A 72,089-nucleotide genomic window follows, 5' to 3' on the forward strand; every position below is an offset into this window, starting at 1 on the left:
ATTCTGACCTGACGTGAGTGGCACCCAGTGTGGTCTTCTGCTGCTGTAGCTTCTCTGCTTCATGGTTGGACGTGTTGTTCATTCAACAACCTCAGGTGTAACAAGATGTTGATTGAGTTACTGTTGCTGTTCTATCTCTCCTCTACCAGACTATTCTCCTCTGACCTCCGGCATAAACAGGGCATTTTCACCCAGAGAACTGCTGCCCGCTGGATATTTTCTCTGTTTCAGACATTCTCTGTAAGCTCTTGAGATGGCTGTGCGTGAAACCCCCATTAGATCAGCAGTTTCAAAATACTTAGACTGCCCATCTGACAACAACAACCCTGCCAGGTTCAAAGTTACTTAAATCTTCTTCAGCAAATCGTCTTGACCATGTCTACATTCCTAACCGCATTAAGTTGCTGCCATGTGATTGGCTAATTAGATGTTTGATGAGCAGTTCAACAGATGTACCTAATATAGTGGCCAGTGTTGGCCAGAGTGTTTATGAGATGTACATGGGATCAACTGAAACATTTTATAAAACAATACTTATATGAATTTATTGCCCAGAACTATGCTCTATGATAGATTATTTGGTATTTAGTGTTGCCAAAGCAAACTCCTGCTTGGGGTAGTTGGAGTCAACCCCCCCCCCCCCCCCCAACACTGCCTTCAGTGTTTGGGTTGCAACTCATCCCCAGAGGCGTCTGCCGCCCCTCAGTGCTTCCTTATCTTAATGACTAGTAACCATCCCTGCTCTATGTCAAAGAAGGGGAAGCCAAGTGAAAAGGGAGAGAGAAAAGGGAGAGAGGGAAAGAGTGGGGTAGGGGGTGGGGCTCAGATAGAGAATTCCTGACAGCTGATAAGAGGAAGTAGGAGATGCAGTTTACTGCACAGATAGGACAGGAATGCATAGCCAGATGATGACTCTGGCCATGACTACATCCTGACCCGTATCTGAGCCTGCTTGGACCCATCAGTGCTCTCTTTTTCTCTCTCTCTCTCTCTCTCTTTCTTCAAAACATCTCCTTGCTTCTGCTCATTTTTGCATTCTCAGCCTGCTCAGATTATATCGTAAGCCCATTCAGTTTATGATCTCAGACTCAATCCATCAGAGCCTACAGGGATGTACTTTTTCAGGAGCTGCTGTTTTTAGGACCATGGTCGATTTCATGCGCAGTGCAGAATATGAATTTGCAGCCTGTTAAATTGCGATGGAATCGCCCGCGACTCGGTGACCTGCCAACTGATCCCCTTTGTTGAGGCTGCATTAGCCCTGCACTGGCATGATTCATCTGTTAAGGGCACAATGGTCGGGCATGGGGAGAGAAACAGAATCCTTGAAAGACACTGTGGAAGAGAGCCAGCCAGACGGAGAGCATTTGAGCAGCACAGACTGCACCCCCAAGCCTTTTTAAGTCACTATAAATCACAGTAGACTGGAAGCACGGGGAGCAAGAAGCGGCACAGAAAAAGGGCATTGGGGGGGGTCCAGTGCTGCGTGCCCAAAGTTAGTCTCAGAGAAAGCTGTATTGTGAAGTTGAGCTGGCCTGTATTCAGCCTTAAGCTTTCTGATCCTCTAAAGAGTAAGTCAAACAAGTCAGGGAACTTCATTGTTGTTGCTAATAGGAGAGATGGATAGCGATGGTAACAACACTTTTTAAACATGTCCTCCGAATACCTCAGCGTCCCTGAGACAATCCAAATAGAACGTAAAACTAATTGATTTTTCTGTAAAAATTATTATTAATCACAAGCTATCGCAAACATGCGATTCTGTAAATCTTGTCAATTCTGTTCTTACACTATTGTATTCCTACCGCAAGCCAAATATTCACAGTATCCCAGATCAGGAAAAAGCTGTTAAAAGTGAGTTAGCATCTTATTCAAGTTATGCTAACTGACCCCAAACAACTTCATCCACTCCTATCAACATTGTCTACCGCTAACTGCATTGTAGGCTGTTCAGTTACTAAACACAGTAAATTTCAGTTTTTATAACAAAAAAAAGTTTTATTTACCTTTTATTATTAATAAAATATTTCTAAAAATATAGTATTATGTTTAATACTAAATTATTAGTTTTAACTAAGTTAATTATCTATCATGGCAAAGATGTTCCTCTGTTTCAGAATGGTCAAATTATTGGCCTGCATCAATTAAAGAAAACAACTAAGGCAATTGCTAAGACTGAGTTAAGAACTGTGCATTATTAAAACCTGAAAGGATAATGGTGAACCATCATCTTCGAGGAAGAAATGTGGTCAGAAAAACATCCTGAATGAGTGTGAAGATCACTTAAATGCTTTGTGAAATCAAATCATTAAAAATAACAGTAGAACTCAGGGCTATGTTTAATAGTGAAAGTATAATAATTTCCAAATGCACAATCCAAAGAGAACTTAAGGGTTTGGGACTAAACAGTGGTGCAGCCCTAAGAAAACCATTCATTAGTTAGGCCAATCTTAAAAAAAAGGCTTCAGTTTGCTAGGGAGCTTAAATAAGAACTGTGGATCGTTAGAAAAAGTTCATGTCGCCTGATATATCCTGTTCCGGCGTGATGACTGCTTCAGGGTAAAAGGAAAGGCAGATGAAATGATAAACCCTTCATGCCTACCATACAAGCCTGTGGGGTCACGGTTATGATCTTCAGTTGGTCAGGACTAGGTTCAGCAAACCTGACTACCTGGACCTTTTCGTTAACGAAGACCTTAACCCCATTGAGAATCTTTAGGATATCCTGCAAAAGGCTTTACATAGGGGCCTGACTCTCCCATCATCAATAAAAGAATTTGGAGAGAAATTAATGGACTCAGGATGGAAATAAATGTGATATTGCAAAAGCATATCAAAACAATGCCATGGCTGTAATCAAACCAAAAGGCTTTGATTACATTTCCTTTGAAATATATTTCAAACATTATTTTTTAGTATTTTTTTGGCCTGGCAGTGCATAGTTTAGTTATAAATTAATGAAGCCTAAAATCTTACCTCAGTTACCTTGAGGTCAGTTAAGAAATAATTGTATAATGGAGTGACTTCCCCTGTGGTGCTGTGAACGTGAGCTCGGTCACGGTTGTGGCAAGACGGGAAGGAATTTGTATGCGTGCGTTTGTGTGTGCATGCATGTGTGTGTGTGTGTGTGTGTGTATGTGTGTGTAGTTGGGTCTCAGTACAAAGCTCTCACTTCTGACCTCTAGATCTCCACTACCGCAGACAGCAACAGGAAACAGAAGTGCACACAACACCATGAGGACACCCTCCTACTGCGCCACAGAACCTCGACAAGTCCTGCTGGGTTTATTTTTCTCATTCCCTATGATTATTGTTTCATCAGCTAATATGTGACCGCTTATCAACCTTGCTAACAAGGCTAGTGTGTGTTTGTGTATGTAGGAACATATGAAAGTAGTTGTGGGTGTGATTATATCTTAGTGTTTTGTTTTCCTCTGCTTGTTCATTTCTGACTATCTCTGAACAATTGTATTGTGTGCATCTTTGCTGATCCCTCCCAACACTATCTGCCTCATCGGCCAGTGATGATAGTGTGGAGACTGGCGTCTGAGCCAGTGATAACTGTTGGGGACAGTCTCTATCTCTCTATCTTTTTCTTTCTTTCATTCTCTTAGTCTTTCTCTGTGCACTAAAGCGTGCTATTACAGAGGCAGCCTGTCCGGGGGGTGTAGCGTCACCCGCTGTCGTGAGAAAAAAACAACCAGTCACCAGTCTGTGTGTGTGTGTGTGAGAGAGAGAGAATGAAGACAGGATGGCACCAGTGTGGGCCAGTTTGTATCAGCAGCATCCTGGAGCCGCCTGAGAGAGGCTAGCACTATTATCGCTGTGCTCTGGGTGCCCTGGTGATGCAAAAACCCCTTATCTTCACCACCATCATCTTTTCTGCCACTGAGTCATCCCCCTGTCTGTGCCCTAGTGAGAATCTCATGATTATTCAGCTCTGGTGGGTAGAGAACGAGGCTTTACGAGAACCTGGTGGGTAGAGAACGAGAACTTATAGGCATCTTCATGTTTGGCAACTTATTAACAGGCAGCGAAGGGGCTTTGGTGGATTGGATCACCTTGTGGGGCAAAAGGCCCATTCTAGCATATTTTTTCCTGCCTCTCCTTCCCTCTTCACTTTTCTCCTTTCTGGATTTGGAGCTTCCCATCTAGGTCTGCCAATCACGCTGGAAAACGCAATAAATAAGCAAAGAACTCAACTTTTTCCACCGGAGCTCTGGTCAGAACTCAAAATTTTAGAAACTGTTTCATCTCTTTAAATATAAAAAACTGAATTACAAAGACAGTATCATGAATTTATGAAAAACAAGGTCACTGTGGCGAACATGTACCTTTGAAGTACAAACATTATGGATTACATAATGCCACTTGGCCTCTTCCTTGCTATATATTATCTTTATTTAGAAATAAATCTGTACATCACAGACTGCACTTTGCAATTGTTTGCAGAAAGCTATTATATTTAAATCCACTTATTTGCTATAAAATCAGATCTTGGCAAAAGCATCAATGTTACATGGGCTCATATCTGTGATGTTGATCACCTAAGAGTGGTAGTTAGTAAAATGTACGGGTTTGTGAAGGAGGATTATGTGAAGATTATCATTTGTCAAATGGCTGCTACTGTATATAGTGGGAATCTGCCTCATCTGCCCGTATGGATGTGACACAGCTGCTCGAGCTCATCACAGATAATTATCAGTTGAGAGCCTGTACAAAGACGAAATCCTTGAAGTTAATATACAGCAAAAGCTTAGTACATTTTGTGCTTTACCAGAAACACACTGATGCAGCAACTACCCAGAAGTGGTGCAACATGTTCTAATAAGCTCATTGTACGGATAAACATGATTCATGGTTTTATACAGAATTTGCAAAACCAATAGTGGTGTGTTGTTTTACTGCTATTTTGCCAGAAGGAGATAACTTTAGAATTGTGTAATGGAAGCGATATTACGTTTTATACATTTAATACAATAAAGTTTATCAACATGCCGATCAGAGTCCTGAACTCTTCTCTGCTTCTTGCTTGGCTACATTGTTTGGGTCATTGGTGTTTGGTAGATTTACTTTGGCATTAACAATAGCAGTTGCAAAATCTTGATAGAATAAAATAACTTTGAATTGTATTCATTTTTGTTGGGTAAGCATTTGAATAAATGTGGCAGACACAATTATGTGTCAAAGCATTTTTTGATGACCACACATTTATTGAGTGGTGTCTTGTGTTTCAGTGGTAGACATTTGAAAATCCCTCTTTGGCAGGAGACCACCCCTGAGAATAAAGAATAAACAAACTGTAAACTTTTTCTATTAAATGCACCATTGGGTAGCCTCTCAACAATGACCCCGGTCAACATGTGACTGCTTGGTTCAGGGCTTCAGTTTTGGAAAGCATTGGGCTGAACCATATGGGATGGATAAGGGATAAGTAAAGTAGGTTAGAACTTGTTTAAGTTTAGCAAGTTTAAGTTTACCAAAGATTGATTCCTCATGGATGCAAATTTCAATGTCCATGGAGCTTTCTTTAATAAATTCTTAAATGTGATTTTATTTCTTTTCTTTGTTGGCTTTTCCACTTTCTTGACTATACAAGCATATACAACGAGCATAATGAGACTCTTTGCCCATAGTAAAATATTTGAATGGTGCAAATCTTTTCAAAGAACGCCGTATGTCCATGAATGACAATCCCAGCTGAGATATCTTAGAGCCCCACTCAGTCATTTCGATGAACATTCAGCAAGTTTAACACCTGAAGTTCGATGGATAACATGTCACCAAATTGTGGAAGAGGGACATCTGACTGTAGAAACTGTACACACAATCCATAAAGACCACAGGCACATTGCAGGAACTCATGCCCCTTACAGACCTGACCTCGCTTCAATTAATTTAAACATGTTTGGTGCTTTAAAGGAGCTCCTGAGAGGCCAGCGCTTTAGATGTGAAGCAGGCGCTTTGATCATAGTGCCGGCATTCTGAGGAAACTTTCTTCCTTGATGGTATGCAAGCACACTGTGATTAGTGGATTAGCGCACTAATTGGCTTTTACTGAGAAATAAGGGGAGTTTTTATTCTGCGAATCAGAAGTCCTGCTTTGAATTGAACGCCTCTTGCAGTTAGAAGGTACATTTATTATATATTACTAAGTGTGTCTGCGACTTTGTTTGCTGTTGAATCTGTTGAATTTTGAACTGCGCGTAATGAAGGTGTGTGATTGCGTTTATTAAGTAGATTTCAATTGCAAACTCATAAGCGAATATTTAAAAAAGTACAGCACCATCTGTTGAATTGTGAGATGAACTAATGATTTTTTTTCAAGAGCGTTTTCCATATTGTGACGAAAAAAAAGCCTATATGTTACCTCAAAAAATGTGAAAACTACATTAAAATTCGTTCAGTAGTTTTCCTGTGATGCGTGCACAGACAAACAAACAGACAGACAAAAATTCCAAAAGCTGTCTGGATGTGTTCTATTACTCATCTTACACCCCCCCCACCCACCAAATATTTTTTTTTCAATGTACAGACACGCCAACTTAACAGTTTTATTATATGTATGTAGTGTTTTTAACAGTGACCAATTAAGGTTGTCATACTTTAATTTTTCTTGGGCTCAGTCATTTAAAAACCACTAATTCACTATCAAAATGCCTATCACAGAACTTAACTTTCCTGTCCTTCTCAGTTTGCTTTTGCTACAGTTTTGGTCAGTGCTGGTTGGCAGATTTATTTATCTTGATCTTTATGGGATCACGTTTCTTTGTTGAGTTCCTTCATCTACCCTGAATGTACTTCCACTGTACCTGTGCTGTCTGGAGGGGTGACACCCGAGAGCACTGATGGCATTACAGTAGGCTGTATTTAAGGAGGTTCCCCATAGCCTGGGTTCTGCTGAGTGTCTGTATGTCTATTCCAACTCAGCAAATAATATGCAGAAGCACAGAAGGTCCTGACGGATCCTTATTGGTAATTTTACCCTGTGTGAGGGACAGGCATGTAAGTGTGTGTGTGTGTGTGTGTGTGTGTGGTTGAGAAAGAGAGAGAGAGAGAGATAGAGCCTGGCAAGGATCACCCAATGTCATCTGTATCAGTGTCCAGTGCTGTGCAATGTAGTTAATGTTACCTTTTAGAATGCACGCTCTCAAATCTCTGCTTCCAAGGACTCATTTGGTTGTCACCATGACCGCTATTAAATTTGACTTGGCTATGTCAAAGCAAAGCTAAAGATTGAGTGCTACAACTTGGTTGACTATACAGTATTGATTCCAGTTCTTCAAAACAGAAAAGTCTGGACATGAAGAAAGGCACGCTTTCCTCATGTCATGTTAGTACAAATTTTTATTTTTACAAAATAAAACATTTCACTCCTTTTCTTAATCTTGAATGATATGAAATAAGAAAAAAAAATAAAAAATAAAAATATATATATATACTGTATATATATATATTTAGAAATATCATCAATATATTCAGAAATAAATCTAGGGTGATTAAAACCTGTAGCATCTGGGAAATCGTGTTGATTTTTCCAGCTGTCATGTCATTCCCTTTACTATCACCCTCATGCTATTTTTGAAAAGCACATACTGATACGCTGTAGCAGTCAGTAATGTCACTAATGACAAACTTTAATCTACACTCTTCTTGCTACTAGCTACGAAATTATAAAAGAGGAATACGAGATATTTTGGTAGTTTGAAAACTAAAACTTTTTTTGGCATATGAGTATATTTGAATATTCTATTGAAATATAAATGTATCCAGACCTGGCGCCTTCTTGTTTTGCATTCCTCTAGTGGGCTGTTAAAGACCTCTGTGTGTCTGCAGAGTGGTGGAAGTGCGTAGGGGTGTTCGGGACACTTGGAGTCACTCGTATGTGATTGTGTAAAAGTGCTGTCTGGAAGCAAGAATATTGGAAGCAGATGTGTGCTTTCAGAACATGGGGAGAGGACCTAAGTAAAATTATTTCTCAGGGTTTATTGATTGCTGATCCTCTGGCATGTTTGGCTCTTCCAACAGGAGTGTAGAAGCTAGACGGTCAGCGTGAAAGATGACTTGGCACCTCATGCTTTGCTGGACTATATACACATGAAGACTTACATAAGATCCGTTATTATTTGGCTTTAGATGGGAAACAATTCGTTCCCTCACAAAATGTGTATTCTGCACTCTGGGTGACATCTAGACATGTAAATGGTTGATGCATCATTAATAATTAGGACATAGGAATGTGTACATCTGACAACTTTGTCAAAGCCAATCACCATTGCTGCTGCTCTGTAAGGAAATTATAAGTGCATAGTTGAATAAATACAAGTTCATCCATTAGTATGAATAACAACAAAAAAAAAAACTACTATTTGTAGCCACCCAGTTCTTCAGTTTATATCTCAACCTACAAAAAAAATATTTTTTTAAATTTTTTTTTAGAATTTTCTATTCTAACTAGCCTTTTTGTCCTTGCAATGTCTTCTCTTGATTATAACCAGAATGAAACCTCTTTCTTAGCTTTATCTCAGGCTGGTGCTGGGATACTGCGGCAGAGGCAAATGTTATTAGTCACAGCAGGAATGTAAAGCATGTGTGTCAATGCCACGCTAGTGTAATCACCCGTGCCTCCTGCACACCCCTGCACAATACAATGCTGAAGTGCTATCAGTAAAGAGAGAGCGTATACTAGTAACATCCTCCCATGGTCAAATCTCATGCGACTTTTAATTTATTTTTTATTTTTTTAATAAAACATTATGTAAACCAGTATTGCCTTTTGTTAGATATTTTGGCAACTTTTTAGATTTATTTGAACCATAAAGAATAATTCGAGGAATATGATTAGCATTTTATTGATTAATGTATTACCAGTGAGTGTTTTAAGTTTAGTGCTTGTTTAACAAAGACATGAATTAAAAAACCTGTACATGAGTGTATAGTGACAGGGTTACTTAGCTGAATAAATCAAGTTAAAATGGAACTGTTAAAGTAAACTAAATCAACAGTCATAAATTGATTATGATGCATACACATTGTGGCCAAAACTAAGTGGACACCCGACCATCACCTAACAAAAAGATATAATCATTTATGGCGAATCTTCCCTAAATTGGTTCCACAAAATTGCAACCACACAACAGTCTAGAGTGTCTTTATATGTCGTGGTATAAAGATTTCTATTCATGCTCCAGTGCACAAAATAAACTGCATAAATTCATGGTTTGTCAAGTTTGGAGTGGAACAACTCAAGTGTCCTGCCTAGACCTCTGACTGCAAACACATTAAACACCTTTGGGATGAACTGGAAAGCCGACTGCACCCCGGGCCTTCTTACTCGACATCACTAATACTCTTGTGGGTAAATAGACACAAATTTCCACAGCCACATTCCAAAATCTATAAGAAGCCCACTTGGAAGGAAAAATAACTCCAATTTTTAACTAAAATTACTAAAACTAAAATTGCTGCACCACTCAAGCCCCAAAATTCATCAAAGCTACAGACTGTGGTCGGTGTGTGTGTGTGTGTGTCTGTGTGTTTTCTTTAATGTAACTCCATTCATATAAGAGTTTTTGTCAATCTACTGACTTGTTGTTGACTGATGTACAGAACAACAGTTGCCATAAGGGGTTCTCGTCCCGGGTCTGCCCTCATTGTGTGTGTCTGCATCTCTTCCCCTATGGCCTGCTGATAGTTTTCTCTAGCCCCAGCAATTAGGCGGCTCCAGCCCTTTCTGTGAAAAGAGCGAGGGAGAGAAAAGGGAAGAGATTAGCAGGAGCCAAGAGAACAGTAGAGGCAGTCAGAGGAGGGAGGGGGAGCAGAGAGCAGCCAGAGAGTCTGCTTCCCCAGGCACCACTCCGCTCCTGTGGCTGACAAGGCCTGACGCCGCTGACTGCTGCGCTTATCAGCCAGCTCTGCTCCACTCCACTCAGCTCACCACTCACTGGCTTAAACAAGAAGCTGTTTATCTGAGCGCAGCCCTGCACCCACACTCCGGCTCCACTCAGATCTGCCCTACCAGACCGATTCCCAACAACACAGTCTGCACAGACAGAGAGAGACAGAGAGATTATAGAAAGATAAATCAATAGAGAAGCACCCACTGTCTCTGGCCAAAACTGTCCCACCCTCCACTGGACTATTATATCTCATCCTTGAACAGTACACATTTCAGTGTCGTCTAATTTTTTTCGGCGATTGTTGAAGGTACTGTCGATGACCTCAAAGTTTGCACCAAAGTGTACCCTCTTTGACTCTGTTTATGAAGTCAAAGTTTTGATGAGACTTGGGACTTTAACATGATGTCCCTGAGTGTTGTTTTTCATGAGTTTCTTTGAAATTCTTAAATATTAATAGAAACTATGTCCTATGGTATAGATTGCATAATGCATAATAATGATATCTTTCGGCCGTGAGTGGTGCAGCAGTCTAAAGCTTGATTTATGTTTCCTCATAAATAGGCTGCTTATATTTTTTTATTTGTGAGAGAATTAAAACTAGTACACTATCTAAAGAAAATAAAGAATGGTGTTTATTAACTTTCCTAAAAGATGTGCCTATCAAAGACCTTGCCAGTTCCTAAGAAACTGGTTCTTTTTGAAGGTGTGGTTATGGCGTAGATAACTACTTTCATAAGACATACTGTAGGTTAGCCTCAAATAATGTAATAGTCTGTTATGTTTCATTAGTTGGTGGCATCAAGAAGCTCATGTAAGAAAATAAGTTTTCATTTGTTTTATATACATTCGAGAAAACAAATAAAAGCGACAAAGAAGAACAATTAAAAGACAATGGTTAATAAAGGAAATATGCATAAACATAAATGACAGGATAAAACAACATGCAAATTAACTGGCAAATAAGTTACAAAAAAAACTTGCAAAATGCAAATAACCATGAGAGTGCGTTTAATATGTTAAGAATATTTGAAATGCTGAATACACATTTTGCATTATTTTCACAGTATACCATACAGCAGTTTGCAATATGGAGGACAAGAGGACAGTCCTGCAGGACAGAGAATGATAGTATGGGATGGGTTATCCCTGCTTATATGTCCTCGGCCACCAGTCTATACTGTACATACTCTGCATGTCTCTGCATGTAAACATGGTTTTCTGTCATATGCATGCTTCTTTGGAGGTGCAGTATTTCTTTGTGTCATTTTTAAACCATGCTGTTATGCCTCTGATGAGGCCTAACAGCATTTAAGACCAAGCTGTAATCCAAAACCAGTAAATGTGCAATTGCACTGCTATTGTCTGGTTGCTCAAGAGCAGAATGATGACCACTGTATGGCCTCATTTAGAATGTTGGTCCAAGCATTAGTGCAACTGGTTGATAAACACACTGCATGCCTCAGTAGGTGTTAACAGTAGTGGTACATTCAGTTGCAGGGTAAGAAAATTAACACACAGACACTTAGAAGATATATACAGTACATGCATAAAAATGCCTACCCACATACATACAGAACATACACTCTTATACAAACACAAACACTGACATAAAGTATTTGCCTCTTCCTAATTTTTTTTGTTTTTGTTTTTTTGCATATTTGTTACATATATTATCAGATCATCAAACTTATTTTAAATAACTGTAAATACATAATGCAATTTTTAAATGATTATTTCATTTATTTTAGGAAAAATGTGTCCAAACTTATCTGGCGCTATATGAAAACTTAATTGCCCTCTTGCTAAATCATGAATGAACTGTGATTTTTGGAAAGCTGAGTTAAATTTTACTTAGCCGCATCCAGGCCTGATAACCTTCAGACCTGAATTAAACAGACTGAATTAAACAATCACTTAAATAGAACCTGTTTGACAAAGTTACGCATGCTACGAGATCTCAAAAAAGCTCATTAAAATCTCATTTGGAAACAAAGAACCCAGAGTCTGGAGGAAAAATGGAGAGGCACACACTACAAGATGCTTGAAGTCCAGTGTGAAGTTTCCACAGTCTGTGTTGATTTGGTAAGCCATGTCATCTGCTGCTGTTGGTCCACTGTGTTTCATTAAGTCCAATGTCACACAGCCATCTACTAGGAGATTTTGGAGCACTTCATGCTTTCCCCCGCAGACGAGCTTTATGGGGATGCTGACTTAATTTTCCAGCAGGACTTGGCACCTGCCCACACTGCCAAAAGCACCAAAACCTGGTTCAATGACCGTGGGATTACTGTGCTTGATTGGCCAGAACACTTTCCTGACCTGAACCCCATAGAGAATCTATGGGACATTGCCAAGAGAAAGATGAGAGACATGAGACCGAACAATACAGAAGAGCTGAAGGCCGCTATTGAAGCATCCTGGTCTTCCATACCACCTCAGAAGTGCCACAGGCTGATAGCTTCCATGCCACGATGCATTAAGGCAGTAATTGCTGTAAAAGAGCCCCAAACCAAGTACTAAGTACATATGCATACTTTACTTTTTAGAGGTCCGATATGTTCTATGTACAATCCTTATTTTATTGATTGCATGTAATTTTGTAATTTTTTTAGATTTGGGGTTTTCATGAGCTGTAAGCCATAATCATCCCAATTATGACAACTCACAGCTTGAACTATCTTGCTTTGCATGTAATGAGTATCATACACTCACCTAAAGGATTATTAGGAACACCATACTAATACGGTGTTTGACCCCCTTTCGCCTTCAGAACTGCCTTAATTCTACGTGGCATTGATTCAACAAGGTGCTGAAAGGATTCTTTAGAAATGTTGGCCCATATTGATAGGATAGCATCTTGAAGTTGCTGGAGATTTGTGGAATGCACATCCAAGGCACAAAGCTCCCGTTCCACCACATCCCAAAGATGCTCTATTGGGTTGAGATCTGGTGACTGTGGGGGCCATTTTAGTACAGTGAACTCATAGTCATGTTCAAGAAACCAATTTGAAATGATTCGAGCTTTGTGACATGGTGCATTATCCTGCTGGAAGTAGCCATCAGAGGATGGCATGTTATGGCTTCACAAATGCTTTCCTGCATATCTCGGTTGTAACTGTTGGTTATTTCAGTCAAAGTTGCTCTTCTATCAGCTTGAATTAGTCGGCCCATTCTCCTCTGACCTCGAGCATCAACAAGGTATTTTCACCCACAGCACTGCCGCATACTGGATGTTTTTCCCTTTCCACACCATTCTTTGTAAACCCTAGAAATGGTTGTGCGCGAAAATCCTAGTAACTGAGCACAGTTACTAGTAACTCCTGAGGCATCCAGAGAAGCACCAACTCCAGCTGGATTCTGCTTCATGATGGTTTGGAGCTACACATGCTGCAGACCTTATCTGCTCTCTGCACCTGTTGACTCATCCTTGTGCTAAACTGGACTTAATGTTAATTTAATTAGCTTTTGTTATATTGAACATTCAGCTGCATAACACACATGATGTTATACTGTAAAATTTCTATCCCTTATCACCTAAATGATAATGGGTTCCTCTCAAGGTTTTTTCCTATTGCCATCTCAGGGAGTTTTTCCTTGCCACTGTCGCCATCACCTTCGGGTTGCTCATCAGGGACAATCTCATTATTATCTAGGCACATTTTTTCACACATACACACTTCCATAATTTTTTTTTCCGAAATTTCTTTTTTTGTGAAGCTGCAATGACCATCATCAAAAGCGCTATATAAATAAAATTAAATTATATATATATAAACATACATACATACATACGTAAAGAGGGCAGTTAGCATCTCCACATATGTAAAGCTGCTATCTGTCTCAGTGTTATCAGAAGTTCAAGAAGATTTAGTAGCTTTCTTTTTTATCTCAAAGGGACCCAGTATAGTCTTCATCCTCCAATGTGAATAGCTTTAGGGAAACTAACTCTTGCATGATAATTGAGAAAAATGGGGTTGTAAAAAGAGATTTCTCTAGGTAGTAGAGTGGTGTTATCCTGTGATGTCTGTGCAGACACAAACAGCCTCGGGATCACAGGCTTATCATCAACATCTAGACCTCATTCCTGAGTAGTCAGTTAAAAAGAATTTATCTTAGAAGCAAGGTATCCTTATGAAAAGAAATTGACCAAACGATGGACTGTGCTGTTTGTAAACTGAGTAAGCTCTGTTTGTACTTTAAAAATAAAAAAAGAAGAAGATTCGAATAGAATGCAATGGATACTTGAAAAGCATAAAACCAGGGAAAATAGAACAGTTACCAAGCCACACAGAAAACACAATAAAAGCACTCTTGGCTTTAAGTATTAAACAAATCCTTCTTCCTTCTTAAAGCATGTCAAAGGCATGGACAATATCTTTGTTTTGGCCTATGCTCTCTTGGCTCCGGGCCCGGCAAATTTATTTAAGAGGCATGACAGACAGTAGCTGTTCATTCATTCAGTCCCCTCAGCAGATGAGATGTTTGACTGCAATGCCAGTGCTTCTTGGTGTTGGGGATGAGAGTCTGCCTGGAATGTACCCATATCACACACTCCAAATACCTCACACTGGAAGTGAGATAATGACAGTGGTGTAGGCTACTTCAAGAATTTATGGTCAACAGATTGTTGGCAGTTATGAACTCGTAATATTTTAGGCACTTATTATTATTACCACATGGGCTACACCTTCACATCCAGTGGCCATATGCTTCTATCATTTTAATTAGAAAAATGTCTGATAATTTGCTTCACTAGGTGTTTAAATGTGAAGTATGACAAACACGATTTGTAGCATTTACAGCAGAATGTGTTTCAGGGTGTTAGGGCCAGTCGGGGCTAAGGTTTTGATATCTAAAGGGTGTCTGATGACCCATAACAGGAAGTTCCTCAACTTTGTTATGCTGTCTTTGCATTTCTAGGCATCCATATATCTGTCTCACACTTCACCCAACTCATCAAGGCATTCTTAGGCTCTCATGACTCCAACATTTCACACTGCCTAAAAAACGTCTGATGCTCTGTATACATGCTCTGCATGCATCCAACGTGCATGCCTCTGAAACTGAATATTAGCACTTCCCTGGATCAGTGCTGATAACTTACAGCTAAAATTGCAGCTAGGGGCATTTAAAAAGCTCTTAATGTTTCTCACTGTGCACTGAGGCCTCAACTGTGTTTACTGAGTAAAATTCAAGAACTGCTGGCTGCTGTTAAAGACTGGACAGGATGAAGACAGGGTGATTGCCTCTCAGCTGAGGATCATGATAGTGAGATGATTCAATTTATGTTTACCAAGCCGCCATAACAAGTCTGAGAGCTCGTATGTATAATTTATGATCATTTAAACGGTGACTTCAACCAGACGTCTTTTTTTTTTTTTTAATGGGGGATCATGTATGCTAAATTGGAAGGCAAATAAACATAACTCTGATTCCTAATATGGGGAGAAGAGAAGCTGAAAATGGTTTGTTCCCATTCAGTGCACTAAATACAAACCAGCCACTGCATGCAATACGGTCCCAAGCCCAGTCAGAAAATGGAAAAAAGGGCGTTTAATGTAAAAAAAATTAAAAACTTTTTGTAAAAAAAAAGAAAAAAAAAAAAGGAGCTTGATAATTTTCTTCTGTATGGTGTATGACTAGCCCTGAGGGTAGTGCTGCCTCCAGCCCACCAGATTCAGCCTTATTTTTACCACCGGTTTGGGAAACGCAGGGCTGCAATCACAGAGATGAGAATGGCTGTAATTACAATCCTTTAGACTGAAACCCTGCTGGTCATTCTCCTCATCTCTTTTTCTCTTTCTCCATATACAGTACAGTGTCTGTAGCTTTCTCTCTTTCACTTTCCTTCTCTTTCCTTACTTCTTTCTTTCACTTTTTCACTAATCTTTATTAATGTCAGATGCTACCTGCTCGACTGCTTTTGCTGTGCATTCATCATGCGAGCCCATGTGGCTTCTCTCCTAGCAGTAGCAGAACTGTTGGATTAAATACAGATGTGGTTTCCTTAAAACAGATAATGATGGAATACAGTATGGCAGAAATTGATACAGCGTTTGTACTTGGATGGAGATTTCCAACCACAGTCCCGGGCATCTGTCTTACCAGTTAATAGTTTTCATGTCGTCACTACACATTTACACGCAAAAAATTAGGTGAGGGGTAAAGTGCTTATTAGCTTCAATTTATAGACAGGAAATTAAAAATCAAATGGAAATCACAATCTTACACAAAGATTGTCCAGTGGCTTGTAGCAGAATATTAAGCACCTGTGTGAGAGATGAGTCAAAAAAATAAAAAAAATAAAAAATAATAATAACACCCCTTTGACTGCTTTTATTAAAGTGTCTAGGAATCTCCTGCATCCTTCAGCATGTGCCAAAACTCTCCCTTAGTTATCAGCAGCAGCCTGCACTCTAAATTCCTTTTCATGTTTTGCTGACCTCCATCCAGTCATGTTCTGTTTGTTGCTGTGTCTTTGGTACTTTCAAAGCAATGCATTTTGACCACAAATTTAAAACAACTTAACATTTAAAACACCAAAAGTAATGCACCAATGGCTGATAGATTTTCCCCCCCTATAGTAAAACTGCTGACTGGGACAATACATTTCTGGAATGCTGATTTTTTTTTTCTTTGAATCTTTTTTTTTTTTGATTTGTGGAGGAGAATGGATGGCAGCAGCAGTCTCACAGATACTCTGCATGTCCGTGTGTGCATGAGAGAGACAGAGAGAGAGAGAGAGAGAGAGAGAGAGAGAGAGAGGAGCCTTAAGGAGCCTTTCTGAGATTACTTTGTTGGGATTCCAGGCTCAAGTTTCCCCAACAAAACATTATACTCTAAATGTCTATGTCACTAGTGTATAACAATTTTTTTGTTTGTTTCTTTCTTTCTATTTCTTTTTTATTTGTGCATTCATTTGTTCATTTATTTATTCCATTTTTTATTTAAAACTCCCAATTAAAAAAAATCCTGATTTATTAGAACCAGAATCATATCCACCTGATACTTATATTAATAAAGTTTGATTACTTAAGTCATGTGTGTAAAAAGAAACATAGGATAACAAAACTTGCCATGCTCTCTGGGGAGCATTTCCCTTTTCAATCAGAGCTCACGTACACTGATCAGCCATATCATTATGACCTTCCACCTAATATTGAGTAAGCCTCCCCGTCTGCCGCCAAAACATCCCTGAGCCACTATACCTCTGCAGGAATTCCATGGTATCTGGCGCCAACCCATCAGTAGCAAATCCTTTAGTGTAATCAATTGGATTGAAATCTGGAGACTTTGGAGGCCAAATCAACACCTCAAACTTCTTGTTGTATTCCTCAAACCATTCTTGAACCGTTTCTGCAGCATGGCAGGGTGCATTTATCCTGCTGAAAGAGTCCACTGCCATCAGGGAGTGCTGTTTCTATAAATGGGTGTTCTTGCTCAGCAACACTGTTTAGGTACTGTAGGTGGTAACATCCACATGAATGGCAGGACACAAGGTATTCCAGCATAACACTGCCTCTGCCTCAATTTTTCCTCAGGTAAGCGACGCACACACACCAACTGATGTAAAAGAAAACATGATTCATCAGACCAGGCCACCTCCTTCCATTGTTCTGTGGTCCAGTTCTGATGCTCATGTACCCATTGTAAGTGATTTTGCCGGTAGACCTGACCCTGTTGGAGGTTCACAGTCTTCCTTCCTTGGACCACTTTTGGCAGGTCCTGATCGCTGCAGACCGGGGACATCCCACATGAGCTGAAGTTTTAGAGTTGCTCTGACCCATTCATTTACCCATCACGATTACACCCTTCTTAAAGTCATATAAATACTTATGCGTTCCCATATTTTTCTGGTTCCAACACATCAACTGCATGGAAAAAATGGTTAATTACTGCCAAATATATCAAACACACTAGCCACTATATCGAGACGATCAATGTTATTCACGTCACCTCTTAGTGGTTATAATGTTATGGCTGATTGGTGCTTGTTGTCAAGTGTTTTCCTCCGAGCTGTCTGTGACGTGAGCATGAGCAACAGTTCAAATAGATGAAGCAACACTCAGTTGGTAGCTGTTGTCTGATTAATTATTTACATAGAACCAGATTTTTTTCACTCACTAAACATAATCCTGTATCTCTGTAAACCAGTGAAATAGTTTCCAAACCTATATAAAACTATATCAAACAATTAACATTTTGTTTGTGTATAATTGATTTCATAACCTTTAATGTTTATACAGTACTATGCAAAATGATACCCCTCATTTCGTAATATTAGGCTAAATTGAATACGTAGGAACAAATGTTTTACTGTGGCAGGCTGCAAAGTGCCTAAAGTGCTTACCAAATAGTTCTTTATGTAACAACCTCATCAGCAACCTCATTTCTCTTCTCATCCGTTCCAACCACTCACCATTTAGCATCGCCAGTATACGAATCACTGGCCTGATCATCAGCACCTGTTTCTCTCCGGTTCATATCAGAAGTTAGATGCTGATGTTTGAAAGATTCACTGTGTGAACAACAAAAAATGTTCCTCAGACACTAGAGATGGACTGGACTAAAATTAAGAGCCAAAAACTTGCCAGAAATGAGAGCCGTAAAAGTCCTTCAGGAAGTCTGGAGAACTATTCCTCAAGTCTACATTAAAAATGTAAGAAAGTCTGGCTCTTTGGAAGCAAAATATGAAGAAATGAGGGATGACTCAAGTTTTGCAGAGTAGTGTAACTCTATTAGGCTCGATTCCCGTCTCTGTGTGGAGTTTCTCCCTGTGCTTGGTGGGTTTCCTCCGGGTACGCCGGTTTCCTCCCACAGTTCAAAGACATGTAGGTAAGGTTAATTAATGTTCCCAAATAGCCCATGGTGTGTGAATAAGTGTGTGAGTATGTGTATGTGCCCTGCGATGGATTGGCACCCTGTGCGGGGTGAAACCCCAACCTGGTTTCGTGGGACCTGCATAAATGCCCTTACCTTAACTTTTTTTCTTAGCATCTACCACATGAATAACTGCCACATCAAATACCACACCTTATTTATATGTGTATATGAATCTATCCAGCGTTACACATTTGCCTGCTATAAGCAGTGGTTCTGCATGAAGCATTGCCAGGGGGCCCCAATTATAATTTTTTTCTAAAGTGGTGAAAATCCTAACCCACCATTATCAACTTTCTTATACAGTATTTAGTGTACAGTTTGTATAGTTACTAAGGTGTTCGACTACCTAATTTACTTAATTGGGTTAAAAAATAACACCTGCCTATAAATAGCATGTCCAACACCTATTGTGTGCGGTGCTAGAAAGTCCAGCTAAGAAACAGCTAAAATTCTACTGCAGTCTTTACATAATGCATCGGGTTGTGTGATAATAGCGGTGGATATTAATCGAAGGTTAAAGCTATCCTTGGATACAAAAGGTGTAAGAACCCCTGCTCTATGGAAGAATATGGAGCATGCTCCTTTGTCATGCAGTATCAGGTGTAAAAGGACTGAAGTGGTCAGTGGTCCCTGGTCACATGATTTAACATGTTAGACGGCAATAAAACAGGTCACACTTTGTTTGCATGCCAGTTGATTTTTTTATAAATATTTCTACCAGGATGAGTTATACAGTAAAAGAGGCAAGAAGCTTTGTTGTTAATTAATTCCTTGCGTTGAGGTGTACTTTTATTTATAATGCCTAGCCTAGGGTGTTTCATGCAGTTCAGTCTGTACTGTAGTCTGTTTGTGTGTGTGTGTAGAGTTAAATGCATAGAATCACGGGGCAAATGTGGGGTGGGTGTGGTGCTGGTCAGCAGCCTGTGGTACAGGACCCAGTCTGGGTGGGAGGACAGAGCTACTGCAGGGGCGCCTGTAGATTTGCGAGCCACTGAGTCCTGTGTTTGTGTATGGAGCACAGCCCTCTTATCTCCAGCCTGTACTGACGCCACACTCTTCCTGTTTCAAATCATTACTGCTGATTTTTCTCTTCAGTCCTGCCACAGTCGCCGCCAGGCCCGTCGGCTTTTTAGTCCTCTCTCTTTTTTTCTCTTTTTTGAATAATTTGTGTGTGTGTTTGTGTTCTTTTTCATTTCTGTACCAAATAAAGTCAGTGCGCGAGCTAAAAGGCAAAGTGCAATTTGCCACACAGGAATGTGTTCCACTGAATTTTGTTTTCCACTACTAGGCGCCAAGCAGGTAACAGAAATAATTAACTTACATTGTTATTTGCATAATTGACTGTGCTGCCTTCCCAACAGTCTCTTGTTAGTCTGGCAGTCAGGAAATATTTAGACATACACATAACTCACACATAAGCACATGTGTTATCACACACTCATGCATTCTATACACATGCTAAAGATCACACAAGCAAGAAATTGTGCATAATAATACATTTTTACACATTTTTTAAAATAAATTGTCAACTAATAATCATTTACACTGCAGATGCCTTAAATCTTGTTCACATAACATCAATAGACAAAAAAAAGTTACCATGATAACCTATATTGCGGTCACAATTTTAGTATTACATATAAGCTTGGATACCGAAAAGGTAGAAAGTTTTCTCAGTATGACAGAGCCATGATCAGACCCCTGGCTTCATGAAATGCTGGCCTCTCAGGAGCTCCTTTATTGGCCCAAATATGTGGAAATCATATTTGGAGGTTTCTGATTTAAAAGTCTTTGTAAAAGTGGTTTTACCTTATGACATACTTTTACTGTAAATAAAAATATAATATAATAAAATGTATATTTTTAAAAAGTATTTAATTGTGCTGTTTTCATTCTTCAGAACTACAGTACAGTATTTCGTTTCAGTAAAAGTATTCAGACCTTTCAAAAGCTTTTTTGCAATTAGACTTAAACATGATTCCTAAGTTTTTATTTTAGTTCTTCCTAGAAAGCACGCACTGTCATGCCCTATTAAACAGATGAGAGGTGAGCAAGGTGAGAAGAAAAGAAATTATAGCTTGAATGACAGCATTATTTAATTACCGTTTAATAAAAACCCTTTGTCATACATGAATATGTGACCTATTTGGAAGATATCAGTATGCGTTCCTAGGGGCAATTAAGTGTTCACGCCCAATCCACCAATTGACAAGTTTTTTTTTTTTTTTTTGGGAGGTGAAAGGGAACCCATATAGTCATGTGGATTTTTTTTTGTCTATCAATATGTGTCTTGCACATGTCAAAAGCCTCCCATAGCACACCTAATGAACTTGAACCTGAACTTATAATCTCTTTATCAATGCTTAATGAATTAGCTGTATTGTATGCCATTGTGCTGTTGGAAACACTTTTAATACTTTTAATAATTAGGGTAATTGTAACTGTCAGTATAAATGTAATTTGTGTAAAAGTGCATAAAATACAATTATTGCATGCCTGACCTATGAGCTTATCATTCTTAGATATAATACAAATAGAAACCCACAGTGTTTAGGCTGGAGCACATACTTATTATTTACATATACATTTCTTACAAGATGATTGTTTTTATTACTTTTTAAGGTATCCAAGAACTAAATACTTAGAACATAAATACTTATGTACAGTACATGTGCTCAAGTTTTTTCTTTTTCTAAAAATTAGCAAAAATCTCAAGTAAACTTTTTTCATGTTATGTTATGTTAAATGTTTAAAGGAAGATCCACTCAGTTTTGTATTGTGCTCAGTGTAATCTACTGTACTGTAATCATTTACATCATCGTACTGTATATTTAAGTTGCATAATGTGTCTGGGGGTTTTGGGAAGGGTCTGTCATTTCTACAGTTCCCTATGTGTTTTTCTTGCAGAATGCAAATCACTTCAATCTAAAATACATAAACACAGCATTAAGTCTGCCTGACTGGCCCTTCCACTTGGTATTTAGCAATAGTCACCCGCTTGTCTCTCTCCACCTGTCTGCACCCAGCCGCCAAGACGGCCAGTTGTGATGGCGCCAAGTGCTGCTTTGCTCCCGCCGTAAGCAGAAACAGTACAGGTCCTGGCTGCTATCGCGCATGGTTTCTTTCCCTTTCCTTTGTTTTCCACAAAATTTCCTTCCTTGGTTTCTCAGATACTCTCTCGCTCTCTCCACTGATGTAAGTCCAAACAGTGGTTTATTGAGAAAGTAAACAATTGAATGGAGGGAGGAGTCACGCTGACATTGCAATTTATGGAGATGAGACAAAAGAGTGCAGACATCTCCCCTTGCCAAACCTATATTCATCATTTAACAATACGTAACATGGATATAATCAGTCCTAGCCAGGGCGATAGTGGATTCTTTGAATTCTTTGGATGCAGTTAGATCAACATATTAAGACAAGTAGCTATTTAAAAATTGTAAGATTCCTTTTCCTTCTTTATACTGTAAGTAGAGACTTTCTAGACCCTGGAATAAGTTACATCATTGTATGTATAGGTAAATATGTTGTTTCAGTAATAGCAGTAGAATTCCAGTGTAACGATGTATCCAATGATGTAAACTTTAAAGCACTCTGGATAAGAGCGTCTGCCAAATGCCTAAATGTAAATGTAAATGTAGAATTCATAATGCATGAATTCTCTGAATCCCTCACATCATATGCTATTATTCTAAGTTATTTATGCTACTGTTCCGATTTTCCACATCAGTCGGAGGACATGTTTCCTCATTCTCCCACCTTTGCTGAGAGCAGCTCATAAAACACAGTAAGTAGGATCTTTATCACTGTTTGTCCTGGGCCCCATAGAAGCATCACCTGGCCCACAGATTGTAGTCCAGCACACATTTCTCAAAGTGGTGATACACAAAGTGAGACGCTGCACTGGGATAATTTAATCTTTACTCCCCAGACAGTGCTTTCACAAACAGTGGCTTTGGGACTCTACACTCCATGTCTCCTATGTATCATGTTCAGAATTCTCAGGTGGAGCTCAGAGCTGGGGTTTTATTCAAATAACTTGCCCTAAACTTAATTCCAATGTCCAGCCACTTCTCACAAGACACCAATCTGCCTTATCTAACACCATCAACAAAAAAAAATTTAAGGTTATTGTACCAGCACCAGCCTTGCAGTCATATTTATGGTGAGTGTTCACCACTCCTGCTTGTATTTCTTTAAGAATCAGTGGAGTGAATGAATTCAAGGAAGTTTCTGAGTCATTATGCAATTTCTTCAATGACCCATTCTTTATTATTAAATATGCTTCAAGCTTTTTCTTCCATGGTTCTGTCAGAGACTAATCAAATGGAACATTACCATTCGATCAATCCATTATATTTGCCAAAAAACATATTAAGAGTCATCATAAAAATTGGCATTTTTAAATCAAGAATCAGATATTTTAAAACCTTAAAAAAAGATCTGTTTTGCACAGTTATGTCTCTGACCCAAGAAGGCTTTTCTGGGCACATTCCCCCACCAGGATTTCCTCCCTCTGCCACTGACTTTACCCATGAGGCTGTGGGAGCTGCTGCTGTTGGCCGCCCATTGTAAGCAAGCCTACGTGCTGAGGTCATGAAGGGAGCCAGACTGGCAGGCAGTCTGCAGCTTCCTCTCAGATACCAGATCAAGTAAATCAGAATTAGAAGTCGTTAGTCCTCCAGGAGCCCTGATGACGGCGACTTCTTGACAAGCACGCCATAGTACCAGATAGGCGCCCACTGAGCTATTTGGAGTCTTCTAATGTCCAAGCGTTTCTTTCATTTCTCACATGCATCCTGCTCTTGTGTGGTTAACACGACTCTGTGTTGTGAAGAAAGTGCTTGTGTTTGTAGAACAGATACAGCAGAGCTTCATTAGGCTGCTGGGATCTACAGCTTCATGTGCAGTGTTGTTACTCCATCACCATATAAAGAGATCCATTTTTCATAGGCTGCCTCGGGCTATAAAGATGAGAGACATACTAATTGATTTTAACATGGCTGTTCTGTCAGAGGAGCACAAGAGAATAGACATATGGAGATTAATCACACCAATACCAGTATTGATAACTTGTTGATTCATGCCCTGATATGCACAGTTAGGCAGTAATAAAAAATAATAAAAAATTATTAATGTAATGCTTTTGCACAGGACCCTTTTTTATTAATATTGTTTTTTTTTCACTTTCTATGTAGTTCAATATACATATTTTATATAGTCATAATCCCCCAACTGAGCTGACTGGCCTTTTTTTGGTCATGTTTAAAAAATATGACTTGATTTGTGCTAAGATCAGCCAAGAGTTTTAAAGCACAAAGGCATTGGATATAAGAATAAACAGTTTACGTTAAAAATATGAACCATATAAATTACCTAGATGCAGCTAGTTTATTGGGTTTAGAAATACAGTGACACTGATTAAGGTTAAGGACAAACAGTACAGAAGCCCAAAGCTCCAGTAGCTACACTGCACACTCATCTCTCCATCTTTTCCACTGCTCTCCCAGGATCTAGCCAACAGGGCCCTACATTAGCATCTCCAAAGCTTTATATGTTTTCCAGCTCATAAGCCAAGGCTTCCTGCTGGTCTTCCCTCTTTCCCAGCTCCTGTCTTGCTGTGATTTATTTCCACTAGCTGGGAAATAGAGAAATTACACTGGCATTACTGCCTATAATATCTGCTCTTCTTAACAAGTGGCTCTTCTGGGAGAACCAGGCCTGGGCAGAGTCAGAGGTCATAGTAGAAGTGTGGCCGTCGTGGTGGAGTAAATCATGTGCTGTGAACAAGTGGGTCACATGGCTGACCCAAGCAGCACCAGAAGGACCTAAATCACCAATGGTGGAGAGAGGTAGCAAAAGCTTCATAATGAAAATAACATGTTTCCTAGGTCAGTCACTCATCCAAAAGGTAAACTTTCTTTGATAAACATTTGACAGCATCAAAAGCAAGAGAAGTATATTATTATTTTATTCCAAAATTAAAAAAGCCATCCTTTCTGTACTGTTCAGTTTGCATATTTTCTAGTATTCTTTGGTACTAAACAGCTTATCTTTTTATTCCCTCATCAAAATGCTAAATGGTACGATTGAGCATATTCTGTAGGCCATCATGATAAAGTGTATGGTGGCATCAACACTGCCTGTTGCAGTCTGGTTTAATCTTTACATATTTATATAAGTTTAATCTTTACATATTAGTGGTGTGGCCAAATTCTAGAGGCTTTTTGAGTGGAATGATAAGGGTGAAAGGTTATAAAGAGCTGGTTACTGGTTATCTTTTGCTGCTACTCCAGAAACAGTGTTTTCTCCCATTAGAAGAAATTAACCTAATGACATGCTCTTCCTGTGTTATCCCCATTGTAGGTTCCTTTCCAGTGGATGAAATCTTGGAGCCTGTGCAGGCCACTCTATTTTAGGAGGTCATTTAAAGCCGGACAACATGTCTCCTCAGCACAGCCTGTCTCCTGATAGCCTATCAAACTGCTGGCTTTTAGAAGGGGAGCCACTGCTTACTTACCAGGCTGACGCCAGACCAACTGGTTATCACTATCAAGACCTGCAACACCCTAGTCACTGTGCTAATGAGCATCCGATGCCGGGCTGTTAGTGAGAAAATGTGCACACACATGCACATACACACAGAAATGAATTCCAGGACTGATAAGGATTATTGCATGAAAACTTGAACAGTGACTGCAAATACTGTATAAGGCAGCCAAGTCGCTACAGTTTCCTTTCTCCTATAAAGCAAGAATAAGAATAATTTGTTTTCTTTCAGACTTTATGATCGTTCTTGACTGTAAAGCTTCTAGACTGTCTCCTGCTCTGGCTATCTTTATTTAATCTTTATTAGGTTGTCAGAATACATCAGTACACTTATTCATTCCTCTTCCCAAATAACTAAGACTTGCATTCATTTATTCTTTGGATAAACCATGTTTTTAAATGTCCAAATGCAACCTATCTTTTGACAGAGCTCAAATTCATGCAAATCCATGCAACAAACAGCAAATGAGGCTTCGCCACAAAACCATCCCAAATTTTCAGTTGAACAACAATCTGACAGATGTTTTGCATTTGCACATCACATAGGATCAGACAAATGTCTACCGATTCTAAGTTTTGCTCTAAATATCCCTGTACCAGCTTCTGCTAATATGGGCTCAGTGGCTGAGTTCTGGCTCGTGTGGTAATGCACACTAAGCTGTAGGTACATGGTAATGTGGTGGCCACAGCAACTCTTCAGCTTTTTTAGTAAATATAGTTTGTGAAAAATGAAGGGAAAAAAGAGATGATGTCATGCTTGGCATTAGATTTCAGCATGGATTTTTTAAAGAGGGTTGGATTTACTAGCATTCGGGAAACATTAAAAAAAGTACAGCGGTTCACACTGGGACTGTTTGTACTTTCTCCAGCAGCCCTTCCCTCTCCTCTCCTCTCTTCTCCTCTCCTCGTTCATCCATGTCCCTGAAACTCAGCCACCATGCCATGTCAGCGCAGGCCTCTACATAACAAACACACTTTCATTAAAACCCTCAACACTCCAATTCTCTCACTTGACCCTTTGGGGAACTTTTACAAGACTCCCGATTTGAACAAACTCCCTTACTAAGTGGTATTCTAGCGTACCTTATTCACCATGCACTGTTGTTGTGCCAAGTCAGTAATTTGTTATTAATGGAGGCCATGTTAAGTGTGTTTAGGGCCTACATGTGAATGTTTTTGCCCAAGTGTGAGGACTGGGTCTTTCCAATGTGTGAAAATCCACTCGGTGCCAGTTTGCTTTGGCCCTAACTCTTTACTTTTGTGTGTGTTGGCATTTCTTTCTTGTGCAGTATTTTCATCTCATATATCCTTTTTTCTAAAGGCAATCCAGAACAAAACTGAATGAACCTATAACTCTTTTCATACACAAATGTGCGGTGATTATCCCAACAGTTCTATAATACGTGCAATTAGACATATGTGTTTTTGTCAATAAGCTTTGGAGGGCCTGTATTTTACTATATTGTACAGCACAGATAGTTGATTCTAATTCTGACATGATCCATGCTAAGATGTATATGTCTTTTAATTTGACAAATATATGCTTGTAAACAATTAATCTACCATGAGAGCCTTCAAATAGCAGTATAGAGAGGTACGGGTTGGTTTCGGATGGGAGTACTCTGCCTCAAAGCTTTCTTTCTACAATGCCTCTAATTTGGGGTCGTTAGGAATGCTTGTCTGTGTGTGCGCGCATGTGTGTGTGTGTGTGTGTGTGTGTGAGCGCATGATTGCGTTTAAATCAGTCTGGCAGAGACAGTGCAATTAGAGGCTTTCACTTGGTTATCTGGCTCTCAAAGACAGACTGTCTCCATGACCCACTGAACAAATGCTGATAAAAAGCTGGAAAATATTATTCTTCACACAAGTGTGTCTCTGGCTAGGGTTCGGCTGACCTGCCTACATGGGCCTCAGTATTGCTGTCTCCGCTGGTCAGGAAGACAGAAGGGGAAAAAACACAAAACACTGAGATAACCATGCTATTGATTAGTCATCTCTAACAGCAGCCCTAAAAAGAAATCTTAATTTGATTGAGATGAAGTCCTGGCTGCAGTTTCAGTTCCCTGGGAGAAGCACAGGTGTCTCTCTCACCTTTTTGCCCTGCATAGATTGGTTGGCTGTGTAGGCACAGATATTTGTTTATGTATAGAAAGCAAGTGGTACTGCTGAGACCATTCGAGACCATTCCAGTGCATGTAGTGCACATACAATAATTAGTTATGACATTAAAAACCACATAGTAATATTATATAAGTCCCTACTGTGCCACCAAAACACTTCTGACCAGTCAGGACATTGACTCCATTACGCCTCTAAAGGTGTGCTGTGCTATCTAGCTCCAAGATGCTAAGAGCAGATCTTGTAAGTCCTGTAAGTCGTGATGTGATGCTGCCATCAGACTTGTTTGTCCAGAGCATTATGCAGCTCAAGGACTTGCCTTCTTCTCATAGTCCATCCTGGTTCCAACCCTTTCCCAGGTAAGCGACACACACACTCCCAGCCTTTTTACATGTTGTAAAAGAAAACATGCCATTCATTACACATTGCCACCTTCGTTCATTGCTCCATGGTCCAGTTCTAATGCTCATGTTCCCATTGTAGGCGCTTTCAGCAGTGGACAAGGGACAGCACGGGCACTTTGACTGACTGTTCACTTGCTGCCAAATATATCCTTACCGATTGGGAAGTGCCACTGTAATAATATAATAAATGTTTTTTTTTTTTTACTTCACCTGTCATTGGTTTTAATATATATTAATTGGTGTAAGACTCTCAGATGATTACAGAGTGGTATGAAACCTATAGCACAATGCTGTGTCCCTGGCCTAAGAATAAGGAAAGGTGAGGTGATGGCCTGGATTCCCAGAGAGGCTGAAATGTGGCCCATAAAGGGCCGGATCAAAAGGAATGGGATCCTGAAGCCTAGCCACTGACAACATGCCCCTGGGGGCATGAATTACCCTGACAGCTACAAAGAAAAAATGACACACACTCAGCCTCAGGCCTTGTCTGCCTGGACTGCCCGACTCCAACGCAACAAAATGAATCAAATTGCCTCCAATTAAAGATTTAAGCATCTCACTCTCTCTCTCTCTTTCTCTCTCTCTCTCTTCTTCTTTTCCCTGCCTTTATCTCAACTCTTTGTAATGTCTTTACAGTCCTGGGACACAAACATGCCTAAGTAGTTGTAGTGTAGTATTTTTAGCCTAAAAATAGGTTATGCTTTTTTTGTGTGTGTAAATTCGACATAAAATGTAAAAAAAACCCTGCAGATTATTTATATTTTCAGAACAAACCTGGCTTGCCTTTTAACAGGGCAATTTACTATATGGTAAGTGTTGCGAATGATTCTTTCTGAGATGAGACAAAAGGGCAAATGATGAGGTCAAGGACAAGTGTTCGCTATTACTCTTTTAATTGGTTGATGAAGGGTGCTTCCCTTGGCCATCAGCCATAGTACATAGAGAACTGTGAATATAGCTGTAGAATCTCATCCAACCTTAGTGTCCACAGGGCTAAGTGTGTGTGCATGGTTCTCGTTAGTTTCTCCCCACACATCACCCCCTTATGCACCCACACTTCCAATTTCTTTATGAAGAATTAATGCCTCCTGTCCTGCGAACATATGGCTGCTGTCACAGGCCAGTGGATTTTATTGTTGTGTTGCCATTCTCTTCCTTCCTTGACTTTGCAAAGAGATAAAATGTCCTTCTTTTCCACATCCTTTCTTTTAAAATTCAATAAGTTTTGTTTTCCAAAATAATGGTCTTAAATTTTCATTTTAAACCATGTTTGACACGCATTTACTCATATGTAAGTAAACATTAGTTATTTATTGGAATAAACTGATCTTGGACTAGACTTCCATTAGACAGAATGTTCTCAACAACTCATGAATGATGGTGTTTCAATATGCAGTGATTACATACTTCTGTCTGTCTTAAGTCTGAAATAAATCTCTGGAAGAACTCTGTGTGACTGGTCAAAGCACATATTTCTGCATCTGAAGTGATGCAAAAGCAGGGAATTAATACACTTGCAGATCCTGCTTTAATCATCTGATCCCATGTGTTCCTGGGGCATTCATCACCACTGTGTTTAATTACAGTCTCTGTTGATTTTAACTAAAATGTTGGGTTCACACTGACCTGCCTTTGGCACTGACACTGATGAGGTTATTACCCTAGGGGGAATGGACAGTGAATAAAAGTCCAGTGGAAACAGCTGGGCCATCTTTTTAGGCCTCTGACTCTATTACCTTTTCAGAGTTGGAGAGCATTTTGCTCTATATTTTTGCACATGCAACACACATTAGGTTAGCTGAATGAAGGAGGAAGTTGGGCATGGTGGATCAAATCTTAGGTCTTTCCACTGTATGCTCTATTAAAGCAGAAGTCTCCAAATCTCTCACTCCCAATTAAATTATTTTATTTTGTTCAGAGTTGTGATGGATATGGATTCATCAGCATGCTAAGAGGTTTAAGAAACCTGACAAGTGCTTTCTTAGATATTCTGAATATGCAAAGCACAAATAACATTATTAAAATATTTGTAAAATATTTTTTTTAATTAGATGTATAGACACTATTTTTCTTCACCAGTTTTTTTTTTTTTTTTTTTTTTGCTATATATGCAAGGTGTCACATTTTTGCACCTTCAGTCCTGAAAGATCTCAGATGAATGTAATCTATTTACAGACACTTGAAACAAGCAACCAAGCCTATAAGGTCCAAAATTATCTTAACAAACTGGAAGTGAAAATAGACCAGACCCTAGAGTCTAAACATCTGTTTACAGCTACAAAACATGACATTACAGTAACTGTTTTCCTTTACTTGCCCTGACTTCTGATTGAGTTATAAAAAGCTGTAAAGTGTGCAGCAGGTGTCTACAAAGTAGGCAGTCACTTCATGGTCTCAATCCTTCTTACTCTAACCTCCATGAACCTGCTACATAAATCCAATTCCACTTCACACACACTGACAAACACAACTCTAGCAATGAGTGGATGAGTATATGAGTGGTGTTGTCTGCACAACTATTTGGTTGTTTTATGCCAGGTGCCATTCCTGATGCAACCCTTCCATTTTATCCAGGCTTGGGACGGGCACTGCATCCAGTGGCTGGGGTTTGGGCACTGGCTGGGAATCGAACCCGGGCGTTCCGCTGCTTATAACTGCTTTTAAATTAATTTATTGTTATCTTTTTAGACTTGTAATTAAGCTGTTTGCTAGTTTAATGAGGATTTGGATGGCAATCCAATGTGGTATAATTTAGTACAACTTTAATTAGAAATTTATAAGGATTCATCTAACAGGACAAAATTTTTATCTCTTATTTCCATCGAGAAGTGGGATAACTACTTATACTATTTAAATCCTTCACCTCTCCATTTCATATTGTATTTCCTTAATAAATAAGACTGTCAACACAACTGGTGGTGAGACCGTATTTACATAGCTTCTTGCCGAATACGCGTGTCAGATGCTGTGCACCGCTTTCTGGCAACCTGCCGGCAAATGGGGAATTTATTTCATTCACTGTCAATTGTAAGACCAGCGGTGCTGCTTTTTTACCTTCTCAGCCAATCATTATATCTGGGAGGAGAGTCGTAAAGCCGGGAGAGCCAATCAGCGGCGCCACTTGTCGAACTTTTGCTTCTTTGAGTAAGTTAACAGGGAGGGGGCGTGGCCTCGCCTGGCAGACTCCACTGAGAGCCTTTAACTCTTTATATGACTCGGTTGGGCAGAGCGCCTGTGGCAAGTGTCAAAAAAAAACTCTACTTCTGTTATTCAGCACCAATAGCGAAATAGTTACACGATTTATTGACTGTATAATTAATTCATGTTTCATAGCAACTGCAAACCAGATACAATCGCATGACAGAAATATCTTATTATTAAACAGAACGACCGCTATATACTAACATATCATACCTTAAGAATCATCCATCATACACAAGCGCACTGATACTTACGTTTAGTCAGTCATAAATGTGTGCAAAACATCATATGTGGTTTTTGATCTAGTTATCTCGAATAGTTGGACTAAGGAATAGACTGTGTCCCACAGTGTTAAGTTGAAGCACAGGACGGACGGTGCGCCTTTAAGAGTTAAGAAACTTGAAACCTTGTTTGCGCAACAATCAGTGCAGCTCAGAGCCGCCAAAGTGTCTAGACTAGCACATGATGGTAGTCAGCCAATGGCTCCACCGCTCTCCTCAGGGGCCCCGTGCGTGCGTGTGTGTAAGTGTGTGTGAGTGAGAGAGAGAGAGAGAGAGAGCGAGACGGGGGTGAAAAAAGAAAAGCAGAGAAACGGAGAAAGGGAGAGCTGTGAGCTGCAGTGTTTGACCAGGTCTGAACACGGATTCAGGAGCACATCTTAGTCGAGGATTGTTGCTTTCCTGGCCCCCTCAGACAACGGATATTTTGGGTGACTAAACCGGAGTGTGCTGGAACAGTGAGGAAATCAGCCGGGATCGCGAGTTCCGACAGGGAATTTTCTCTATGGAATTAAATCGCCGAGGAGCTTCATTCATGTGGCTGTAGAGTGGGTTTCAATTGGTTTCAAAGTCCGAAACGCTCGAGGACGCTTAGGATTGTTTTGTTCTAATTAGCCACAATATCTTTTTTATTATTAGTTTGTAATTCTAGCTCGCGGTCGCCTTTTCCCCTGTCAGCGTAAATTATGCGCGATGTATTCTTATTCTCTTAAGAACATGAACTAGTGCATTAAACAGATGAACTCCAGTAGTTGTACATGTGCGTGTCTCGCGCGACTGACGGCATTCGTTCTTGAATGCATTTTATTTTCACTGTGGCACTGCGTTTAATTTACGCGTTGTATATTTTAATGCTGCCTAAAAACGTGCCTTTAAACCCCATGTTGTGGTTCTGCTGCCGACCCACGGTGCTCTGCTGTGCGCGCGCTGCACAGCGCTCGGCCAACCTTAATGTTGCACGAGCTCAAAAACAGTTGTGAAACCCCAAGATTAGGACAGAATTAAAAGAAAAGAAAACACACAATCAGATTTTTAAACTGTCGTATGTTCAGGACGAAACGCTCAGGTCTCGTGCGGCGACTCTGGAGAAGCCGTTTGGTTCCAGATAACGAGGAGGGTGACGGCAATGGCAAGAGCGGGGACTGCTGTCGGGACGATGTCGGCGAACATCCAGAAAAAATCGGCAAAACCGAGTTCGGAGCGATGACCCCGAGCGGCTCGGCCGGTGCGGAGCTTGACGGAGGTGTGTGTTCCAGCGCCGGCTGGGGGGTGACTTTGGACCAGCGCGGCAGCGCCGTGGTTTGTGTCCCGGAGCGGGGAAGCCCCCGGTCGGCGCAGGACATCGACAACAGGACGGTGACGTGCTGTTTGTTCAAAGACCGGGACTCTTCCGGAGCCGGAAGCTCGGAAACGGCGAACGTGCCTCGCGTGAAGGAGCCGAGCTCGTCTCAGTGTGCGCCCCGGAGCCCCGGTAGCCCCTCGGTCGAGAGTCCCGAGACAAAACGACGCTCCTTGGCAGAGCAGGAGCTTAAAGCCGCCACGTACTCGCTGCTCAAACGGCTGAAGGAGAAAACTCTGGATGCGCTGCTCGAAGCTGTGGAGTCCAGAGGCGGAGTGCCGAGTGAGTGTGTGATGGTGTCTCGGGCAGAGCAGCGTCTTGGCGCTCACGTCTCTCCGCCGCAGCTTCTCGTGTGTAAGCTGTACCGATGGACCGACCTCCAGCACACGGCGCAGCTCAAGGCGCTGTACGAGTGCAAGAGCTTCGGCGGACGCGACGCACCGCTCGTTTGCTGCAACCCCTATCATTACAGCCGCCTGTGTGGGCCAGGTAAGCACACCTGCGCTCGCCATGAGGATGCTTTATAGAGTAGAGTTAGAAGGAACACTCAAGTTTTAGTAGAAGGCGCATGGACACACGCCTGTCCCCTGAGTGTAAAAGTGATTTTAAGTTTACATTAACAGTCAAGCGACTTTTTTTTGTTGTTGCCTGAAATGTTTTAGTGCGTTCAAACTCCTATGATGTGTTCTGCACGACACCGGTTCATACGTTTGACAATAGGCGGAATGTTATGACAGAAGTGTCTAAATAAACCTAATTTCTACTGTGCTGAAGATGGATTTTATGTATGTTTATGTACGTTAAGCTTTTTTTAAGCAAAATTTGGCGTGGCCTACTATTCAGTTTGTGTGGTGTAAATTTGAGATGTTTTTTAATCTAGCTTCGCATGCATAAGTGTTGGAATCCTGCCATGAATTGCGCTTTTAGGGAAAAAAAAAAAAACCTTCACGTGTTCTTCAAGGGTTCATTTAATAATTAGGCCTAATGGTTCTATGCTTCAACTACCTGATTTTTTAAAATAAGGAAACAGCCTGGTGCATGGTTCTTCATAGAGTACCCTTAAAGAGCGTCTTTCGAGGGAAACCACACAAGCCTTAAGTGTCCTAAATGTTCTCATCTGTGTGACAGTCTGATATGACGTTATGTGTCATACATTCTGGTGATAAATTGTGTGGGCCCCAGTGACTGACCGGGAGATTAAAATGGTTCCCAGGTTTTTAAGTAAAGTGATACACACTCCTGCTAGTCAGCATGAAAAGCCTGTTTATGACACAGAGCAAAAAAGCCTTGATGTTTTAAACAAAAGTGTATGCATTCAGAGCGATTTTCCACTCAATTTCTGTTCTCTACGTGGCTGCATTTCTATATACCCAACTAACCCCTTTCAATACATTCGGCCTCTTAAAGTCTAAGTAATTCCAGCAGCCAGATGACCTCCTGACTAATTAACCTCTTTCTGCCGACCCTTGCAAAAGAGTTTAAAATGGTCTACATATGCATTCCAATTGGACTGTGTTAACTAATTAACTCCACTGACCTGCAGTTTTTTTTTTAACTTGCTGAAATTTAGGCTTAATGTCAGGGAGTATGATAGTGACTTGTATCACTTTTTATGGGCCTAACCAAACATGTGGCATGTATAGCATAAGCTAATCATAGTGTTAAAATATTGGTGGGAATTAACGTTTATGTAAAGATCTGCTGAATGAAAAAAGTAACTGATGATGTATGACAGATGCACTAAAGCTAACCAAATCTTGAACAGCAATAGTTCTCCGAACCTTTTATTTATTAGAATTGTACATTTTGGTGTCTATCCCATTTTATATAGACTACGTATTTTCTTTTCTACCTCACCCATAAAACAAATTTAAGTTTCATCTATATTAAATAAATGTTAATGCAGTTCCATGAATCTAATGGATGCAGCTTTAGCACACATTTTCTGCAGCACACCATGTAAGAATTTCCTCCAGGACATTTTTTTGTTCTTTCGTAGTAACCATTTTTAAAGATTCCTAATGAACAGTATTAATGAGCTCCTGAGATGCCAGGGTGCAAATTGTTAACAGGCTGCTGGAGATCTAAAACCCTGACCAGTCAACATGAAGGCCATACGCCCCAGATTACACTCCCCAATCTTTATTTTTACGACTTAGCACAAACAGTGCCTTTATTAATTTGTAAGGCAGACCGTGTTTTAGATTACTCATCACCGTTTCTGTGGTGTAGAGGTGAGAAGACCCCCGCTGCTCTTTTCCATATTGACATAACTCGAGCGCATTCATGCATGCGCTGATAAAGCCAGGGTTTCTTTCATGGCTGAACCGAGGCCTCTCAACTCAAACTCGCAGTTAATGTTCACATAGGACGCCTAAGAAAAGCATTCTGCCTTCCAGCCTGTAGTGAATACAAACACCGCATATTTATTCGTGCTAACCTGCCATTTTAGTGTTTCTCACTAACAACGCCCAGGTGTTTAAAAACACCTTACAGTTTAAATGGTTTATCATAAAATCGCAACATGTCCACAGAAGCAAGTCTATACTAAACGGAACTCGGGTGCGCGCAGACAAAAACCCTTTTTCTTTTATTTAGTTAGGCATTATCCCTTTTGAAATGAGATCAGTTTCAAGTTGCGTTTTAAAAGCCCTTTTTGCCTAAGAAGGTCCCCCTCATGCTATTTAGGCGAAGGAGTGGTGATAATATACAGTTTGCATACTGCTGGCGCCAGACTGACTAGCTGTGTGTATGTGAGTGACTGAGTTTAGGATCCTGGCAATTACCGCCGCCGCTCTTAAAGAGACAGACGCTATTATGCTCTTCCCCCCTTCTTCTTTTGCTTCTCCCTCTAGGCGAGGTCACGTGCTTGCAAACTTTTTTTTTCTTTTTGTGGAACGCCAAACGGTTCGTAAATACGGCGAGTTTTTTTAACGCTAAGTTTGAACTAGGCATGATCCTGTAACATTTTTTTGTGGTTCAGCATTATTTTAGGCGTTTACATTTACTGGTTTTCTTTCTGAATATCCTGCACTCCATCAACGTGACACTTTGCCACAATGTCCCAGTATATCGTGATCCATTTTGGAAATGAATCGAGACACAGAGAGAAGTTATTGTGAACACCTCATGAGACAGCCTAATAAAAGCTAATACATAACATTTGTTTGCTGGAGTGGTACCAATAATACATCTGTTGTACATTTAGCATGAATCTTTCACCTAAAGACATGAATATTGTGTATCTTTAAAAGCAACTTGAGGTGCATAACTGTTCCTTACGGACCACTGATGTACTCTTTAGTTTTACCTGAGGTAATAATGATGATAAACGGGAATGGGACAGCACGGTAGCGTAGTGGTTAGTCCTGGAGCCTTGCACGTCCAGAGTCAGGGTTCAATTCCTACCTCGGGTCTGTGCGTGTGTAGAGTTTGTATGTTCCTCTAATGCTTGGTGGGTTGTCCTGAGTAAGTGGCATTGCCAAATTGTCTTTAGTTCAAGTAGGCTTTATTGTCATTACAACCATATACAGTTAGTACACAGTGAAACGAAACAACGTTCCTCCAGGACCAAGGTGCTACATGCAACATAAATTTACAACATAAATTACCATAGACACTAAACTAGCTAACCAAGAGGCCTAGTTAGCTGGCTAGCAGAGACAGGATAGAGAGACCTAACATAAAATAACAAAAAATAACAAAAACTTTAGTGTGTGTGGGGGCACTGTGATAAATTGGCACAATGTCCTGGGTGTACCCTGCTAATTCTGCTGAAATACTCTTCAGGTCCCGCGATAACTACTATAGATTTCTTTTTAGGGATACCTGTGTTCATCACTGAAGCTATTTGTGAAGTAGACGGCAAGTTTTTACCAAGCCTGCTATGTATAAAGGTTCTAAAATAGTTGTGGCAGTTGTATACAGATGTTTACCTCACACCCCTCCTATTTCACATCACCCTGCTCACCAGCAGGTAAACACAGAGCCACGAAACTCCACACACAGAAACCCAACAGTGTCCTGACCTACCTTCTAACAGACTTAAGCCGATAAAATAATTCATTTGTTTACAATGGTTTAAAATGTCCAATAAGTTAATGAGTGTAAAATAAATTGTAATAAATTGTACACCACATGCACCTTCCCAGGTAAAAATGAACAAAAATAAATAAATACTAAAGATGCAACTTTGATAATACTCCTTAGGAAAATACAGTTCTGTTCTTGTCTGACATTATAATTATCTACTCTGGATTAAAGTGTAGTGATTTGGGTTAGGCTATATATGAATTAGGAAAGGCAGCAGCTAGTGTAAATAAATTACTTGTATAAAAAATAAAAGCACGATGCGATGTAAACACATTTGTATATAAGAGGCATTTTGCAAAATGAAGTTCAAATAAAAGCGGATTTTTAAAATGTAAAAAATTTGACAAAATGTAAATAACTTAGCCGTGTACTATCTTGTCAGGTTTTTGGCTGGATATTTCAGGCAATAACAAATGATTACGGCACCCCTTGGACTTCTGGGCTTTGAAGCTGACACGTTTTAGACTGACTAGGCTTATGAATATATAAAATATTTACATTTGGGCACAAATATGTATGAGGACGAGAATGGAAAAAATTAGGAAACCGAAGTGATCGATGAGAAACAATTTACCGTGACAACCTTGCTGTAAACAGTCTTATACACGGAGGCGAGGCAGTGTAAACAGTTATCATGATTTCTTTTACAAAAGGATCATTATAATTAATTTTAGATATCGCCTTGCCCTAAAGCTACTTAGCCTAGACCGCTTAGTCAAATAAAGTGCCTGAGCTTTCAGCAAAGGAAAATAAACAACAACTGCTTGGTTTACTCTACTCATTTTTGTATTAAAAGTTTATTTCAAAGCATAATTTTTTCTATAGTTTTGTTCAAATATACGACTGTAAACTGCCTTAAGTAGCATTTTAAATATATAGCTGATCTCTTAATCTTTATATGCTGTGGTAGCACTGAGAGACAATAGATCATGCACAGTGAGGGCTAAAATTGTGCTATTTACTGCAATATTTATGCAGTGCATAATGAATGCTTTAGTGAAAACTATCATTTTGTTCTGTTCTTCTACAGAGTCGCCTCCTCCTCCTTACTCAAGGCTTTCACCTAGTGACGAACACAAGCCACTGGGTAAGTCTCCCTGTAACAAACGCACCAGCTTGACATGTATATCTAAAATCTTTTTTTAAGACAAATTAGTGGCAAAAACGGCTTCACATGACCCATGCATCAAAACATGTAATAATTTGCCTTTACAATGATGCCATCAATTGTCACCTGCTAGTTGAATCCCTGGCTCTAGAGAGGGATGGAGAGGAAGCCGGAGTTCAACAATGTGAAGAATTTTAATGGTGGCAATTAGGCACAGTGGCCAGGAATGTGTGCGGTAACTGTGAGAGTGAGCAGTGGCTTCAGCCAGCATCCGACAGGCCCATTTTCAACATGCCAATGTGGAGGCGGGCAGCCTGGGCTCGGGCCTGGCTGTGTGGTGAGAACCAGTGGAGCCTGGCTCAGCATTGGGGTTTAGACTGGGTTATCCCCCACTACCACTGTGAACTTTTTTCGGGACTGTCTCCATTTTTAAAATGGCTGGCTGGTGTACTTTTCGTTGGTCATGGCTACTTTTTTGGACAGCTCCGCCAACTGCTATTGTGCACATATTAGTCTGGTATTGTACATGCAAAACATTAATAAGATGTGATGTGGAGGATATGACGCGACATAGTGGAAACTATTCTGAAAGCGTAATTGAAACCAATTAAATTGAATTCAAGGAGACATGTGAAAGAGCTGCATTTGTTTGACAAGAGTTTACATGCTAATGTTATGCTTTTCTTTCAGATCTGTCAGATTCCACACTGTCTTACACTGAAATGGAGGCTGCCAACTCGCCAAACATCACCCAAGGAGAGTTCTCAGGTGAGTCCAGTTCATGTAAGGAATGTGAAGGCCTTGGATGTATATGTCATTGCTTATCCGAAAACATTTGTGCTGAATATCAATGCTTAGCATTCTGAATATTAGCAGGGCACTTGCTGTTGTTAGATTTTAATGCTATTTTTTAAAATGCATAATGTAATATCACTGTTCAAAAGTTCCCGGATGTTTTAGCAGGACTTGAAGGAATAGTCTGTGGAATTAATCATCAAAAAAAAAAAATGAGTAAAGGCAAATTATTCTAGATTCATGTGGTGAGTGCTAGCATGGGAGCAGAAACTGTTGTTTTGTTTAGTTTAGTTTTTTTCTTTTTGTGTGTGTGTGTGTGGTGGGAGGAGTGGTGGTGGTGGTGGGGTTTGAGGCTACGAGTTCCCATTCAGTTTAGCTAAATGTGCAAACTTTGCAGGTAATTTGCTTTTTATGTTGTGCTCTACTCCTCCCCAATCACTGGCGTTAGGAGTAGGGAGAGCGCGCCGCAGATAAAGCTCTCATTGTAAGGCGGTCCGAGGCGCAGTGGGCCGTGCTGGCCACAGAGCTGGCCTCCCCTCCTGTTTTTCTTACAGAAATATTTGAGTGGGATCAAATTGTAATAAGATCCAAGCTAGCTGGGACACACACTAGATCTGTCTCTCTTTTACTCTCTCCCTCTCTCTCTATTTCTCTCTCTCTCTATCTCACACACACACACACACACACACACACACACATACACACACACACGCATGCATGTACACTACAGCAGGCTTACTCACTTTCAAATAGCACTTGTTTGACCCCTACACACACACACACACACACACACAGTTACAGCTCTATCTTGGCATACTAAAAGTAGGAAGGGGGGTTGGACAGGTTTCTGATCCTGGGAACAGGGCCACACTAAAAGAAAAGAGGACAACCAGCACGGACTTTTCGCCAACTTGAGATGGCATGGACCTAACATGCCGGTCTCATAAAACTGAAATCATATTGTGCATCCACGGAGACGCCAAGACCTCACCTTGTCTCTACACCATGCTGGGAATAGTGTAACTCGTATTCAAAACCACACACGTGAATGGAGCGCTTGGCCAGATAAAGGCTCTCACTTCACATTCACCATATCCCATCACCACTGCTGCCCGGCTGGCGACACTCCCTGTGTCAACAAACGCTGGTTCAAACACTAACTCTGATTCTGGTTTGATGTATATCATACGGCAGAGAGCCATGTGAGCTGCTGCAGTCCCCCACTTCAGTGCAGTGTGCGCATAGGAGGACCCTTTCGCTAAACCAAACAGAGGTGAAATTTTCCTTTAATGCGAAACAGACTTTCACTGAGTCAAGTCGATTGCATTTTACACACAGTTTTTTTTGCACTTCTTGCTCTTCCTTTCTGTCCTATTAGTGTCTGATTTGTGTAGCTAATTATGTTGATCTTGGTTTGTGCATTGCACAAAAACTTCCTGAGTAAGTCAGTGCTTAAGAATTCCCTCAGCACTCAAGAGAAAAGGAGAAACCTTCTTCTTCTTTTTCTTCTCCACCCCCGAGCACTTATAAGTACACCTCCACATCCGTCTCCAACACCCCACCCTTCTGGCACGCAGAGAGCGGAGATCAATGAGCAGCAGTCGACCGTGTGGTCCCCCACCCACACGCAGGAACTAGTAAAGCTCTTAAAAGCGGGGCCTGGGGGCAGATAGTGTGTTTTGTGGGGTAACTGCCTGCTGAAGATTGTAGCCCATGGGCTACTGTAATACCTGCTCCTAACACTTATTCCTTGTTGTTTGACAATCAGTGTGAAGCATGTCTCAACTGGGTATGTAGAAGAGGTCTTTTTTTTTTTTTCTTCTTTTTTTTTGGGCAAAGGGATTTTTGTTTCCAAAGTCGAAAGCCTTTGTCTATTTAAAAAACAAATCGCATCATATGTGATTTATATAATAAAATTAATTAATAATAATAATAATAATAATAATAATAATAATAATTATTATTATTATAATGCTTTAACTGAGTAGTATCTGTTAGACAAATCCCAAGTAAAGAACATAGGAAATGAACCTGAAGGCTATTTGCTTTTTTTGGAATGTTTTTTCCACCTTGCATAGGATCCCCCCAAGCAAATCCTATGTTCTTTGCTTGGGGTTTGTCTAACTGGTACTGCTTAGTTAGAGCATTATTATTATTATTACTATTATTATTATTATTATTATTAGTAATAGTAGTAGTAGTAGTATCTCTAGTTCTAAAAGTAGGAGCAGTCTACGTTTTTTTTAAAGCATATTACAGATTTAAATTTCAGTCACTTATTAGCGGGGTTATGAATTGAGAAGAAAAAAACACCTTGTAAGCATTATCTTTGCAACTAAAAACAATTATTCTGACATGATGAACTATATATAACAGCCTGGCTATTTATTTATTTAAAAAAAATATTTTATCCATTGTTTTCTGTAACAAAGTTTTTTTAGGGTATAAAAGGTTATAAAGTCATTTATTTCATTGAAGAAAAGGTCGGTCCGTGTTATCTATAAAAATGCTGTGTCCTGTGTCAACGCTTCCCTAAGAAAGACGTCAGGCTGGTGTCAGGTGGACATGACCCCAAGCCACAGGGCTTCCTTTGGACTGATTAATTGACCAGTTGTTCAGACAACCCCATGACTAATCAATTGTGAAAAGATTTACATTCGCACTACCCTTAGCAGTGTGTTGCCTGTTGGTTTGCAGAATAACTCTCAGATGTAATACATTACACGAAGGACTTTTTTTTAATCCAGAAATGCGCCTGTACATTTTTAATGGGGCGTACTTCTTGTCTAGTCAGATAAGGGGATTGAAGTGTCCTGTAATAAATGGTTTAGTGTATTCTTACCATTATTATTATAAGTAGTAGTATTAGTATTTTATTTATTATTTTATTAAATTTTTATTTTTATTTTATTTTTTAGAAAAGAATAATCCTTATGTCTTCATGTACGGTTTCACAAAATACACCCTAGCCTTGCTGTTCGAAAAGTTTAGCAATGGTCTGCAAATATCAGGTGATAATCTGCCTGAGGTCATGTAGGTGAAAACTTTAGTGTGTGGTAGTCTTGGATATCATGCTTATGTCCGGAGTATGTTCCTGATTTGTTCAGTGTTTCTGAAAGTCATATTCATTGTTTATTGTTAAATACAGTATCCTGAAATTCAGCGAAAAACATTGAATATAAATGTTGTTTGATTCTTATGTATAATGCATCATTTTTCTGCTACTGCTTGGGTCGCAAACTGTTTGTATGCTTGTCTGTTGCTTTCACTTTGGGTTTCGTGTGCCGGTTACATCTGTTATTCTGTCCCTAAATGTGACCAATTGACAGAAAGTGTGTGTTTGGTAGCCTGTGTTTACTTTACATCAGTGAGCAGCTATTATGTCTTCATTTTTCATAGCATGGCCACTGAACATATGGTCCTGTGGTATATCTGTATCAGGGTGTGTGTATACGCGTATGTGTGTGTGTGTGTGTGTGTAAGACAGAGAGAGAGTGTATGCCAAATCCTCGACTGGGTAGTCATGCAGAACACCTGTTTCCTCACTCCCCACTTATGGTCATGTGGACATTACAGTGATGCCCTTTGAAGTTTTTTCTCATTGCTTCCTGTATAACTGTGTGCACGAGACTCCGCGTTTCCCCCTCAAAGTTGTTTTTTTTGTGATCTATGTCTCTCACACGTTCAGACCACGGGATCGGTAACAGCGCGAAGTTGTCGCCTCTTCGCTGCCAATGTTCCTGCTGCTTCCTGAACCTTTCAGGCCTTTTGATCATTTGCAAGTCTATGAATACAAGTCGTGCATAGTATTTTGCATTTGTGTGGAATTACCTTACAAAACATTAATAAACAGACCAGGTGTTGGGGTTTGTGTATCCAAGGAAGATGGCCTATTGTGATCACCGCAGCCGCAGCATCGTTTCAACAGCTTTAGGTTGACGGCACAAGCCATCGCAAGCTCCCTGTCCAGCGGAGTGGAGTTTAGCTGCTAGATGTCAAAAATGGAACAAATAAGAACAATTTACCAAGTGAACATCTGAGCTAGGAGACTTTTGAATAGGATTACACCAGCATTATGTGCATCAGTTGAGCAAATAGCAGACGAGTCGTTTTTTTCTAAACATTAGTATTATGTTATGATAATATCTATATCTATATCTCTGCTTAGTATGTATTAGTCCTCACCTTTTCAAGTGAAAAAATCATATGAGTCAGAATAGACATTAGAGTTCAACCCTGGCTTTTTTTGGTTGTTATAATCAAATTAGCAGTGATAACTAAGGTTAGGATCTGCTTTGCATTTTCGGATCCCAGATCCCAAGGGCACGGCCTGCACATGGAGAAACTTGAGACAATCGTACTTCAACAGACTGCAGAATGCATGGCTCCTCTCTTGTCTTGTGTTGTGTGTTGCGGTTCAATCTACTAGTCTAACGCCTGTGAGTCAGCGGGTGACCGGTTTATATACACACATAATAAGCCTGATTTTTAACCGTGTGTTATCCTATTGTAATAGACCGGGTTAGTCTGATTAAAGAAGTCGGAATTATAGTAAACTGGAACTGCTGGGGTTGTGTCTGTGCCTGATATAAGTAAGGGTTTTTATGTTCCAGACTGATATGCAAACATTTAAACACAAGCATGCACACACACATAGACAGGGAGTTGTTTTCTGACGTTCTTCACTGATGCACACACTTTATCTCCTAATATCCCTGTCTGTCTAGGTCAGTCTAAACCATCTCTGAAGTTTAGCTTACCTTTGAACTATGTGTGAGTGTGGGTGCTAGAAAGAGCGAGAGAGGGAAATGCATGGCACATTTAAACTGTAATCAAAACATGCGTCACTGTACGGATGTAGCACTGATTAGATGGCATGCATAGATTTTGTACAGATTTAAAGAGAGAGAGAGAGAGAGAGTATTTTCCTTACAGATTAAGGTCATTTGCTTATGCAGTGGATGCTGAAAATATCCAGATATTCCATAAAACCTTTCTTTTTTCCTTGCACATGCTTTGTTGTCTCAGACCGCAGTTAGGAAAGATGGCCCTGTTAGGAAGGAGCCTTTGATTCCGAGTTTGTTGTGGAAAAGGCTGGCTTTTGTCCTTTGAATGGAATTAACATCATTTGGATGTCATTTGGCCGGATCATTTACAACACACCACGGTGGTACTGTGTGTGATTCACGCTGTAGTGCTGCATCTCAATTTTAGCTCTTGTTGCAACATTTTCCACTAGTCATGCCAGCGTGTGTACCTGTAAGACATTAGGCATCACTCTTATCACCTGCTCATCTCCTTGACGTACCTTATATCCAACCCGGTGACAGCTGATTAAAGGGACACTTGGCCACACCAGAACCCCCTTTTTTCCCTTCGATTTTGGTTTGTCCCGGTGGACTGCTGCCCCTCTTTCTCTCTCTCTCTCTCTCTCTCTCTCTCTCTCTCTCCGGCTTTCTCTGCGTCCTTCTCCTGTCTGCCTGGCATGAGGCCTCAGGTTTCCACCGCAGCCCCCGAGCCTGGCCGCACTCCCCCAGGGCCTTGAGAGCTCCAGGATACGGGATGTGGAAATAATGTGACTCGAGTACTTCCACCCTGCCTCCAGAAAATCAGGTTCTGCGGATTGTTTATTTGAGGGGAAGGAGGCCTCGGCCAAACATCCTGTTTTAAAAAGCCTGCCTGGGTTTTGTAGCGCCGAGGCTTAGGGCCCCGCTCAATCGCCCCTTTGACGGTAGGGGGAGGCTCAGGAATGTTAAAGAGAAGGCCAGTGGCCTGGAGGTGGTGTGGTTAAGAGTAAGTGTGTGTGTGTGTGTGTGTGTGTGATATCGTGAGTGCATGTTTGAGGATTTGTACAGTGGCGCTCATTAATAGACCTTTCCTGACATGTTTTGTTTTGAGTTTTGCTTACAGACTGTGTGTGACGGTAGACTTCCTGAGTAAACATGTTTTTGTCTCTTGCAAACACACAAATAGCAAAACAGAGCCGTGCTGTCAGTGAGGCTCTCTAAGAGTGTGTGTTCCGGTCCGGAGAGACTGATTTCCTTTTCCCCTTACATAATGCACGCACGTAAAGTCCACACACACACACACACACACACACGTGCGCGCGCGCACGCACACACAGATATCAGTCATTGGAAGACAGCTGGATGGGCTGCGGGATTCAGTCTTGTGTAGTATAGTACAGCTTTCAGGCTCCTGTGCTTTCACTCAGATCCCGGCAGGATGTTTGTTTATTTGTTGATTTGTTTTGTCATCTTAATATGATCAGGCATGTATATATTGTAAAGAGTATCGATGCGCAGCTCTAACGACTTCTATTTAAGAGTGTATTTGTTATGGTAATGTATATATTTTTCCGGGTGTATATTCTGTGTGTGTGTAGTTGTGTACTCTGCTTGACCCCTGGATGTGGGATTGGAATGAGATCTTGTGGATATTAGATTAGAATCTTTTGTTTGCTCTCCAGGTTGTTTGAGTATTATAAGGATTTCAAGATGTGAAGCGTTTCCAGAGCGAGAGAAAGAGACAAAGGGGAGTTAAAAGGGGAGAAGGAGATTGGAAGTGAGATGCAAATTGTTTGGAAGTTTCTTTTCGTTTTCCTTTGGTTTGTTTTTCGTTCAGACAACCATGCCACATACTTTTATGGCAGCCCAATTGTGCAACGTGTGCTGCCTTTTAGCTCTGTCTGCATCATTATTCACTCTGGTGTTACATGTAGCCATGCATCATAGTCGGGCATCTTCACGCTGTTTCAGGGCACAAGCGTAAACGCTCATCTGTAATCTATCCTAGTCAAACAGCCCGGCCTTTACGTGACTCTGATAGGCAGCGGCTAATCGGCTAGTGTGCAGTGTGGAAATAATAAGACTTCCAAATCAGTCGAAAGCAAATAGAAACTGTGCTGCCGCATGATGTATTTATTTACTGCTCATGGCAACACTATCAGGAGCCGTGCAGTTCCTCAGCTGAACGATCTGGCTTTCCAGTGTGTGGGGCATTTCGACTTGTTTCTGCTTGACGTCATTGTTTTGCGTGCTTAACCTTGAAATAAGCCTTACGTAAGTTTAGCATCCAGCGTGACCCATTCGACTTGGTATCAACAGCAAACTTTCTTTGCACAGCTGATAATGCGTGTAAATGCATTCCCTAATACACACGAGCGCCTTCACTTTTCAGACAGCTGCACGCCGTAGCGCCGGGCCACTCACGTCCTGCAATTTAAAAATACGCCCCATTTGCACAGGTTATCGTTTTCACCAGGAGATTTCCTCCCATGCGCAGCAGTGCCAGTGAGCTAATCCTCCAGCGTGCTGTGGGAAGGTTGGCGATGCTTGTCTCTCCGCTCTCCCTCCTCCTCCTCCTCCGCCTCGCAGCGCTCCCGCACTCCTCGAATGGAGCCATTCATCTAGACCAGGCCACGGGGTTAGGACAACAAATAAAGACTCAGCCATGCCATTAAAAATGTATGGAATGTCCAACTGTTGGTTTAGGATTTTAGCCAGCCTCCTTTCAAGGCTGCCGAGAGGTCGAACAATGCTGCGTTTGAGTGCTGGCCGCTCTGAAAGTACCCGGCTGGCCCAGGCTCAGGGGAGCGGACGGAAAGAGGTGGCAGTTGTGGATGCTGACGTTGTGTTTTTCTCCACATTTTGTGTCATGGCTGGTTTTTCGGGCCCGGCGATTCTAAATTGGTGAGGAGGAGAAGGGACGGGTTGTTGTGTAAACCTCCAGTGTGATCATCTGTCTAAAATAAGGTGGATATTTTTCGCTCCTTTCCTCTCCAGAGGAACTGCGACAGTTTCAGGACCGATGGTGGTCAGTATATTTGAAAACAGCGTAGAGTTTGCCCATTCTTGTGTGGCTCAGCCAGGATTAAATGAAAGCGTCCATGCAGCCCACCTTCTCCACGCTCACTCCCTATTGAGAAGGATACAGAGAGCTAAAGAGAGAGAGAGAGAGAGAATCTGTGTATGTATTATAAAGAGAGCAAGCTTGGATTTTTCATCTCTTCATGTGTTTTGGCCCCTTTGCTTGGCTCATGATCTGCTAACGTGTAATCCAAGCAGAGTGCTTATATTTTGCCATGGAATTACATTTGAATTTCCTGTTGTGGTTGTTCCCACTTTCATACACTTTTTTCCACTGCGCTAGCCAAGCTAAGATGATGTAGTCCGTGTCCTAAGAACGCGTGTTGTAATCAAAAGACGTGATTGAAGCGCAGGCGCGATTGCCTTACTCATACTGGCACGTCGTTTTAGAGGTTTTCCAGAACATCACAGCACTCGTGTAGAGTTTGTTTGGCGCTCGAAAAGGTGGGAATATTATTCACTTGACCCGAATCGGATCCATCATCCATCACCAGAGGTGTTCTTTAGAGAGCCAGGATTGGAATCTCTCTCTTTTAAACTGCTTCTGTGATGTATGTAGTGGTACTTAAAACGAGAGTAATCATTTTGTTTTCAGGCTAGATAAAGAAGCAGCAATGGAAAAAGTAAATCTTTAGATTTGTCCCAGTGATCAATCTATAGAGAGAGGTGCTGAAGAAAAACCAACATTAAGCGTCTTTGTAAGGTGTCTGATTTGAAATAGATTCTACAATTAACTGCTAATGTACTGAAAAGATAAACTGTGTTTATATGATAGTGCCAAAATCTCCTATAGGTGTTTAAAGCCCATATATTGCATTATTTTCATTCTCATCAATCCATTCAGTGAGCCCTCGTGCCCTGTTGCCCGGGAAAATTGTCATCCTGGAAGAGACCAGTAAATACAAACCATGCCAGAATAACACAAGAGTTTTTTCCCCTTTAGTTTGTGTCTATATTATTTTTTGCTTACACACTCTAATCTCATTAGTTGGGTAATGAAACATACCATAGCTATTTAATTCCCCAATGCCATTATAATCAGTTAGCATTGCAGGATGTGGGGGGTTGGTGGTGGTGGTGGTGTTGGTGGTGGGGTGAGTCCTTCTGAGCCTCGGCAGCCAGCACATCATCTCTCGGTCCAGAGCCTGGTTTGCTCTCCAAATGTAATTACAGTGCTCAATAGAGAGTTTGTGCTGCCATTCAGTGCCCTTTACTGAGGCCTTTCTGAACTCATTTGTACACAGGCTATTTATGAACAGGCGAAAGATCTGGTTATCCTCACAGGGCTGACAATGTTGTCTAATGCATGCTTTTAGTTTAAATGTAGATTGTGTGCATAGCGCGATAGAGGGGCATTATTTGATTTGTTCCCCTCTGCCGTCGCCTTGTTGACATGCCTGATAACTTGTGAACGATCATAAATGCTCCCTCCCACATTTTCATTACGCTCGCTCACTGGCTGCCCCAAAAGAGTGTGTCCGGGAGTTGTTGTAATTGAAACGGAGTACTCGAATGGCGACGTCCTGACAGAACCCATTTTCCCGGTGCTTATGCAATCCAGTCAGTTGATCAATACTCAGGCATCCAGCATGCCAAGTGTGTGTCTATCATCTCACAGACGCATCATATCCAAATACACAGCTTTCATCTTAAATGGACTGAATTTTACACTGGCTTGAAAGCAAATCTGCACTGTTATATCCAGCTGTCAGAGCTCATTGGCTGCAAACACACGGGATGTGTTTGGATTGTAGCGCAGATATATGGGTTACAGTTCTCGCGGAACGCGAACGGAGCTTCTCAGTGATCTGAGACACCTGCGGAAAGATGTAAAGCGGAGTTTCGGTTCACACAGAGTTCTGTGCTTTTATTTACACAGTTGGCAAATGAAAAACTGATCGGTTCGAGGCACAGCTCCACCAGGTTGCCATTGTTGGGCCCTTGAGCAAGGCCCTTAACCATATCTGCCCAGGGGTGCTGTGTCATGGCTGACCCTGTGCTCTCACCCCAGTAACACTAAAATATGCGGAGAAAGAATTTAATTGTGCATTAACTTTATACAACTTTATACTTAAGAGTAAAAGAAATAAAAATACAGCTGGGTAACATTTTCATGTTTTGTAAGGTGCTGTGTGTTTCCTTCAGAGTGAGGCAGGTACAGTATGTGCTCCTTAGTTAAAAGGCTTGTAAGGTGACTTTACAGCTGAAATCTAATTTTCTCAAATTTTATGTTGATTATTACAAATACATATCGACTCATTTTAGAAAATTCCTCAGGGTTGCGCTGCATGCACCATGCCCTGTCCAATGGGTCCCTACTTCTCCAATCTTGTACAACAGTTTAAACCCAGAGGGACATAATAACATCTAATGTTAAAGCCCGCTATTTAATTAGTCATCTATTTGTTATGCAAAAAGATTTGTAGTATAAAAAGAAAAAACATAGTTGAAAAATATATCTGGAGGAATTGCTAAAACTGACAAAATAAGCTGAGTTGGTGAGTTCAGCGCTTTGTAGTGTACTGTACTGTACCGTATTTGTATTTCATTTGACTTCAAGAATAAAAGTAGGATCAGTTTGAGCCTTTCATTTACAACAAACCAAAACAAGAAACCCAGCTACTAGCGTCTTGTCAGTCTGAGATGCAATAGAGGTAATAGGAGTGGAATGTCATGGACAATTTGCTGCATCATAACCATAGAAATCACATTTATTTGATATGTCTTGGTGTCTGTTTTCAACTTACCATATTCTGAGACCGAAGCGTTTAGCAGCTGCAGTTCTTTCACAATTATTTTTTTAAGAAAACGTTGGAACATTTGAACTAGCTTTGACAGGTTTGTCGAAACAATTTATGAATAGTTTTGTTTAATTTTCATTTTGCATGTTATTTTTTTTCTTTCTAGAAATGATTGGCTTTACACATTCCCAGAGGCATTACACCAATACTGTGGTTTGTAATGTCGCTATGCATTATGTTCTAGATTTAATATTCCATGCACGCAGTCACACGTCTACATTTTACACACTCTGCCCATCCAGCGGCGCTGACTCACTGGTTTCTCTGCGCTCACATACCCTATGTGTCGAAGTGTGAACACACAAGGGCCGCGGCACAACTCTCTGCATGGCAGGAGCCAAGTGCTGGGCTTTACATGTGGCTGAGGTGTGAATCTTGCGGTCATCTGGCCGTGTATCCAGGTCCATCGTTAACGCCACAGAGTTTTTTAGGAAGGATTACAGCAGGGTGATGCATCGGCTGAGTAATAGTCACATCCTCAAGGGATTCCCTGATCTGAATAAAAGGGCGACCGGTGTTGGTGTGTAGCGCTTTGTGAGTTTCTGTTGCTTTGGCCTGTATTTTCTGCAGTCAGACTTGCGAGAGAAAGCGAAGAGAAAAAGATAAAAGAAAGAATGAGAACGACGGAGAGGGGGAAAAAAAGCGAGGGACAGAAATCTATCTGAGCAAGGGCGCAGGACCGGTTAGTGCGTCTGGCTGATAGAGCCAGTCTTTGATGGCAGAGATAGCACAGACGCCAGCCTAAATGTAGACTTAGCCAGTTGTAAGTTGCTTTGTGGAGATAGTCGTCTAAAAACATCAGAGCCGTACCACATATTTGAAAAGGGAGGGTTGGTGGACGATGCTTGGTGTTGTTTGGGGTAGTTTTTTTTCCCCCCTTGAAAGCATACCCATACCCCCATACCTTTCCTAAATATTGCAACTCCATACAACCAGTATAGGAAACCATTGATGCACCAGTCAGTCTGGAGTGATGGCTTTATCTGATGATGCTTTCTGTCCCGCGGAATTACAATCTTCTTTTCCTCTGCCCCGCTCTTATATGTGCATTTGCCCCTTTTTTCCTCCTTTTTTCCTCTTGTATACATACTTACAGACACACTTCTTAGACTGTCTCCCCCCTCTGCCTGTCAGCCAAGTGGTACAGTCTAATAGCTGGAGGGGAATCTAATCCTTGGCACAGGATAAGAGACTCCAACAACCCTTTCTTTCCCTCCCTCTCTCTCTCTCTCTCTCTCTCTCTCTCTCTCTCTCTCTCTCTCTCTCTCTCTCTCCCCTCCCCTTTCTCTTTCTGAGCAGCAGAGGAATGAGTTCATCTTTTCAGAATTCCCTGGATTAGAGAGGGATGAAAAAAAGAGCAATGTGGGTCTGCAGTTCGGCGGGAAGAAACGACAGGCCCTCTAAACCATACTGCTCTTCTTCTGTCTACTCTCTCTCTGTCTCTCTCTCTTTCTCTGGATGTGAGTTTAGCCCGGGGCTGTTCTTCTTCTTCTTCTTTTCTTCTTCTTCTTTTCTTCTCTGTATGGTGCTTTTAAAAGCATTACTGGATAATAAGAGAGGATTGCCATTGAAACTCTCAAGACCTTTTTGTGTACTTAGTTGTACTTAGTAGTAATTACTCCCAGATTGGGAAGAGGTGGGGTCAAACCCTACCTTTTGTCCGCTGTTTTTCTAGTTGCTTTTCGTATTGCTCTACTGCATGCCAAAGCCTTAAGGTGCATCAGAAAAAGAGAGGATTATTGTTTAGGGCCGGAGTACGAACCAAATGATTCATGCAGATTTCGACAGGTTATCATGAAGGAAACGACACGACCATTGACGGCTTTGATACTCCTCACTCCTCAATGAGCGTATAAAGAGGAGCAGTGGCTGTATAGGTCTGGAGTGGTTTCCATGGAGCACTTTGCTTGTTAGGTGAACAGTCTCGCTCTTTGCCCTGCAAACCACGGGATGAGAAAAGCGGCATGAAATGCATTTGTTTACCCAAGCGATTGCACTGGTAGTTTTAACAGCGCATTATGTGCAAGTGTAGACATTCGAAGGGGAACGCCTTTGTGCGTTTGTGCATGCACGTATGTTTGTGTGCGCTTCACTTTTTGAAGTAGTTTGAACAATGAAGCCAGACAAAAGGCTGGACAGAAAGAAAAGCCTGCTTTCCAGTCCAGATAGCTGCGCACTTGCTTTGAACGTAACTAGCATCGTTTGCGGTAGGCTTTCTTTTTTTTTTTCCCTTGATTTTTATTTCTAAGTCTAAAAATCACTCGCATTGTTGACTGAACTGTATTATTTACACTGCACTGTTAACAGACTTGATCCAGAGTTTTGCATGTGCAGTTTACCATTAAATCATCCTTGGCTTTGATGTAATTCAGATTTACAGAGCGGTGTTGCGGAGCACTTCAACAAAGGTGTAGCGCTTTTCTTTCACAGATGAATACCAGCCTGCTTTTCTATACAGGATCAAGAGTGTGATTTGTTTCAGGTTTTTCCTGTTTTCCTGAATGTTATCTTTGTTTTTTGTTTTTTTTTTGTTTTTTTTTTGTTTTTTTTTGGTAAAATGCCTTCCATAAGACTGTCTGCGGGCGCTGTCTCTGCTGCTGACATCGTCTGTCTGCTAGGAGACCAATGCTGAGAGGAGACAGTTCTGAGAATATAATGGTGATAATAATGACCGCAACTTTCCTAATGGGTAAACGGAGCTGCTCCGAGGTGGCAAGGTTAAACAGATGCAAAGTGGCGTAATTGCTTCCAGCTCTCTCCCGTATGTGTGTGCGCGCGTGTGTGTTTTTGGTTGACGAGTGTCTGTGTCATGGATTTGCTCTACAAAAATTACACGATCGTATATATATTTCACAGGCAAATAAATGAAATATCGATTGCTTTGCGGTCTCTTTTATTTCTTGAATGGGAAATCCCTTAGAATATGTTGCTTTCGTCTGGGTGTCTGAGAGTTTCTCTCAGTTCTGGCACCTGTATGACAACTGACGCTCTAGTGCACCTGGCATCACTAATGCACATCACTGCTCGTCTTAAGCTCTGGGGAGAGACAGGACAGGAGAGCGGAGCGTCCTCTTTTGTTCTGTGCCAGCATGCTGAGGTTCATTTAACAGCCCTACCTGACGTCTAAACTGAAAACAAACACAGACACTCTGCTTTAAGAGGTATGATAAAGTGGTGAATGCTACAAAAGTCGGAGAAGGAAAAGTTAACCAAGGAAGATGGAGAACCATGGGGTGTCTGCTGATTATTTCCAAACAGGTCTCTGTGTGGGGGTGTGCGTGTGTGTGTGTGTGGGTGGGTGTGTGTAGGTGGGTGGGTAGGTGTTGGATAAAGGAGAATGTAAATGAGAAAGAGAGAGAGAGATTGTACTGTTTAGTCAAGGAGATTCTAATAACTTTTCCCTTCCCAGGAAAATTCTCTCTCTCTCGTTCTCTCTCTCTCTCGTTCTCTCTCTCTCTCTTTCTCTCTCTCTCTCTCTCTCTCTCTCGTTCTCTCTCGCTCTCCATGCTGACATAATCATAGACCGGCACAGCCAACACACACAGTTCACTCCAAAACAAAAACACTGCCTGAAATTTTCCTCAACTCTCGCATGCTAGACGTGCACACAGCAACAGCGATACACCCGCACACGTATACACCAACACGATACAATTAGGAGAAGTCCTGCCCTCCTGTGATATTTTTTACACCCCTCCCCAAGCTAAACATTAAATCCATTATTAACCTTTGGTCCTTACAACTCTCTCTCTCTCTCTCTCTCTCTCTCTCTCTCTCTCGTTTCGCTCTGGCTCTTTTTCTGGGTTCTTATTATAAATAGTAAAATGCGACATGATACCCTTGTGTTAGAGGCAAACTAATTATTTAACATTTTTGGCTGAGTATTATAAGCCCTATTAGTTGCATCCAAAGTTATCAAACACTACAAGCTTGCATGTATATTATCATTTCTAAATGCTAAATTATATCATTTGTAAATTGAGCTCCTGATTGCAATTCTAATAAATAAAAATATATTTATTGCATTCAATTTCTGCGGTTCATATATTTAGGATTTTATTTTCTTTGGATTTATGTTGATTTAAGGGCATGCGTATGTTTATGTATCGCAGCTCTGTAAAGCTTTTATATTTCACTTGTGTTAAGCTAGAACGTGTGTTGTGTGCGGTGTGTGCTCGTAAAGCAGTGCTTATGTTCAAAGCCTCTAAAATGATAGCAGACAGAAGGCTGTAAAGGCCACTCAGGGGAAAGGAAAAAAAAAAAGATACCTTGCAGGCTTGTGCAGGATCTGAGGAATTCACTAATGGTATCGTTCAGGGGCCCAGTAAAAAGGGGCCATTTTAACGTTCGTGTGTGTGAGAGAGAGAGAGAGAGAGGACATATATATATATGTATATATACACACACTCACACGCTTTCCCAGATTAGAGCTGGAGCACAGAATATAGACTTTATATTTAATTCATGTGTGACTGTTGCTGTATGGCTCTGTGTAATAGGCTGGTCATTTATTAGGGCAAGTGTAGACAAGAAACGAATGAGGGGGCTTTTTAAATCTGCTCTGCCAACAGACTTTCTGAAGCAAAATAATGGCATCACTCGCCGTGCAAGTTAATGGGAGCTGATAGGGCGAAGCCTGGGGGGTCAGGGGGTCGCGAGCTTGGGCTAAGTCGTCAGGGAGCTGAATGCCATTCCCCTGGCCCACAGCAGGAACAAGGAGGGAGAGAGAGAGAGAGAGAGCGAAGAGACCTCCATCCCCCATCCTTTCTTCGCCACCTTCAGCCACCCACCGGAATGTACACGGACAGAGAGGGAAGAGAAGAGAAACAGAAAAAGAAGGATGAGTTGTGGGGGAGGGAGGGATTGGATATGAACATATAATTCACTCCTGCAGATGAGTATAGAAATGGCAGAAAAACCTTCCCAAACTGTGTGCAGTTTCATGGAATATGGACGTGCGTGCGTGCGTGCGTGCGTGTGTGTGTGTGTGTGTGTGTGTGTGTGTCCAGGGACTTGTAACTCAATGAAAAGGCTGAGGGCTTTGGCACTGAACACAGGCCATAGACTCCTTTGCCATGAAAGGTGAATTAGTGAGCTGATTCACAGTGATTTAGAGTTTTGTGTCTCTTTCTCTCTTTTTTATAGCTCTAGACATTCTATCACTCTGGAAAAAAAGATCTGTTAATAGATCAATAGTTTGCAAACAGCAGTTAGTTTTATTCGAAGAGAAATACATTTTTTCTGCTTATTATTCAATTATCATGATTTCAAAGGTTTGAGATATAACAAGCCAGTGTCTTTTAAGCTTGTGATTAATGCTAATCTGAGTTAAAGTCTAAGAGGGGTGCCCCCTTGAGGCAGTGCAAAAAAAAAAGTATATACATCTAGCATAAGGGCCTGTTGTGCAAATACACCTTTTACCAGATCATCAGTTTGTTAGTGACAACTTTGGTGTCAATGCCAGACAAAGGCATTTCTATTAAAACTCTGTAAATGCGGTCTCATCTACCTCCACCTCATCTGCTAACTGATGGTTGCCTTTTGCCAATCAGCTTTGCACCCACCATTTATCTGAAAAAACAAATAAAACAGGAACACCCACATGTTCAGTTTGACGTGCTATAGTCCTGCCCTGATTTATGGCTGACAGGTAGCAAGCTTTGAAAATGCACATGGCATGAAATGCATTTTCACAATCCAATTCTGGTTTTTAATTTTGCTGTCAGGTGGAGAGTTCAATACATAAAATGAAAACACATTGCTATTAATTATCATTTTGACACTTCCATAAACTTCTTGACAAATGAGTTGATGATGATGATGAGAATACTACTACTACTAATAATAATAGTAATAAAAATATAATAACATTTTGCCTCTTTTTCTTTGACAGATGCCAGCTTGTCACCGGATGCCCCTAAGCAGAGCCACTGGTGCAGCGTGGCATACTGGGAGCACCGGACACGAGTGGGTCGCCTCTACCCAGTGTATGAGCCCTCAGTGAGCATCTTCTATGACCTACCTCAGGGCACGGGCCTGTGCCTGGGCCAACTAGGCGGCGAGCACCGTGGTGGCACTGCCCAGCGCACACGCAGCAAAATCGGTTATGGCCTGCTGCTCAGCAAAGAGCCAGACGGCGTGTGGGCTTACAATCGTAGTCAGCACCCCATCTTCGTTAACTCGCCAACGCTGGAGGCACCAGGAGGCCGCGGCCTGCTCGTACGCAAGGTCATGCCCGGGTACTCCATCAAGGTTTTTGACTACGAGCGCTCAGCTCGGCTGCTGCTGCGCCACGAGTCGGAGCCCGCGCTCCCGGACGGCCCATACGACCCCAACAGTGTGCGTATCAGCTTCGCTAAGGGCTGGGGACCGTGCTACTCACGCCAGTTCATCACCTCCTGTCCGTGCTGGCTCGAAATCCTCCTCAACAACCACAGATAACACACAAACAGATAGACATTGAGAGCCAGTCACAGACTCAGAGCCAAAAGATGCACCAGAGACTGGACACACCCTACAAACTATCCCAAATATCGTCTACTTAGATTTAATATAAAGTTTTATATATTATATGAAATATATATTATACTTGTAAATACTGGAGTCATTTTTACAATGTAATTATTTATGTATGGTGCAATGTGTACATGGACAAGTGGAAAAAACAGAAATGCACTTTGGCTTATATATATTATATATATATAAAATATCTATAAAGATAAAGAATTTTTCAATACCATTTTGGAAAAACAAAATTATACAGCAAAATTAGACAAACCTGGTTTTGGTGTATAGTTTTGACATATTACTAATATCCAGACAAAAAGCTAACACCGTTCACACATTGATAATAAAGTATTCGCATAATATTTGTCTGGGACTGCTCACTTCTTTCCTAAATGAATGACTGGAATTTTCACTGACATCACCATCACTATTCTATAATTCATTTAGTGGGAATGTGCAATGTACCACCTGGGTGAGTCTACTTCAGAAGGTGTGTACAGCGGGTGGAGCGGCCCTCAGGCACTGCCACAGGCACCAAAGAGTCTAGCAAATAAAAGAAGCCAGTGTGAAGGTATCCTCTGGAGGCTGGCTTGTTTTACTCACCAATGGCTGCTTTGTGTTCCTTGTGAATACTAGTGAAGACAAGAGGGAGTATTTGCATACTCTAGTGCTGATCACTGTCACTGGAATGGTATTGTACAATCTTCTTTTGAAATGAGCTTCTCGACTGCTTATTAAGGAAACAGGAATTCATATCAGGTCATCTCTCTCTGTCTATGTCTCTCTTTTACACCAACATCCAGGCAGTCTGTCAAATGTATGAAAGAACTAAAAATATTGTGGAACCAAGCATATCTGGTCTGATAAATCTCGTTTTATTTTACATCACTTGCATGACTGGCCATGTGTGTGCACTGCTTTCCTGGGGAAGAGATGGTACCAGGCTGCTCTATATGAAGAAGGCAAGCCAGCAGAGGTGGTGGGAAAAATTCTGCTAGGAAACCTTGGGTCCTTGCATTTATGTGAAAATTACTTTAATACGTTCCACCTACCTAAACATTGTCGCCTGACCAGGTACATCGTTTCATGGGTATACCATACCTGGATGAGCCAGAACTGGTTTTGGGGCCCAAATGGGACCTACAAAAGATTAGGCAAGTTGCTTTCATATTATGGCTGACTGGTGCAGTTTAAACTTACAGATAAAACACTTACAATCTTAGAAAAGTTGTTGGGCAAATATGCATATGTTGTGTATGTAACATGTAGTGCCTAGTTATTGATCAAGAGCTACAATTCTTAATTTACGGGTGTGGGTTCCTTACTTAAATATTCCTATTGTAGAGTATTTAGGATGCTTGTAGGATGTTTTTTGACTGGCAGCATCTGAGTTTTGTAATATACCGGCCAAGATGTACCTTCTATTTCACTCCTTTCCTCCGCACAGCTCTCCACCAACAATACTGTCCTGTAGCTTCAGCTGGTACATAAAACTCTGCAGCCTTAAGTTCCTTCAGGTCCTTGAGAGCCTAACTGGTTGCTTCTGAGGAGCAGGGAGGAGTTCAGTGCAGAGGGACAAGGCCTGGCCCGTTTTCCTCATCTGTGGTGCGGCTCAGGCTAAATCCAGCATGCATGCATGCCGAGCACTGAGTATCTGCAGCGGGTGGTTTATGGACACGGCTTTGCTTCTCACAGTAAGTGACCAGAGAGGCGGCTTCACGCTTATATACACTGATAAATGGCCTAAGTGTGCACAGACAGAAAATGTCCAGTAAGAAGTAGGTGGTTGAGCTGACTTTCTTTTTAAATTTGAGTGCTGCAGTTAAAAGGAGACAGGGGAAGGTTGAGGTTTAGAAGAATGGGACTGGCCATGAATTCTCCCAGCATCCAAATTATGTAAAGCAAAAATGTAATTTCAAGGCCAAACATCACCTTCCTTTAGCTGCCTTCTGTATTCAGCAATAATAATGCCAGAACCTCTGGTGTGTCCTTGCTGGACCTTGCACTTCCCTAAAAAGTTTAAAGATATTTACTATAAGTACTGAAACCAGTGGAGGAAAGACTAACCATGTTGTGTAGAGAATGCAACTGGGATGCTTGATTGAAACAAGTTGAGAAAACATGGTCTACGCCTTGTGGTCGTTTAATCCAGCCCATCCTCAAAGGTGCAGGGAGTGCGGTGAAGAGGGCACTACCCTTGTGCTGTCTCATGCAAAGCCATAGACTCCACAGCCTTGGGTGCAACGTCTGCCGCCAACCCCGTGCAGAGTTCAAACATCCCAGAGCCAGAGGAGTGGCTCTTCTGCCTACAAGTGTGGCCCATTATCCTGTGCTTTTGTGTTTGCCTTATGGGAAGGGGGTCTGGATCAACACTGGGGGAAGGAGCTGGCAGGTTACTCTGCCAGACAAATGGAGAGCGTGAGACACACATTACACAAGGCACTGTAGAGGATATGACAAGGAGGCCTAATTAGAGTGGGCATAGCTAAATCTGTGTCAGGGGAGGGGCAGAGAAAGATAGACGGGGCAGAGGCCGGTAAGGCACCATGCTCCTCATAGTTGTGGCAGAGCTGCAGCTTTTAGTAAAGAAACAAGGGAGGGAATGTATGAGGGAAGGATAAGAACGGAAAAGCCATGTAAGCAGCTTTGCGAATGTTCTGCTACCTCAGGGATGGTCTTGATTAAGGGCCCTCATAGAGCTCACACTCGCTCTCTTTACTAAACAGGGCCAGGCCCCAGCATAATTCGATTAGCTTATTTTGATATTGCGTTCTAGTTTTAGTAACTGAAAAAGACTGAGAAGTTTTTTTAGAATGCAACATTCTTTCGACGTAAATTAATATACAATAAAAGACATCTATGAATTTATTTTAACTTTGCCAACTTTCAAGCTTCAAGTTCCCTTTTTTTGAGTGTACAGCTTTGTCGATGAGTGCACTGAGGACCTTACAATTTTTTAAAGCACATTTTGAAAACCTTATGATTATTGCCTCCGTCCTGCCAAAGCCTTGTAGTATGTCATAGATGTAGATGCCAGGACTTGAGTCTTGTTCTGTGGAATACAGAAAAACACAGCAAAGTACACGTACAGCTCAAACTTTTAAAGAATATTTTTAAACAAAGCCAAGCCACTTAATATCTCCTACTAAACAAAATTAAAGGAGGTTAAAAGGGGGCTCTGAGGAGACGTCAAGGGAATGGTAGGATATTGAGTGTATTATTGAAATCATTGTACTGAACTTTGCTAAAGTCTCTGCCAAACTGTGAGTGACAAAATGACATCAGCAGAGAATGAAACCATAATTCAGAAATTTGTTGAATATTTTAGCTCTTACTTTTTCCAGTCCATAATGCTATTTGGATGAATCTGTAATCATAGTAAATCATACAATAGTGGCCAAAGGTATTGAGACTTTTTAATGATATTCCCAAACTTTGAAAATAATGACAATCGAGATAATACGAATAATTTATTTTATCCAATAAAAGTGCTATACAACCTTAATTATATAGTATGATGTCCTTTATTCTTCTTTATTCTATAACCTGCTGAATTGGGTTGAGCATAGAGTCAAAAAGATGTCTGCAGTACTCTGGCACAGTCCATACCTGCTTGATTGCTTCTTGAAGATCATGTGCAGAAATTTGCCACAGAAGTTCCCTAGTGTTAGCCATTTTTTGTGCAGAGGTGGAAGGGAAACTTCCTTCCCCGTACTTCTTTCATCCATTACCTATACCAGCTCATTCTTATTAGCACAAGTCTTGAACACAAGGCGTGAACTAATATGTGACATCACCTGTTTTGTGCACAGAGAGAACTAATACATGGCACATGTTGTCTTGATACTTTTGGTCTCCACCGTGCATTGGCACTATGCCACTCTGAGAACACAGCAGACCCAGGGTAAGATTACATACTAGCTTTTCATTTGAACTTATGCCACTAGCACAGTAGTCTGTCAGTAATGTAAAACATTTTGTTCCCAAAACAAGTAACTCAGCAGCTTTCCAGCTTGCTCACCACTTTCTGCTTGCACACAGGCACACACATACACACTCAGCTCACTGCTCTGGGAGAGAAAAAAAAAAAGAGGTTACATAAACATATTTAAAAAAACAGGACACAGGTCTGCCGTGTTAATCATTATCCCCAAACACCTCCCTTCCAGTACAGACCCACACTCCCACATGCCAGACCTAGACCGTGTGTAACTATGGAATCACTATTCCCAGTCCTTTTCAGCAGCAAGAGAAATTCAGGGAACACATTCCTGGTTTAACTTGAACCTTACATACACATATGAGGGGCGTTCAAGTTTTTCTTTGAGCAGCATATACCAAAAAATGTTAATTATAGTCATTAAATGTCCATAAGTATAAAAACATATAAAACACATAAAAAAACTTAAATAGTTCTGGTTCCACTTTGTTGCCAACCATGTGCTCCTCCATTTTTTTGAATTTCAGTTTAACCCTACACCTTAACATCTCTTCCCGTATCATAAGGCTGCTTGTAAACCGCACATTAATAGCTTACTTCCTGTTATTGTCACTCCATTGGAATCTCTATCATAAAGGATTCTTGTGATAATTCTCCCATTCCTAGCTCATAAACTGCAGTGACCTTTCATTTACCATTAACACAGCAACCTGAATATTTTGCAATATAATGTTATGTGAATCTTATTGCTCTTATTGTACCTTTAATATTGATATTACGGTCACAAATTTCTAGACCACTGCAACATCCACTACGTCAGGCTTTATTAGTGCAATAAAACATTTTTACAACAACAGAATTCCTATATTTAGCTTGCAGTGCTGATAAAGAATTTTGTTCAGCTTCTGAATCCTGACTTTAAAGCTTCAAGAAGATTTCTTTAGAGAAGAGAAAACTTTCTGTGTATTTTTAGGACTGAGGTACAAGTACAATTACAACATTGAGGATGTGCATCATCAATATTGTCCCAAACAATAGCTTTAGCCTCAGTCCAAACCCTGAACATCTGGCTTCAACACACAGAATGCAAAGTAATAGCACGTTAGACACTGGGAGAAAGAGCGAGATTACACCAAGTGGCTGGAAGACTTCCTGCTCCTACTCTCTCATGAGGCTGACTTTGGAAATCTTTTCACCTAGGCTTAGAGCAGCCTAATTATAGGCAACGACCTGACACTCACTGGCAGTTATAATCCAAAGCAGGTTGTTGCACAGTTACTAAAACATGCACCCACATGCTTATCTATAATGTCTGTGTTTTTCAGAGGAATAAGGGGATCCACGGAAAAAAAAATGAGAAAAGAATATCACACCCTAAAGAAAGACTCGGATCTTGTTTATCTGAACTTCACAATATAACATACTTATTATTTACAGCAACTGGACTAAATATTTTATTCTAAAAGCTTTGTAGATGTTAAAGCCTACTGCCCCCTTCTTGGTGCAGCTATAAAGCCATTCCCATATACATGAAAACTTGAATATTAAGGGAGAGTATGCATACTCTAAATTGACAGGCAACATGATGTACAGACCAGCAAAGATGCCTCCTGTTATTGACTCGGTGGATGATTGGTGGGCCACATAACATTTCCCTTTACGGAGCCTGAAACACTACAGTGACAGAAGCTGTTCTTTTACACAAAGTGCTGTAATGTATGGAAACATTCACTTAAAAAATGTCTCTCCTTGCCTAAACTAATTTTAGGACACTACAAAGGGCTACTAAAATTAGGACACTGCTCACTGGTTAAGGCATTGGTCTAAGGTACAGAAGGTCCCAAGTTTAAACACCACCATCACTAAATTGTCACTGTTGGGCCCTTAAGCAAGGCCCTTAACCCTCACCAGCTCGATCTCTAATGAAAAAAAACCCTGTAAGTCGCTCTGGATAAGGATATCTGCCGAATGTAAATTCTCAAATCAGCAACCAGAGTTTAACCTCAAATGCTATTAACTCTTTGCTCTACCTTATCATCCTATTGCATCAAGATCTGATTCCCCCATCACTGCTGTCTACATTTGAAAAAAAAATCTCACTTTTACAATTGACAAGAAATAAAGCTTGCTAAGGTTAGTAAAAAAGATGGCATCAGTAATTAAAGTTTTACTCTTTCACCTATGCACAACTTTCGGATTTTATACCGCATTAGTGGAAAAGAACCAAAATGTGGTAAATATACAATGCATATGTAGTATGAACTATAAGTTAACCTTATTTTCCTTGAAAGCTGTGATTGAATTCATTTTGAAATGCATGTTCTCAAACATTCTGGTCATGTCTACAAAGTATAATCTTAGTAGCACTGACATGAGATTCCCTTCCCTCCACCTTCTAGCAACGGTATCAGTAATGTTTATGTGTTAAACAATCAGCTTTAAGGTTCAAGGAAATCATTTTCATCAGTTTGCTAGTCATGGTTCTTGGCACACAAACACAATTAGCTTACTTTTTAAACTGTGCTTGGCTCACTTCAGGCTTTATTAATCAAGCTGGATATTAACATATTTATTTTTAAATCATTTCAAATTAAACAAATCCCATACTTTTTTGGGAAAGGAAACAATTTATATCCTGTGTGTGTAAATGTATGCATAATAAAAATAAATTAAATTTATTACTTCTGGAAAACTTCAAATAACAGGGCAAAAGCACATACACACTTCAGTTTTGAAAATGGGGAGAACATGAAAACTCCACACAGACAGGACCAGAGGCAAGGTTGAAATCCCCAACGCTTGAGGCACGAAGAAACAGTGCCAACCACTAAGCCAGTTTAGTGCAGAAAATAATATGTGGTTAGCACTATATATATATATATATATATATATATATATATATATATATATATATATATATATATATTTCCATGATTTGAGAACGTTACATTATAAAAGGAGCATGAGATACAATAACTTGGACAGTGTTCAAATCAATTCTGTTTTCTAAAGCACATTTTAGTAAATGCTGTGCAAGACTTATTCAATACTGAATGACTGATAAGTGATTGATCTGTTATGTCTCAAGTTGCAATGTGCCTAATGTGCTAGGTTTTCCTACGTGATGTGCTTGGTGACCATGACTTGGCTTGGGAATTTCTAACTAAAGGAAACTAATTTCCTTTTCACCTCACTTAATTCAGAATCCACATTTTCTTTAAAACATATTAATTCATGATATTTTAATTGATAATGGGTTCTGTTGCTTTGTTATTATTATTATTATTATTATTATTATTATTATTATTATTTTTATTATTTTATGATACTTGAAGGATGGAGACATTTTATACTTTCATTATAAACCACAATCTCATACACACATATGCGCTGTCTCTCTCCTATAAAATCTTTCTCTCTATGTAAAAGCATTATGTCTTATTATGTGTTACCTGGCAGTTTTACCTGCCCCTTTCCATCTGTAGGTGTCACTCAACCACACCCACTATACCACAATCCCCCCCACCCCCACCCCACCCCAAGCTGCTTAACATCATTACGTACATGAAAATGGGTTATGTACTTGGTAAACTAGAAAAGTCAACCATTTTCTCCAAATATTTGTACATAAATGAAGTCAATAGTTCAAACAAGTGATTGCATCACCTCTGCATGAAAAACATAGTTAAATCATATTCCAACTCCATTTCTTTCATGCTCGGCAGATATTTCCATCCTGTACAGCATGACCACACTAACCGTTAAGCACTGTATTCTGCCATTCCCAGAGTAAAGGGAAAGACTGTCAGAAAGGGTCACAGTGTCTTTTTATGTAAGGAGGGCAAAGGATGTTGGATTAGCTCTGTCCTAACTTAAGTTTACCTCGTAGTTGGTCCTGTTATAAAAGTCCTCGGCCACATGGCAGTGAAAAGGCTGCTGCTGAGCCGGAGGTGCTTTCAGAGGCAGTTTCAGGCCCGCAACCCCCACCCCCCACCCCCCGGCAGTAATTACAGGGTAAAGAGCGGCCTTGCTGACGTACACGCAGGATTTATTTTAGAGAGTTTCCACAAAAGTTAAAAGAATGCCACAGCACTCCCTCACAGTGCACACACACACACACACACACACACACAAAACAGACCCAAAGGCACGATTTTGACAGCATTAATCAACAGATACTTTTTCCCCTCTCTCCACTATGCTCTTAGCTCTAAGATAGGTTTGTGAACACAGACACACAATGAACCTTGTTTTTATTTTGCAATCACAGGTAAACTTTTCTTCCATGCTAAAAAACTTGTATTTGAGTCTTGTATTATAAAGCAGACCTATTGAGTCACTATGTACCACACTTTAACAGGCTATTTAGACTATAATTACTTTCTAGTGACATGCAGAAGCTCAGAAAGTTGTAAGGTTAAAAATGAGATACAAATGAGATTTGGCCTTCAATTAACCCTATCTTGGGGTAAGACTCTATGCACATGGCATCAGACTAGAATTGCCTTCATGGAACTACTATTTTTTTTTTTTTTTTATTTACTCAGCCTTTTTGTGTGTGATGTTGGTAAAGCTTGGTTGCCCAAAGATTACAATGGAGAACAGTTTTTACCACTCCATATACACTGTCTAGCCAAAAAAGTTGCATTGCATTATGCACTTCCCCTTCTTACCCTGATTCATCCATCCGGTCTGGAGTAGGGTCAATGTAAACCTATCAAGCCATGTGATCAACACATTTAGACCTACCAGTAGTTTCATTGTTTTTGTTGCATGATTCAGCCTGATTATTTGACCCTTCTGAAATGGCGCCTTCTTTTTTTAGTGGGCAGCATAACATGCAATGACATATGCAAACAATGACAATTGTATTATATTTTTGGGGAGGAGATGCTGTACAATATATCTAGATATATCTAGAAAAAAATATAGTAGTAATGTAGTAATCACAAAGACACTTAGAAAAAGTGGACTGAATAAGTTAAAACCATCAGGGAGATTAAGTGGTAGTCACTGCAGGAGGTTAGGCTGGAACTAATCCAGCTCCTCCTATAAACCTAATCTTAACCCCTATGTCTTAAGCCACAAGACACTGTACAGCACGGAATAACAGACACACTTATCTAGCCTGATACACAATGATTTGTCTCCACCTTTGGGACCTTTAGTTTCAGACTCCATCCCCAGTAGGAGGAGCTGGATCATCTCCATCCAACCCCTGAACTTTTGGTTGTGCAGCAAATCAAAGCGATACTTGGACAGATACAGCAAGCAAACAATGCAGCAACTGAAGTATCATTAAATATAAAACACACATTCTGGACTTGTGTTTTTTGGAATTGTGTAGTTGTGTAGGAGTAGACACATGTGATCACACACCCACACACACAGAGCATGAAAAAAACACACGTTAAATGTCTTTTCTTACTTCAACACAAGGGCATGAAAACCTACACAGTTAATGGTAATAGCTTTTAATAAATAGAAGATTATTGATTTTTTTTTTTTTTTTTTTACAAACACACAAATCCACAGTCCATGGGAAAAAGGGGGGGGGGGGGACTTAAGTATTTGTCTTTTTCTTAAAAAAAAGAACCCTTTTCATGTTTTAATCCATGTTTTTAGAGGTAGTAGTTAAATGTCTATTTTTCTTCCCACCAGTCTGTCCCTTCTGCAGGAAGGACCCTTTTTTCTAAAGGGGGGTGGGGGGGGACTGTATGTAGAGACACTCACACTCCTAATATGTTCCATATTGTAACTTTAAAATGGGGTGGACTCAGGAAATGCAGTCACACTGACATGCCTTCCAAGCTTCCAGGCTGAGGTTTGGCCCGCTGTGCTGGTGGTTCTGCGGGCTTGGGCTCAAAGATCAGTCCGTGTTGGGTTTCCTCCTCCTGAGAGACTTGATGTCCAAATTACCAGGCCACGCTTTGTTTTTTTGGTACATAGGGACTTTTCATTCAAAAGAATTTCAAAATGTTTATTGTGGCGAGGTCAGCTTCTTTTATAAACAGGATTGTTTTTGCAACTTTGCTACACTCCTGAAACATGCAAACTTTTTCGCCTGTGTCGCAGGCACGACAGTAATAGAGATGGAGTGTGTGTTTATGTGGTACAGTTCATTTGCTATAGACATGAACAGATTCTCTGTACTTAGTGAAGCTATAGTGCATCAGAAATGCTGCAGCGGGGAAGGAAAGAGCAAATCATACTGTGGATGCATCAAACACCTCCATCCTCACCGTCTCTCACACTTTCTGTTTTCCTTCTCTTACTAATCGAACACAGAGCTCAGAATGTCCGTGCCAAAAGGTGAAGCACATCTTGCAGCCAATTACACCACGCAGCTTCACCAGCTATGTTTATAATTTCTTTATCTCCCCTATTGAGGCAGTCACTAAGAAAACACCATGTTAGAATGTGCTTATTGCGATTTTATTATCTGAGGGAACCTCATGTTTACTGTGTATGTATGTATGTATGCATTTGTGTGAGTGTGTGTTCGGTGATTTTGGACTCTCTCTCTCTCTCTCTCTCTCTCTCTCAGTGAAGAAATTCTGCATTACCTCAAAGGTCAGGTTACACATTCCAGGGGCACAACACCACCACCACCCTCTGACTTTACTGACATACCTGAAAGTGGGATTGAAAGCGCGTGTGCGTTGTATGTGTGTATCTGTATGCAAAGACATGCACACATTTCTGCACACAATGCTTATCCTGAAAGGTGCCTTTTTTCTCATATGTATCCAAAATAGGTTTTCAATATTATACGAAGCATATGATTATGGTGAGACATGGGGATTTGTTTGGAGGCCATTTTGTGTGTGAGGCTGACATGACTGTAAAGGAATTGGGCTGGCATAAGACGGTAGCTATGATGAAAGAGACACAACCCTGGATTCAGAATGTTTATTTTAGCATGACATTTTCTTAAATGTTAAAATTCTTCTAACATTTATGAACTTCCTATAACGATGCTGGAAGTTTTCTAATTCTAAGAACATTTAGCTAAACGTAGCAGTGTTTGCGGCATTTTATTGTGCAAACCATTCTTTCTCACTTTTTCCTATCAGCACATTAACGAAAAGGAAAGATAAAGCTACACTATATGGTTTACATACACTGAGAGTGAACACAGAAAAGAATGTCAAAGAAACAAAGCAAGAAACTAACAAAAGGAAGAAAGAATGTAGTATGTCTATCTTGTGGCAAAGTTTATGCCATAAGACTTTCTGGAATCCAGTAAGGGAAACCACGGAACATGCTTCAGGAGCTGCTGGTGCCTACTGGACTGTGCAGAGAAAAAAGGAGTGAAAGAGGGAGACACATACAAAGCATGATGTACAGTACTATTTTATATCGTGAAGTCAGCTAAAATCAAAAAGGACAATTGTATATATTCTGTTTGTTGTATGAATTTTTGGCTTGAATTTGTTCTCTTTCCATATCAGGTGGAAAATAGCCTGCTGTGGTCGTATTGCCAGGTGCAGTCATTCAAATCATTTAAATGTCCGAGATATTTTTGGCTTTTTGATAAACTGTATAGTAGCCTGATACAAGACCATTTCAGGACTTATTTTAATTAGGCTGCAACAACTAATTCTTACAAATTCATAAACTTTAGACCACAAGGTGGCATAGGGTTAGAGGTCAATTTTGTGTGTGTGTGTGTGTGTGTGTGGTCTCCCCATGCATTAGTGGGTTTCCTCTGGGTATTCCAGTTGCCTTCTACAGTCCAACGACATGCAGATTAGGTTAATAGGCGTTCCCAAATTTACATTTAGGCATTTGGCAGACGCTCTTATCCAGAGCGACTTACATTTTTTATCTTATTATACATCTGAGCAGTTGAGGGTTAAGGGCTTTGCTCAAGGGCCCAACAGTGGCAACTTGGTGGTTGGGGGGTTTGAACCTTGAAAATCTTCCGAACCGTAGACCAATGCCTTAACCACTGAGCTACCCCTGGCCCAGTGTGTGAGTGGATGTGCTTATGTGCCCTGCATTGGATTGGCACCTTGTTCAGGGTGAACCCCACCTTTTGCCCCAAGTACTCTTGGCTTAGGCTCCATGTGACACTGGTATACTGTAGATGATGAGTAAGTGAACTATATAGGGCAGTAATATATCCTGAAGTTTGTGGATATCCAAACAACACACACATCTTCTTTTTGAACATCTCTTTCCAAAGTTTGTTCTCTCTCTCACTGCTGTTTTCTTGTTGTTGTTCCACACTAGTGGGAAGGGTTTTCACTAGGTTTTATAACAGCATTAGTGAGGTCAGGCACCAAGAATGGGAAAGTAGGCCTGTGGTGCAGTCATTGTTTTAGCTTATCAAAAATATGCTTAGCTGGATTGATGTCAGGACTCTGTAAACGCCACCCGAGTTCTTCCACACAAACCTCGGCAAACCATGTATCTTGCACTATGCATTGTCAGGCGGGAACAGGTTTTGTTTCCCTAGAGCCAGGAAAGGGAAATTGTAATGCAACATACTAAGACATCCTATATGACCCATACATAAAGGTCCCTCTAAAAATATTGGAAAGCCAAAGCCACTTCTTAGGATGCTGCGATATGCTGAAATCATTTGGGTTTGAGAACAAGTGAGACAGAATATTAGAATCTGATGGTCTATTTCCCAATATTTACATATTTACAATAGAAATTGCAATGTACACAACAGTAGATTCTGGGTCTTTGGAGGTTAAAGTAAATAACATGATATTTGACTGCCGATCTCAAGCCAAATACCCGCTGACATTGCCAAACCATAGTTTTCTTGTGATGTTTTTCCAACCTTCCACCACAGACTCTTTTAGTTTTTGTTCGAGTTGACTGCTTTCTCCCTTAAGTCTCCTCTTCAGGAGTTAAAGTATATACACAAATGGATTAAGGTTTGGTGATTGACTTGCGGGAGAAAGTCTTCTGGTGTATTAGCAGTGTGTTTTGGATCATTGCTGCATGATGAAGATCCTCCCAATTAGATTGAATGTATTTCTTTGTAAATTGGCAGACAGAATGTTTTTAAAAAAATCATAATTTTCCATCATAATTTTCATCTGTAAAGATTAGTGAGCTCATTCCAGAACAACATTACCTAAACCTAAACTATTGAAGATATGTAGATCTTTTCTTTCTCCATATTTTAGCATTTCCATCCCTTTGGTTTACAGAACTTTTGTGGCTTATCTATGTAAACCTTTTTTATAAATGCCAATCTGGCGTTCTGATTCTTCCTCGTGTTATAGCCTCTTTATTTCTGTTCTTAAAGTTTTTTTTCAACAGGGGATTGTAATATCTTCCCCTGCCCTGTGGAGTTTCTCTGTTATTTTGGGGTTTTCTTCACAACTCTCATAATGTTTCTATGTTTCTATCATAAACTGCTGTTGTTGTCTGGTTTTTAATACACAAGTGATTTCATTCTTTTTTTATTTTAGGACATTCTAAATCATTGTATCGGCAACGCTCAGTGGTGGTGAAGATTGATTTCCGCTACTTTTTTTCAGCATCAGCTTGCTTTATCTAGTAGACAGATCTCTGGTCCTCATGGTGGTTCATGTTTTTAACAACAAATAGAGTCTTCACAGCTGAATCCCAGAGTAGAAATTCAGAAATACTGTATATATATATATATATATATTTTTTTTTTAAGCCAGCAATCTAACCGGATGCATCTGGGCAGCAAGACACACCAATCAGTCACTTGATCACTTGAAATGTGGTTGGGTTCAAATAAAATGTGGTTGGGTTCAAATAGAAGTGACTATTTCATGTTCTGAAATAGTCGCTTCTAGATGTCAGCCAATTAAAGCAGAAATTCAACAAAGCATTGGACATGCTGTTCCATTAATTTTAGAGGGGCCTCTAGATATGATAGCATGGAGTCCACATACATGAGGCTACTGTATGCCCAAGTAAAAAAAAAGGATGTTTAGTATATTACATCCTAGCATGCCATACCATACTTAAGTGTACTTGCTCCAGACTAATGACTAGTATACTTGAAGTTTGCTATTTTGGAACAACTAATTTTGTTCAAGTGCATTTAAGTTATAATTAAATTGTACAAAAGCACAATTTTAAGTGTATTAAGTAAACTTTTGTGTGCTAAAGTGGAACAACTTTAAGTATACTTAGTACACTTAAAGTATACGGCTGTGTATTTAATGTATTATAAGTACATTATACTATACATAAGTACATATAAGTACATTACAGCAATTTTTACTGTGGAACAAATAAATGATTAATATTTTATAAGTATATTTTTATTGCAGCAGTAGCATGCTGTTATACTTCTGGCCAATTACAAATACTAAAAAAGTACACTTAGTGGTTAATACAAATATACTTTATTATATAATCTAGTACAGAAGGTATTCTATAATACAGTACATTAAAGGTGTTTAGGATAATTTACAAACGCTAAATACATGTTCTACACTATACAGAACATTAAACCACAAGCAAAGTACATAAGATTTTGCAATAATACATTAGACAATTTATTCTATAGTTTAGAATATGTACTTAATTTTAAAATACCTAACAAAAACCATGAAATAAGTACATTTAAATTTAACTAAAAAATATACTGAGACTACCGTATATTAAAGTGTGTATTCTAATGTATACTTTTGTACATTTGTACAATGATTATTACGAGCATATTTTTTAACAAAAAAAAAAAAAAGTTTAAATAAGTGTGCTTTGGAAATTAGACCAACCTTTCACTTAAAGTATATTTTTTCTATAATATAGCCTATTTTTGGAAAGTGTACTATAATACAATTATTTTTGAAGTATGTTTAAAGTTTAATTTTAAAATTTTGTAAAAGCATGATGTTAGTATACTTTATATATATCAACTGATGGTACAACTTTTTATTAGTATATTTCCAATGTATTATCAAAGATTTCAATATATTTGTAATAGAGTCTTCACAGCTGAATCCCAAAGTAGGAATTCAAAAATATTAATTTTTTTAAACCTGCAATCTAACTGGATGCATCCGGGCCGCAAGACACACCAGTCAGTCACTTGATCACGTGATCAAGAAAAAAAAAATTCACTGGGGTGTATATGGTGTATTTGAATCAATTAGCTTGTAAGTAGCTATTTTTTTTAAAACCAGTAGCATTTAAAAAAAAAAAAAACATAATTCCCATAGCTCACACAATATACTGTAGATCTTAATATAGATTAAACAAATTATCTTTAGCCATAAGCTAGGTATTATCAGTGAAAAGCCACTGATTTAATATTGCTGCAGATTTTTTGTCACATAAATTGTATTTATAGAACCATGTATTCATGCGCAATGCAATCAGTTTCCTATTCTGTTAATCAGTCTCTGTGATTTTTGGGGTATGTTGGTTTTATGTAATTAATTATAGCCCTATATTTTGTAAAATAAAATAGGTATGTTTTGTTTGTATTTGCAGAACATTCGTTGTAATTTTTGTTATAGAGCATGTAATCTTATGTAATCTTATGTAATCCATAAAACGTAAGAAATGATGTGTAACAATTTATTCTACTCACTGCCTCCTCGAACAGTATATGTAAGAAGTTTTTATGAACCAGTTTTTAGGTAAATCTAATTTCAAATTAACTCTCGATAGGATCCAGGCTTCCCATGACCTGTACAGGTAAAGAGGTACAGAGAATAGTTGAGTGAATATATAGCCACCACACAATTTACTTTTGCTGACAAGACAGACAGAGAAAATTTGAATGGGCTTGGGGTAAGTTATTAATGTCATGCAGTACAATCATCATAGCTATAACTGCTTTGGTCTTATTAGAGCTTGATATCTTACAGTCACACTTATTTAGATAGAACTTTATTGTTGCAATGTCTTAAAATAAATTAAATATTGCAATATTCTCTCTCTTTTTTTTTTTTTAAGGAAATCTATTCTCTCCTACAGTCACTCCCCACAATCCTGGGGTAACTCTGGATGATCAACTGTCATTTTTCTCACACATTTCCAAGCTTACTCGCTCTTGTCGATTTTTTGTTTACAACATTAGAAGAATTCGCCCACTTCTTTCTACACAGGCTACTCAGGTGCTTGTTCAGTCCCTTGTCATCCACTCACTCCTAGCAGGTCTGCCCCTGTGCACCATTCGTCCTCTGCACCTGATCCAGAATGCAGCTGCAAGTCTCGTTTTCAACCTTCCCAAGTTCTCCAACACCACCCCACGTCTCTGCTCACTGCACTGGCTTTCTGTAGCTGCCCGCATCAAATTCAAAACACTGAAGCATCCCTACAAAGCTAAAAACGGCCCAGCATCCAC

General features: G+C 40.3%; 1 protein-coding gene across 1 annotated transcript; it reads left to right on the top strand.

The window, feature by feature from the left end:
- The first annotated feature begins 31,541 nt into the window (after positions 1 to 31,541).
- smad6b (SMAD family member 6b) lies at positions 31,542 to 56,202 on the top strand. The gene is made up of 4 exons (XM_053500729.1): positions 31,542 to 33,160; positions 37,794 to 37,850; positions 38,562 to 38,639; positions 55,229 to 56,202. Exons 1-4 carry the CDS (start codon positions 32,377 to 32,379, stop codon positions 55,774 to 55,776), a joined length of 1,467 nt encoding a protein of 488 aa, XP_053356704.1. The 5' UTR covers positions 31,542 to 32,376; the 3' UTR covers positions 55,777 to 56,202.
- The last annotated feature ends 15,887 nt before the right edge of the window (positions 56,203 to 72,089 follow it).

Source organism: Clarias gariepinus, chromosome 7, assembly GCF_024256425.1.
Source record: "Clarias gariepinus isolate MV-2021 ecotype Netherlands chromosome 7, CGAR_prim_01v2, whole genome shotgun sequence".
In the NCBI taxonomy this organism is placed as follows: Eukaryota; Metazoa; Chordata; class Actinopteri; order Siluriformes; family Clariidae; genus Clarias; species Clarias gariepinus.

Excerpts from the sequence above, each read along its gene's own strand:
- smad6b (XM_053500729.1), top strand. The coding sequence starts at position 32,377 with ATGTTCAGGACGAAACGCTCAGGTCTCGTGCGGCGACTCTGGAGAAGC. Across the intron at positions 33,161-37,793 it reads CAGCCGCCTGTGTGGGCCAG|AGTCGCCTCCTCCTCCTTAC; the intron begins GTAAGCACACCT and ends GTTCTTCTACAG. Across the intron at positions 38,640-55,228 it reads CACCCAAGGAGAGTTCTCAG|ATGCCAGCTTGTCACCGGAT; the intron begins GTGAGTCCAGTT and ends TTTCTTTGACAG.